The sequence below is a fragment of the Gossypium raimondii genome, chromosome 4, assembly GCF_025698545.1.
Source record: "Gossypium raimondii isolate GPD5lz chromosome 4, ASM2569854v1, whole genome shotgun sequence".
Taxonomy (NCBI): Eukaryota; Viridiplantae; Streptophyta; class Magnoliopsida; order Malvales; family Malvaceae; genus Gossypium; species Gossypium raimondii.
The window spans coordinates 9,846,503-9,918,591 of NC_068568.1; the positions used below are offsets into that span (position 1 = coordinate 9,846,503).

The 72,089-nt window shown below is 33.5% G+C and overlaps 3 protein-coding genes across 3 annotated transcripts; 2 read left to right on the plus strand and 1 right to left on the minus strand.

The window, feature by feature from the left end:
* Positions 1–20,293: 20,293 nt before the first annotated feature.
* On the plus strand, positions 20,294–26,529 carry LOC105779055 (uncharacterized). Its single transcript, XM_052629165.1, has 5 exons — positions 20,294–20,834; positions 21,335–21,576; positions 21,712–21,873; positions 22,024–22,232; positions 26,427–26,529. Exons 1-5 carry the CDS (start codon positions 20,294–20,296, stop codon positions 26,527–26,529), a joined length of 1,257 nt encoding a protein of 418 aa, XP_052485125.1.
* An 11,096-nt stretch (positions 26,530–37,625) lies between these two features.
* On the minus strand, positions 37,626–39,476 carry LOC105780153 (BAHD acyltransferase DCR). The gene has a single exon (XM_012604303.2). It carries the CDS (start codon positions 39,406–39,408, stop codon positions 38,008–38,010), a length of 1,401 nt encoding a protein of 466 aa, XP_012459757.1. The 5' UTR covers positions 39,409–39,476; the 3' UTR covers positions 37,626–38,007.
* Positions 39,477–51,451: 11,975 nt separating this feature from the next.
* On the plus strand, positions 51,452–52,192 carry LOC128040420 (uncharacterized). The gene is made up of 2 exons (XM_052629166.1): positions 51,452–51,692; positions 51,837–52,192. Exons 1-2 carry the CDS (start codon positions 51,452–51,454, stop codon positions 52,190–52,192), a joined length of 597 nt encoding a protein of 198 aa, XP_052485126.1.
* The last annotated feature ends 19,897 nt before the right edge of the window (positions 52,193–72,089 follow it).

A 72,089-nucleotide genomic window follows, 5' to 3' on the forward strand; every position in this document is an offset into this window, starting at 1 on the left:
ATTACTATTTTATTAGATTTTAATATTCTATTAGTTAACTTATTATCGTTAAATATGAAAACATAAAAAATACTAAATTTTATCTTCAAATTATTTTAAATTAAAATTGAATAGCAAAATTTAACATTAGTGGAAAAATTCAATAAAATAAAAATGAAGCAACAAAATTTAATATAAAGTTGAAATATAGTGATAAAATTATCCTTACCTTACGAGAACAATGAAAATATCAATAAAAATAAAATAAAATGACAAATTTTAATTTTATAATAGCAAATTTACATATTAACCTATTATATTATTAGTATATGAGTGAGCCTAAATTCTATCATTTCCCGAAAAGAAAAAGAGTAAAATTTTTGGATTAAGGCCGAGTTGTATTAATTTTATTAGTTCTGTCATTTCTCTCCGTAATTTTAGCCATCTGATATAATCTATGTGGATTAAGCTCAAATCATACCATCTTTATTAATTCTATCATTTTCTCTTCTTAATTAAATTATTTAGATTCAACGCGAGTTTTATCATTTGTTTGATTAGTTGTATCATTTTCTCCCTGAAAATTTTGGTAAATTATTTGGACGTTCTATCATTTTAATTAATTAAAGTTTAAACAACTCGAATATCGTTTTTATGCTGGAAGGCAGAAAAAGAAAAACCATGTTCTGATTTCGTCACGTGGAAAATGAAAGGTTTCTTTAACGTACACATAAAGTAAAAACATAGTTTAGTGGATTGAATTTGGGGGCAGGGGAATGTTCATTACAACAGTTTCTTCATCTATAAGTTGCAATCCAACTAGCAAAGACTAAATTAATTTGTCTAAAAAATTGCATTAATTTTTTCCCACCCAACCAATAATGACAAATGTTTTATCCTCCCCGAACTACTTCATCAACATTCAAACATCAAATAAAAAAAATACATTCGGTTGTATTCAATTTATCATACTCATTATGCTGTTTAACATGTTGTCTGCTGTTTTTAGTACGTTTCTATTGAGTTTTAGGGTTTTAGTTTTTTTTTCTAGTCTTTCCTTTTAGGAGGATTCCTTGTAGGAGGGTATGTAAAAAGATCTGGCAAATATGAACATCTCTAATGAGGAAGAAGAACCGTTTTAGGGCCAAGGCAATGTGAAGGTGGTGGAGGAGGATTATTGGTTATGTTTGCTAAGGAAAGTGCTTATGGACAGTGTGGTGAATTTCCCATCACTGCGGAATACTCTTGCAGATTTGTGGCATCCATTGGGTGGGGCGACTATTTCAGATATTGGTGATAAGAGGATTCTTTTCAGATTTTATTATGAAATTGATCTTAAGAGGGTTTGTGAGGATATGTCATGGACTTTCAACAGACATATGATAATTTTTCACAAGGTGAAACAAAGGGAGGATCCGTTACAAGTGCCTTTCATTTATTCGGTATTTTGCCTTTAGATCCATAATCTTCCATTATGATTTATGTCAGAGGGAATGGCACGTCAATTCAGTAATTTTATTGGTACTTTTCTGGAGTATGATGCCTCTCTGATTGCAAGGGGAGTCAGTAGGTTTATGAGAATTCGAGTGAAAATAGATGTTCGGATCCAGTTGAAGTGAAAGAAGAGAATTGTTTTGGCTCAAGATCGTTCGGTTTATGCCATTTTCAATATGAAAAATTGACACTGTTTTGTTTCCTGTGTGGTAAACTTGGTCATGGGGAGGGTTTCTGTTTGATTTGGGTTATGCTGGGGACACAAGTGGTAGAATTTGGGTGGGATGTCTCACTAAGGGCAGCGCCAAGAAGAGGGTCAACAGGAGCTAGTAGGTGGTTAAGGGAGGAAAATCCAGGGAGGAATTTTGGAGGGGAGTTCAAGGAGAGGGGTAGTATGGCTAATGTGGAAGGAAATATAGCTAATGTTGCTAACGCTGCTCAGCATGTGACTAATGGTAGGGATTCATGTTCGAATGGTTGGATGGATTTGGGATCGGATATGGAGGATAACCCTTTGGAGGTGGTTAATGGTAAGAAGAGACAACGTACCCATGAAGGAAACTTGAATTCTTTTGTTTCTATGGTTTCGAAAAATTTGGCAAATTCAAATGATATATTGGTGGTCGCTAGTAAGTTGGTCGTCTGAGAACAATGAAAATCTTAAGTTGGAATATTTATGGGTTGGGGCAGGCACAGGCAGTTAAATGTCTCAAGAGTAGGTTCAATGATAAGGCATATAGTAGTGAAAGAACCTGTGTTTGGAGGGTTGTAATTCACCAATACGTTTCTTTTGGCGTATACTTGTGGGTGTATAGTATACACCAATTATTGGGTGGAAATTTATTTTAGATTACTTTGATTAGCCAAAGAGTAGGAGTGTTAGTTCGGCAAAAAGATAATTTATAGCATGAGTTACCATAAAAAAGGTATAGTACGCCTAGTTTGTTATGATACTGTTTTCGTTATATTTTTAAGTACTTGGTTAAGAACCAATTGAATTGACTGTCTAAGTATTTATTATGTATGATTTTCAGTTATAGTTCTATTGGAATTTGTAGGCCACTAAGAAAGACAAACTCTGAGGTTGAGTAACACTTATTGAATTTCTGTAAGGGAGATTAGAGTATATATTTGGAAAAGAAAGGTTTTGAGAGAAAGGGTTTCTTTTGGAATTTAAAATCTTACTTTTCGATTCTTTTTTGGAAGCAATTTCACCTCTCTTTTCTTTAGCTGGAAATTGAGATTCTTAGTTAAGTCAGTGATTATTCCATCTCTAGTTAAGTATTACAATTCTGCATGTTAAGTTCGGAAAGAGTAAGTCTGTGAAAAGTGCATGAACAGTAAGATGTAAGAAAAAAAAGGCTTTGCATGGGGGTTTTCAGTGTTTGAGATGACGGTAGATTGTATACTAATAAGTTTTAATGATGTTTATATATTCTGTAAGTAGTTGTTGCTATGGGATCGTGTTAGATGTCCATGTATGGAGCTTCGAAATACAGTTTAGGTGAGTTAAGGCAAGTCTCTACTTTAACTCTCTTGCGTAAACTTTTTAGGTAGAAGTATATATATGTATATATAAAGGATGATGATATCTATAATAGTTGGTAAATGTATGATCATAGTAAAGATGAAGTGAGTGTTATGATGATATGTGAAAAGTTCTGTTGAAAGGAAGCATATACAGTTGTGATATGAGAGGAATGTCAATTAGGAATATGATCACATCTGGGTAAGTAAATAATGAGAAATGTCCCATTGTGTAGCCTCTAGTAGGGCAGTTACAATGCTAACCAGACTGGCATCTCATGAATTGAAAACTAGTGTAAAACCATGAGGTAGAGATTCGTGGAAGCTTAGTATAATCTAAAACCATTTATGGTGTAGCCTCCAGTAAGATGAAATTGGAAAAACAAAACATGATACATGAACCTATGTATAAGTCTATGAAGAAGAAACCATGACACCATATGTGAAGCCTATCGTGACAGTAAACACAAGGCTGTATGACGCCTCTGTCTGTATGATGCCTTTAGGGAGTGTTCTATTTGGCTATTGTGGTGTGATATGTTATGTATGTCTGTAAGATGTGTCTCTCAATTTCTACGATGAGTTGTGGATAAATCTGTTTGTTTTGAAATAAGTACGATTGAGATAAAATAATGTTATGCTCAAGGTTAAAGGTTGAGTGAGATCTGTGAATTAATGGAATAAGTTATTTAAAATAACCGTGTTTCTGCATGATGGTAAAGGTATCCACCGTGATTATATGAAAAGGTTGGGTATATATATAATTATATCTATACGAGACTAAGGATCTATCATTATGAGTTCGTTTGGGTTATGAAATGATTGAATTAGAGTTCTTGGAATCTATCATAATGAGGTTATGTCTGTGATTTAAGGACTTGTCTTGAAATTCTAAGAAAGCTGGAATATAGGTATTCTGAATATATGTGGTTTTTGAATAAAATTGATATGGAATTCTTCTGATTGATATATGTAGTATATCATAAGCATGGATTTTTGTGATAGTGAATTAATGAATTATTTGAATAAGAGTTCGTGGTAATCAGTTCTGGGTAAGTAATCACCAAATGTGTTGTAATCATCTGTGAACCATGTCTGGGAACAATTGATTAGAACCGAGCATAAATATTAAAATCTAGTATGTATGAAACAGATTCTATAGAGTAGTACTTAAGCAGCATAGAAAAATTAAGTAATGGGTTAAAAAATCTTCAGTAGCTAGATAAGTTAGAATTGGTATTTTAAAGAGTATGATATCTAGCATACATGTGTGGACAAAACTATAGTGGTATCTGCCATAATAAATGGTTTAGAAGAATGGTTGGGCATAGTGGCTCACACAAGAATGCAAAGTATTCATCAAGGAATTGTTTTTTAGTAAAACTCACTTAATACATTGGTGCTTACAAGGTTTGTTGTTGTGTCTCAAGTATTTGGGAAGAGTTTGTACCAGAGGGACGATGCTAGGTGAGCGCCTAAGTTTTGACAAAATAGGCCATTATGTATACAGTGGATTTGTGGCGTAGTTTAGGAATATGCCTTTCCAGCCTGATTTTAGATAAACTTCTATCTTGTAAAGATCTATATCAAATGTAATGTAATAGATTATTGTATAATACTTCCTTTGTTTTCTTATGTTAAATTTTTTTAGTGGAATTGTTATATAAAATAATTTGAGAAATGGAATTTTGTAAATTGTTTTAATAAATGGTTAAGTAATATGTGTGGTAACACTTGAGATCCAGACCCGAAATATCAGGTCGGGTTAAGGGTGTTACAAGACGTATGAGGCGAGTTCGAGAAAGGTGTTTTTTAACGGAATTGAAGTTGATGCGGATGGTTCTAGAGGAGGTTTATCAGTGAGGTGGACGGGGGATTGTACAATTCAGTTAAGAAGCTTTTCCCCCTCGTATATTGATATTGAAATTGAGGAAGGAGAAGGGCTGTCAAATAGAGATTTACCAGGTTTTATGGGTCACAGGATGAAAGAATAAAGGAGGACTCACAGAATCTTTTGAAACATTTAGGGAGGGATAGTTCTTTGTCGTGGTTGATGATGGGTGATTTCAGTGAAATAATGTATTCATATGAGAAATGAGGGGGACAGATGGGAGATGAACGGAAAATGCTAAAGTTTCGAGAAGTACTAAAAGAATACGATCTTAGTGACATGGGTTTCTCCGGCCAGTGGTTTACTTGGGAAAGAAGGTGGATGCTAGATAATAATGTGCAAGAGCATCTAGATAGAAGGGTGGCTAGTTCAGTTTGGTGGGAGCTATATCCCGAGTATTTTGCGAAGCATATAATGCATACTTTTTCTAATCATTCCCCGATATTGGTTGATATAGTAGGGAATGGGTGTAACTAGAGGGGAAGGGATAATTCCCAGTTTCAATTCAATGCGAATTGGAATTTTGAGTCTTGTGAAAAATGAATTAAGGTATTTTAGGAGTCGTCTAGGTTGGGCATGCCGATAAAGTTGGAAGAACTAGATTTGGAGTTAAACAGATAGGCGAGGGAACATCAGAGGTACAGGAAACAAAAAGTGGATGAGTTGAATTCGAGATTGGAAGAGTTGGTTTCAGCTAACCTTTATGAGGATAATCTAATAGATTTGATTTGAGTAAAACTTGCTCTAAACATAGAGGCTGATAAAGAAGAACTATTTTGGGAACAAAGGGCGACAGCCACTTGGCTAAAATTTTGTGATCAGAACATGACCTTTTTCCATAAATTTGCTTCTTGTAGTAGGAAGAAGAATAACATTAGAGGATTGCAAGACAAATATGGTACGTGGGTGTCAGGGGAAAGAAAAATGACCGAGGTAGCTTCTGATTATTTGAAAGAGTTTTTCACGGCTTCTTCGGTTATAGATTATGAACATGTGTTGTCAGGGATTACTCCTAGCATCTCGGGGAGTATGAATGATGAATTGACAGTTGCTTTTAAAGAAGATAAAGTGTGGGAAGAAATTAAAAGTATAGCGCGACTAAAAACATCAGGTATGGATGGTTTCCCAAGTTTATTTTTTTTAGAAATAGTGGCACATTGTTAGAAATGAGATATCTCAGTTTTGTATTCAGGTTCTAAATGGAACAAGTGAGGTAGAATTTATAAATAGAACTAATAGAACTAATAGAATTTATAAAGCAATGTCAAAATTTTTGCCTATTAGTCTTTGCAATGTTATTTACAAAATAACTACTAAGCCTATATCCAATAGATTGAGGAATGTTTTAGATGTTTGTATTGATGAAGGTCAAGCGACGTTCATTCCAGGGAGGCAAATTTCAAATATCGTCCTCATTGCTTATGAATTATTGCATGTGTTTAAAAAAAAGGCAATCAGCAACTGCAGGATCATTTGCATTGAAGTTGCATATGAGTAAGGCTTACGATAGGGTGGAGTGGGGGTTCTTGGCAATGGTGATAGAGCGTATGGGTTTCAATACGGGTTGGGTTGATCTTATTATGAGATGTATGATAATGGTCTCGTATTTAGTTATTTTGAATGGTAGGCGGGGAGAACAGTTTTGGCCTTCTAGGGGTCTGAGACAAGGGGACCCTTTAAGCCTATATTTATTATTGATTTGTGTAGAAAGGCTTTCAAGTTTGCTCCATTTGGCTAAGCAAGAAGCCACAATCAGAGGAGAAGGAGTGGGATGAGAGGTTTGGCGGTGATGCATTTATTTTTTGCTGACGATAGCATTCTATTTGGTAAGGCAAGGGAAAAGGGTGCGACTGTGATGAAAGAAATTTTATTGGATTACGAAGGTGTTTCGGGACAAGTGATCAATTTCAACAAATTGCTGGTTTATTTTAGTAAAAATGTTGACATTAGGAAGAAGGATCAGATTGGGAATATTTTGGGGGTTTGAATTTCAAGCAGTCCAAAAAAATACTTAGGTTTGCCAACAATAATTGGTAGGAGAAAGAAGGAAGCATTTGTAGGGTTTAAGAAAAGGTTCTTGAAACGTATTGATAATTGGAGTGTGCAAAATCTCTTCGTAAGAGGAAATGAGTTATTTGTTAAATCCATTTTACAAGCAATCCCGATTCATGTCATGGAATGTTTATTGTTACCAATTACATTATGTCATGAGCTAGAGAGTATCATTAGCAAGTTTTGGTGGTGTAATAATAAACCTAATGAAGGGATTAATTAGTGTCAGTGGAAATTATTGTGTAGGTTGAAAGCCTAGGGTTGATTAGGTTTTCAGGATTTAGGCTATTTTAATGTGGCATTACTAGCAAAACAATCTTGGAGATTAATGGTGAAGCTAGATTGTTTTTTAGCACGTGTTATGAAAGCTAAGTACTATTAGGGAAGTGATTTTATGAATTCAAAACTTGGGTCTTACCCTTCGTATACCTAACGAAGTAACTAGTCTGCTCATTGGGTGCTAGAGGAGGAAGGGGGTGGAAGGCTGGTAGTGGAGTGATAATTAATATTTGGAAGGATCATTGGTTGTCAGGGTCTGCACAAGGGAGAGTGACAGGTCAGTTCATCAATATAAATTATACTTGTGTCTCCGTAGAAACTAATATCGTTAATGACAATATAGAATGATAGCAAAGCAATAAGAAAAAGAAAAAGAAAACACACAGATTTTACGTGGAAAACCCTTTTGGAAAAAAAACCATGGGCAAAGGAGAAGAAAATTCACTAATGTCGAATTTGAATGATACAAGAGGAGCTTAGACTACATCTATTTATAAGTTGAAAAACCTTATTCTAATTAATGTCAAATAGATAAAATGTAGTAAGGTTGAAAAACCTTATTTTAATCAATGTAAAATAAAAGAAGTAAGGTTGAAAAACCTTATTCTAATCAATGTAAAATAAAAGAAGTAAGGTTGAAAACCTTATTCTAATCAATGTAAAATAAAAGAAGTATATTTCTATATAGATATTACTTTTATTTTATATTACCACTATATTTTATTTTAATAAGGATTCGAGTCAATCAACTCTAACAATCTCCACCTTGACACAAATTCTCAACGAACAAGTTCTTCATCATGAACTCTCAATGAACAAGTTCTCCACCTATTCCATGAAACCTTTTAAGGGGTGTTCTTCAACAATAACACCAACCAAGTCCAAGCAATGCTCAAACTTGGTTATAGGAAGTGACTTAGTTATTATATCTACAGGATTTTCATGAGTACTAACATTGCTTACAACAATATCACTATGAGTAATAATATCACGCACAAAACACTATATTGATCAGAACACTATATTGATCAGAAGGTCTTTACTAATTTTATCAAAAAGTCCCTTTAGCCAGATAGCTTATTTACAAACCTTAGTAATTTCCATGTACTTAGCTTCAATACTAAACAAAGTAATTGTAGTTTACAGAGTGGCTTTCCAACTGATTGCGTAACCCCTAATTGTAAAGACATACCCTCTGAGCGATCTTTTTTTATTAAGATCCCCAGTAAAATTAGAATCAACATATGCAATTCCTCTATCTCTAGTTCTTCCAAACTGTAAGCAAACATCAGTAGTACCTCGTAAGTATCTAAAAATCCACTGAACTACTTTCCAATGTTCTTTACTGGGATTCACCATATATCTACTAATTGCATATGATAAATCTGGACATGAGCAAACCATAGCATACATGAGAGATCCCACTGCACTAGAATATAGAACATGTGACATTCAGTCAATCTCATCATTTGATTGCAGAGACAAAGCCGATGAAAGCCTGAAATAGGTTGCTAATGGAGTACTAACAGGCTTGGCACTCTGCATATTAAACCTGCAAAGAACTTTCTCAATGTACCCTTTATGACTTAGGTATAATTTACATGATTTTCTATCTCTGAGAATCTTCATCCCCAGTATCTTATTTGCTGCTCCCAAATCCTTCATCTCAAATTCTTTACTAAGTTGAGCTTTGACCTTTCTTATCTCTCATTTATCTTTGGCTGCTTCATTTGAAATTATGAGTAGTCATAAATGAATCAAACCTCTTGTACCACTACCTTGGTGACTGTTTCAGGCCATAAAGGGACTTTTTCAACAAGTAAATATAGTCCTCTTTTTCTAAGACTATAAAACCCTCTCGTTGTTGCATGTAAATATCTTCCTCAAGTTCTCCATGCAAGAACGTTGTTTTTACGTCTAACTGCTCAAGCTCTAAATCATACATTGCCACAATATCAAGCAAGGCTTAAATCAAACTATGCTTCACAACAGGAGAAAACACATCTGTGAAGTCTACACTTGGAATCTAATTGTAACCTTTTGCAACCAGTCTTGCTTTATATCCGGGTTCTTTAACTTCTTAAGTCCCTTCTTCTTGAACACCTATTTACAACGAACATGCTTTTTACACTTAGAAAGCTTTTCTAAGTTCCACGTTCTATTTTTATGGAGCGATTTCATCTCTTATTGCATGACAATCATCCACTTTTCTGAATCATCATAGCTAACTACCTTAGAATAAGTAGATGGATCTTGATTTTCTTCAGCCACATTTAAAGTATAAGCAACTAGATCAGTCTCGATGTACCTCTTCGGAGGCTTAATTTCTCTTCTAGGTATATTTTTGGCAATAGAATATTGTGATAAAGAAACAAATCTACTATGATTTTTTGTACTAACTTGAGGAGTAGACTCTGTTGAAGATCCTAGATCAATCTGAAGCTCCACCTACTTTGGTTGGTCTTTATTGGAGGAGTCTTTAAGGGATAAGTTAGGCAGCATATCAGTTTCATCAAAAATAATATCTCCGCTAATCAGAACTTTTCTATTTTAAAGACACCATAACTTATACCATTTAACACTAACCTTATAACCAAGAAAAACACATTTAATGGATCTAGGTTCCAATTTCCCATTATCAACATAAGCATATGTGGGACACCCAAAAACCTTCAAATTAGAATAACCAGTAGGAGTACCAGACCATACCTCTTATGGACTCTTTTTCCCAATGGCAATGGACAGAGATTGATTAATCAAAAAACATGTTGTAGAGTTCGTTTCAGCCTAGAACTAATTTGGTAAATAAACATTCAAAAACATGCATTGAACCTTTTCCATGATTGTTTTATTCATTCGTTTTGCAATGCCATTTTACTGTGGAGTATTGCAAACTATTAAGTGTCTCACGATCCCTTTTGATTTGCAGAATTCATTAAACTCATCAGAACATAATTCCAAACCATTATTTGTGCGGATGTGTTTTATCTGTTTTCTTGTCTGCTTCTCAATCATAGTCTTCCAATTCTTAAACATGGATAACACATCACTTTTCTACTTTAAGAACAATGCCCAAACTTTTCTAGAAAAATCATCAACGATCGTCAGCATATAATTAACTTCTCTCGAAGACACTCTAGATGATCCTCAAAGATCAGAATGAATATAGTCTAATGTTCCCTTCATGTTATGGATTTCTCTGGTGAACCAAATTCTCTTTTCTTCCAAAAAATGCAGTGCTCACAGAACTTCAGTTTACTAATTTCTTGTCCATCAAGAAGTCCTCTTTTGCTCAATTCTGTCATGTTATTCTCACTCATATGCCCTAGACGCATATGCCAAAGTCTAGTAACATCATCATCTAAAAAGGAAGAGGAAGTGACGACCGCATCATTAGTAACAATTGAACATTACAACACATATAACTTAGTAGTCTTTCTCTGTCATTTCATCACAACGAGGGAACCCTTGCTAATCTTCAGAACTCCACTTTCAGCTGTGTACTTGTGTCCTTTTGAATCAAGAGTACTGAACAAAATCAAATTCCTCTTCAATTTTGGTACATGTCGTACGCCACTAAGTGTTATGACGACTCCATCGAGTAACTTAATTTTGATCATGTTAGTACTTGCGATTTTACATGAAGCATTATTTCCCATCAAAACAACACCTTCAGACACTATTTCATATATTATAAACCAATCCCGATTGGGACTCATATGGAATGTGCAACAAGAATCGAAGATCCACTCCTTGCTCACTTTAGAGTTGTTGGTAGAAGCAACTAAGAGTTCACCATCGTTGTAGTTGATAACTCTTGAAAAGAGTTATATTTCAAACCTCTAAGTTTGATTAAATGCATGTACTTAAGTAGATATATTTACATTTTTAGGTTTTTTTAGAACATTGTATAATAATGCTTGGATTGTGTCCTAAATGCCATTTCATGTTACTTTTATTGTTGGGAAGAAAGGAATTGATTGTTATATGCAGCAGGTGCAGGAGGGATGGAGAAAAGGAGAAAAAGGAGGAAGTGAATAAAAGAAGTGAAATATTATCATGGAAAAAGGTTGGATGGATTGCCAACACAAATTTCATGGCAATTCCAGGAAAATGCTAATGCAGCATTTAATCCTCGTCACTCTTAGCTAGCTGGACGTGTACCAGATAAATCCACCTGAAAGAGAGAGAGAAAAGTGCGTGCTGAGAGAGGGACCTACCCTATAAAAGAGGAAAGAGAAAAGAAAGAAAAAAAGATGAGAGAGGAATACATGGGGATTTTGCACGAGGATTTTTTATTGAGAGAGCAGTTTTCGCTCTAGAAAATCTTGTGAAGAATTCCAGAGGAAAAGGAGAGTGTAGCAGCCTAAGAGAAGAGTAGAGACACAAGGAAAGGGACGAGCAATCAGCTCTGGGTCTTGCACGATTCAACAGCGTCGAAGTGAAAGATGGAATGGAGAAAGCTTCTTACAGTTTTACCTTCATTCTATTAATTGATTTTTGTTATTTCTAAACTGTTAATGATGATGTTGAATGTTATTCTATTTTTGAATTTTAAATCCCAACCCATTAGCTAATTTCATTTGGATTGAAATTACTAGATTTATCTTGATACATTTAATGTTCATGGTGATATTTTAAGTATATTTACTATTTTATTCGGTTTGGATTATTTTAAATATATGCATACAAGCTCTAGACATAGATGAATGCATGGTATATTCTTAGACTTGATTTAATTCTGAAAAAGGTTAAAGAAGTTGGATCATAATTGAATAATACGAGTGAGTACTTGAACGAATACTCATAGCACTCTAGACATAGAGTTGTGATCTATACAGAGTAAGGAAGAATATTGTTAGGTATTGTTCTTAAGATTTGTAGACATACAAAGACTTAGAATGATAACTTTAATTCTAGCTCTCGAAAGAAGCAGAATGCAGTAGTTATATTCTGAGCAGTAATTTGGTCAAGATTTTGCCATGACAGTATTATGTTGTTAAGATATAATCCAGGTAATTCCAACCTTCCTATTCAACAGCATCAATTCTTTCAACTTTGTCTCATAGAATTGCCACAGCATTTTATTCATTATTCGATTTTTATATTTCATACAATAATACTTCAATTTTGCCTTTACTGTGATCGAGACAAACAACCCGAAAAGTTCTTGATACCAGTTTGTAGAAACTAACATCGATAATGGCAATTTAGAAGGATCGTAAAGCAATAAGAAAAAGAAAAATAAAACACACAAATTTTACATGGAAAACCCTTTCGGGAAAAAACCACAAGCAGAGGATAAGAAAATTCACTAATGTCAAATTCGAATAATGCAAGAGGAGTTTATACTACATCTATTTATAGGTTAAAAAACCCTATTTTAATCAATGTCAAATAGATGAAGTGTAGTAAGGTTGAAAAACCTTATTCTAATCAATTTAAAATAAAAAAAGTATAGTTCTATATGGATTTTACTTTTATTTTATTTTACCACTGTATTTTATATTAACAAGGATTCAAGTCACTCAACTCTAGAAGTCTCAGACATGATAAATGTGAATTCTAATGCCTAGAACTCCAATGTGCTGAGCAAATTGTTTAAAAAAGATTAGGTAAATAGAATCTTGTCCATTTCGCTATCGAGGTTCACTCAGGTTGATGAATTTGTGTGGCAGGAGGATAATACATGAGTTTACTTGGTGAAGAGTGGATACAAGTGGCTCATGGCCAAGGATGGGGGTGCAACAGGAATTGACGACATGATCAAAATATAAACTTAAGAGCTTTTTACATGAGACTATGGAAGCTTCATGTTGCTAGTAAAATTAAGATTACAATATGGAAAATTTCTAATAACTTAATGCTTACTCTAAGTAATCTCGTAATTTGAACAGTGGTAGTAGGGAGCTGTTGTCCGGTCTATCGTGGAACTGAGGAGTCGATTGAGCATTTGTTCCGCTAGTGTCCAGTCATGGTCCAAGTTTTACGAGACATGAATATGTCGTTTTCCTCCTCCAACAATGAGAACAACTGGAGATGGTGGTTAGCTAATGAGTTCATAAACTATACGTTAGACGCATGGAAACTGTGAGTGGTCACTTTCTAGGCTCTATGGTTTAATCAACATAATATCTATTGTGAATGAGTTAATAAAAAAGTGAATGACATACTTGTGTTTGTAAAATCATACATGCAAAAGGTTGAGAATTTGGAGTATGTGTTACCATAATTTTAACAAGTACATATTATAGGGGAACCGCCAACAGAGACTTCAATGATGATATATTTTGATGCCACTTTTAACCAGTTAACAAAGAAGACAACGACTGGTATTTTAGTTAGAAACAAGGAGGGGTTGTGGTGGCAGCGGGTACTTACCCCTACGAAAATGTGGCAGACTCAACGGTGACAAAACCAAGGGCGTGTCTCAGTGCAGTGATTCTGATAGAGGAGTTAGGGTTTTGAGAGGTGGTGGTTGAGGGAGATTCCTTGATTGTCATAAAGAACTTAAGGGCCCCTAAAGATGATAAATCGATCATTAGTGCTTTGGTAAAGGATATTCAATTTAGGGCTAATAATTTAGAGTCAATGGAGATTAGAGTTATACCTCATCAAGGGAATCGTGCAACACACACGCTAGTGCAGGAGGGATGAAGGTTCGGAGGGCCCTGGGTTTGGAAAGAGGAAGCTCCGGGTGAGGTAGAAGTAGAAGCAGAATGGGATTGAAGGGCCATGCTAGAATAGGGTTGAGTTGGTTTTCTAGCACCGAAGGAATGATTGTTTTAGGACTCTGAGGCGATTAAGTTAGAAGGAGTGAGTTGGCTGAAATAGTTGAGATGCCATCATCAGTGGGATGCGGAGATCATAAGCTTGATTTTTCAAGAATGGTGGTGGTTAAATGCAATATTTTGTGGAGGGTCGTTTCATTTTTCAGCTATTTAGGTCGTGCTTTTTTGTTTGGTCTCCAATTTGTTTAGGTTAGTTTTTCTTTGATTTTTTTTGTGTTACTTGCTTTATTATTTTTCTTCTTTTTAGAACTATATTATGGCATCGTCTCATTTTTCCAATCACTTACAACGATTGATGGATGTACCAGCTCTTTTATTTTTACTAATTGCCATAGCCCATTCTTGTCGGCCCAATTAATAAATAAAAACAAAAAAATAATAAAGTCCAGTTAATGTCTAAATTACAAAAGCTGATACTAGTCCAAATACAATACAAACCCAAAGGACAAATTCACTAACCCAAAACCATTTACCCACACCCAAACCCGAATTACAAGCCCAAACCCTAGCCCAAATCGGAGGAATACCCCAGAAGCTTCTAGGGTTTCTAAAAATCCTTGCGCCGCAGTCGAGTCCAGGCTTCCCTTAGTACGTGCTGCACCACCGCCATGCGTCGGCCTCACCCACGTGTGCCTCGCTTCCAGTTGGCCTCACACCTGCAACAAACAGCAATGAAGGAAACCGAATGACAGCAAAGAAAATAATAGAATAGAATTTTTATATTTTTTCATTTTTCATTTTTCATTTTTCTGTTATTTTGGCTATATAAAGCCAAATACACCTCTGTAAAACGGATACTGGATATGAAAATCAATACAAAAAAAATCAAAAACTTAAAAAGCAAATCAGATTTTTAAGGTGATTGGAGTTTTTTTTTTATTTTTGTTGCTTTTCTTTTCTATATTTGATTGATTGTGTGTCAAAAAAATAGAAAAGAAGGCAAAGGATTTACCTGTGTGAGCGCGCGTTGGAGTCCTCCTTCACTTCGTCTGAATCGGGGTGGAAAGGGGAATTCTGGGTTTCAAAACAGTGAGAAAAAGGGGCAGAGGTTTAGGTTTTGTTTGATGGTTTTAGTATGATAAAACACTTATGTTTTCTTTTATATTATTATTATTTAGTTTCATAATGAATTATTTTATATTTTTATGTTAATCCAATAGAATTTATTTATTTTAAATGGTTTTCTTTTATAATACGTAATTTATATCAAATTATTTTCGGTAGTATGTTATGGATTTCATATTATTAAAACCATTAATTTTAAGTTCTTTCTTTAACTTATTTGTATATATTTGTTTAAATCTATCTTCATAAATATCTAATTTATTTCTTTTAAAAACCCTACTTTAATAAATTTTACTTATTTCAACTTTTACACATATAGTTATATATATTATTATTTATATTGAGTATTTCATTTCATATGTATTACCTATTTAGATTAATATATGTGTATTTTTTGGGTTTCTATTTATTTTGATTTTCTTCTTATAATACTTACTTTAAAATTCACTTAGTTATTATTATTCATTTTAATTCTATTTTAAATTATTTCAAGTCTTCACATTAATTACTTGTTTTAAATTTTTATATACATGTATTTTGTGTATATATATTGATAATTTCAAATTTCTTTTCTCTCATGCTACTTTTTTAGTTATTTTAAAATTGTTATATTTTATTTGTGATAGACTTTTAGGTCATTAAATTTGAAATGTTGATGTTAATATTTACATGTGATTATTGCTCTTATATGAATGGTATTGTTTATTTGTATTTATTGATTATTTGTCAATCGTTAAAGTATATTTTGTTTACAAATCGTCCTTTTGCATTGTACGTCATCATTCAATTGCACTATGTTTGTTTAAAAGATTGCATTTGATTAAAACACTAAAATCATTTTATCCATAAGTTTTCAAAACACTTGGTATCCAAAGATTCTTGAGAAGATTGTGCCCTAACTTACTGGGCTTCAATTTTCCTCGTTAAATTTAGATAGCCGAGTACCCTTTTTCAATAAAATCGTACAGATTTTAAATAAAAGTTTATTCTCGGGATTTCAAAATGTTGTGTCCTAACTCACTGGATATAACATTTTGTTACCTTGAGTTAAGGATTTCAAAAAATAAAGGCAATATTCGGTATTTGAGAGTTTTGAGAAATTGAACCCTAACTTATTGGGTTCTAATTTTTCATTTGACCTAAATAACCGAATATCCTTCTCAAACTTAAATGCATGAGTTTTAAAAGTCAAAAGACAAACTTAATTTCGAGGATTAGAAATGTTGCACCCTAACTTACTAGGTGTGACATTTTTCTTCTTCAAAATAAGAGGGTTTTATCATCCAATTCAATTTATTCAAAATTTTCTTTTAAAAAAGGATTGTATTTTAAAATCTTTCAAAATTTTTTACACTAAGACATTAAATAATCAATTCGGTACCAATTTTGGATGTTGCGAGGGTGCTAACCCTTCCTTGTGCGTAACCGACTCCCGAACCTGTTTTCTCAAATTTCGTAGACCAAAATCGTTATTTTAGTAAATCAAAACGTTTTATTAAAATCTTAGGGTGACCCGATCACACCTCGGAAAGATTGGTGGCGACTCTATTTTCGTTTCCTAAAGTCGACTCCCGTTTTTCAAAAAAAAAGGTTTTGACAGCTTGGCGACTCCGCTGGGGACACTAGAGAGTCAAACCGTAAAATTGATTGTTTTCTATCTTGTTGTCAAAAATTAAAAATTTGATTTGAAAAATTACGATCCTTTTATTTCATTTGTTTGTGTTATATGATTGTTGTGTGTAGAGCCTCGTAGAATATTTTTGCATCATATTGCATAAGGATCATTTGATCTTACCTTTTTAAGTGGGAGTGAGAAACTACTTCTTCGTGAGGTTTTCACCTCCGTGCAGGATAGTGGATAGCTTTCGGGATACATCCGTGCCTATGTCTTCGTGAGATTTTCATCTCCGTGCAGACATAAGGAAATGTATTCCCCTGAACTGAACTCGGTCAGTATGAGCCTATAATGGGTGAGGATTGAGGAATCTGCTGGTTCGGGTACCTCAACTTTAGAACCAAACCGCATGTAGAAGACCTTAGGAGCCCACCCTAGGTAGAACCACTCCAAACCCCTAGTGGTCACCCGAATAGGTACCCTATTTATTTTTCTTGTTTGTTTTTGCTTTGCACCAATCTGTTTCATTTTGTTTTGGTTATGATTGCATTGCATTTTCATATTAGAAAAAAAAGGTGTTGATTCAATTTTGATTACTAAATTAGAGAGCTTTTCATGGAAAACGAATTTCTTCATAAAGTGGAAGATAATACAGCTACCCGAATATATTCCAAGAAATACAATTAGAGAGCTTTTCGTGTCTCGAGGATTCAAGCTGATTATTCGAGAGCCGCCGACATTCTAACTTCCTTAAAGAAGCTGATGAGCATTACGAGGATAGGCAGACGATGGATCGCGACCAGGATCAAGTAAAAAAGAGCTAGTGTGACATTCATTGGAAATTTTGCTAGATTTATCTTATACTTCTGGATGAAAAGAAAGATCGATGTTGTTTCTTGGAGTATGAGGGCAAGGTCGTACATGCATCCGTTTTATGTAAAGAAGTTTGTTTTTTAGTAAAGTTTTCTAAATGGGATTGAATCAGAGTCAACGTCTTTTTTTGCATTCATTTCATGCATTTGCATTACATGACATCATATGTATTAAAGACCATTAAAAGACCCTAATTGAGTAAAGTTATTTCAATTAATTTGGAAAACCAACACCCTTACGGTACCCGTGTAAAGTCAAGAAACATGGACCAAAGATTAGAAAGGCTTGAGCAATTTCAAAAGGAGGTGCAAGATCAACTACAAACGCAAATGCAAGAGTAGTTAGCTAAAATTCAGCAAGATACGACAGAAAAGATGTTAGAATCTTAAAGAAATATGATGGCTCAGTTGACCCAACTACTGGCTGGAGGAGTAGATAAAGGAAAGAGCCCCATGGTCCATCCTAGGGAAGGAAATGATGAACCAATGTACCCTCCGGGTTTTACTCCACAAAATGCAAGAACTCAAGCTAAAATATACCCAATAAGACCATCAGTCACAATTAGGCCTCAGCAATTTCAAGCTGGTGCTTCAATACCAATGAATCTTCAAGCAAGATCAGATTCAAACCCAGGGAATAACCCAATCAATCCCGTTATACCCGAGTTTGATGAGATGGTTGAAGAAGAAAAAGCAAAGACGGAGTTGTTACAGAACAGATGTAAATGGTTGGAGAAAAAATTCAAAGCGATGGAAAGTGCTGATAGTCATCATGGAATCGACACTAAAGATCTAAGCTTGGTTCCAGATTTAATACTTCCTTACAAGTTCAAAATGCCAGACTTTGAGAAATATAATGGAACCAGTTGCCCCGAGGCTCACATTACCATGTTTTATAGAAGGATGACTGGTTACGTTAACAATGATCAATTGTTGACACATTGCTTCCAAGACAGTTTGGTGGGGGGAGTATCCAAATCGTATAACCAATTGAGTCGTACCAAAATTGGTACATGGAGGGACTTAGCTCAGGCATTCATGAAGAAGTACAATCATGTAACAGATATGATTCCTGATAGAATTACTCTATAGAATATGAAGAAGAAATCGAATGAAAGTTTTAGGCAATACGCTCATATATGGAGGGAAGTTTCTATCCAAGTTCAGTCGCCGCTCCTAGAGAAAGAAACGACGATGCTCTTTATCAACATGCTAAAAGCCTCGTTCATCACGCACATGTTGAGAAGTGCCACAAAAATTTTCTCAAATATAATCATGAACGGCGAAATGATTGAAAATGCCATCAGAAGTGGAAGAATAGATGGAGGAGAAAGTAATAAGAAGTAAGCCTTAAGGAGAAAAAAAATGAGGTGAATAACACAGGTTACTCAAGATCAGTTACTATAAGTCAGCCAAGAAAGGTGGTTGCTAGTCAGCAAATTATAACAAGGCAAGATCTTGGCATGAAGATTGAGAAGCTCCAATTTACGCCAATCCCAATGTCGCATAGGGAATTGTATCAGAGTTTGTTTGATGCACACGTTGTTTCCCCTTTTCGCATGAAACCTCTACAACCCCCATACCCTAAATGGTATGACACGAACACCCAGTCCGAATACCATGCAGGAATCGCGGGGCACTCGATAGAAAATTGCACTGCCTTTAAAAAGCTAGTTGAAAGATTCATCAATATGGGCATTGTCAAGTTCGATGACTCATCTAATGTAGAAAATCTACCCAATCATATTAATACTGGGGTAAATGCGATGTATGAAGAAGTGTTGGGAAACGTTCACATCAATGCCATATATGAAGACACAACTGAAAATGGACCTTGTTAGATATTCACCCTTATAAACTTGGGAGTGTTCTAAATAATTGGACTGTAGAAGGAATCCCAATAGTATTTAGAGCTTATTTAGAGTAATATTCAGAACACACTTGTTGCTTTTAACCTAGAGGCAATAAGAACTTCTTTGTGAAATAGGCTCATGTTTGAACACCATTATTTTAATAAAATACATCCTAGTGATCATTTTTTAGCAAATATTCTTTCATTCTTTCCATACGAGTAGTTATTTTGATTCTTTCATTCTTTTGAATTTTCTTCCAAATCATGTTTTCATCCATTCATAATCATACTGTACAAATAATTATTCATAAATTCATACATTCTTTGTATATTCTTTTGTACCTACAATAGGTCTCTGAATATTAATGACATGAGTGACGCTGCTATAAACTCAGAATTTCCTTTTGAACGAGACATGTGTTTAGAGGGATCGCATGACTTTGAAGATGATTTAGACTGTAGTTTATCTCTGGACTTGTTACGGATGGTAAAATAGGAAGAAAAACAAATCCTACCTCACAAGGAATCAATAGAAATTGTGAGCTTGGAAGAAGGAAAAGAGGTGAAGATCAGAACTGATATTTTCGGAAAGACAAGGTGAGACCTCATTGAATTACTCCAAGAATTCAAAGGTGTCTTCGCATGGTCATACCAGGATATGCCCGGGTTAAGCACTGAGATTGTAGTGCATCGCCTTCCTATAAGAGAGGATTACAAGCCAGTTCAGTAGAAGCTCAGGAGGATGAGGCCTGATATTGTGTTAAAAATAAAAGAGGAAGTTAAAAAGTAGTTTGATGCTGGGTTTTTACAAGAAGTCAAATATTCCGAATGGGCAGCCAACATCATCCCAGTCCCTAAAAAGATGAGAAAGTATGAATGTGTATGGATTACAGGGATTTGAACAAGGCCAGGCCGAAAGACAATTTCCCATTGCTTCACATTGACATTTTGGTGGATAATACAGTAGGCTATTCATTGTTTTCCTTTATGGACGGCTTCTCTAGATACAATCAGTTAAAGATGCATCCCAAAGATGTGGGAAAGACTACATTCATCACCTTGTCAGGAACATTTTGCTATAAAGTGATCTCGTTCGGATTAAAGAATACGAGAATAACGTATCAAAGAGCCATGGTAACCTTGTTTCATGACATGATACACAAGGAAATCGAGGTTTATGTTGATGATATGATCACAAAATCCAGAACAGAAGAGGAACATGTGCAGGTCCTAAGAAAATTGTTCTTAAGACTGAGAAAGTTCCAACTCAAGCTTAATCCAACGAAATGCACTTTTGGAGCCAGGTCAGGAAAGTTGTTGGGCTTCGTAGTTAGTGGAAAAGGAATAGAGATCGATCCAGATAAAGTCAAGGTGATACGAGATTTATCTCCACCACGCACTCAGAAGGAAGTTCGAGGTTTCTTAGGAAGACTGGATTACATTGCTCGATTCATTTCACAACTAACCAAGAAATGTGACCCCTATTTCGTCTTCTGAAGAAACATAATCCAGGTGTGTGGGATGAAGAATGCCAAGAAGCTTTTGACAAGATAAAATAGTACTTGTCCAATACTCCAGTGCTGTCACCACCTAGCCCAGATAGGTCGTTGATATTGTATTTAACAGTGTTTGATAATTCCATTGGATGTGTGCTAGGTCAACATAGTGAGACGGGAAGGAGAGAAAGGGCGATATACTATCTCAGTAAGAAGTTCACCGATTGTGAAATGAGATACTCGCCTATTGAGAAATTATGTTGTGCCCTGGTCTGGACAACTCGGAGGCTAAGGCAGTACATGTTGTACCATACAACTTGGCTGATTTCAAAGTTAGACCCCTTAAAGTATATGATGGAGTCGACTGCTTTGAATGGGAGAATGGCCAGATGACAGATCTTGCTTTTCGAATTTGATATAGTTTATGTAAGCCAGAAGGCCGTGAAAGGGAGTGCAATAGCAGATTTTCTAGCTAGCAGTGCCTTGGAGGATTACGAGCCTTTGAATTTTGATTTCCCGAATGAGGACTTGATGTATGTGGCAACCACTAAAGAGGATTCCCAAATGGATCGCAGTTGGAAGTTAAACTTTGACAGAGCTTCAAATACTGTGGGCAATGAAATTGGGGCAGTTTTAGTATCCCCAAGCGGAGATCATTATCCTGTTGCTAGCAAATTGGATTTTAATTGTACAAATAACATGGCAGAATATGAAGCGTGCATTATGGGCATCCGTACAGCCATAGAACGTAAAATCAAAGTGCTAAAAGTATATGGGGATTCTGCATTCGTGATATAGCAACTCAAAGGGGAATGGGAAATGAGAGATCCCAAATTAATTAGTTATCGAAAGCTGGTTCTCGAGTTGATTGATAAGTTTGATGACATCACTTTTTGTTATCTTCCACGAGATGAAAACCATATGGCTGATGCATTGGCTACTCTAGCTTCTATGATCAAAGTAAACAAACTAGAGGATATGAAGCCTATTTAGATGAGCATTTATGAGACCCCGGTTCATTACTACAGTATTGAGGAAGAGGAAAATGATGATCATCCTTGGTACCAAGACATACTGTAATATATGAAAAATCGCGATTACCCTGATCAGGTAATGGAGAATGACAAGAGGACATTGAGGAGACTAGCCATTAACTATGTCCTAGATGGAGAGATTTTATACAAAAGGGGAAAGGATCAAGTACTATTGAGATGCGTGGACACTATGGAGGCCAAGAAAGTCCTGGGGGAAGTCCATGAAGGTATCTGCGGAATGCATGCCAACGGTTTCATAATCGCTAGACAGATTATGAGATTCAGGTACTACTGGTCCACCATGGAAGGATATTGCATCAATTATGCCAAGAAGTGCCATAAATGCCAAATTTATGGAGACAAAATGCACCCACCTCCTTCACCTCTTCACGTTATGACTTCTCCATGGCCTTTCTCCATTTGGAGTATGGATGTCATCGGGCCAATATCGCCGAAGGCTTCTAATAGGAATCGTTTCATATTTATAGTTATTGACTATTTCACTAAATGGGTGGAAGCTGCTTCATATGCTAATGTCACGAAGTCAGCAGTTAGCAAGTTCTTGAATAAAGAGATCATATGTCGATATGGAATACCTGAAAGAATCATATCTAACAATACGTTGAATTTAAACAACAACACAATAGTGGAAGTTTGTAGTCAATTTAAGATTAGACATCATAATTCGTCACCGTATCGACAAAAAATGAATGGTACAGTAGAGGCGCCCAACAAAAATATCAAGAAAATTGTGGGGAAATGGCTGAAACTTACAAAGATTGGCATGAGAAATTACCATTTGCTCTCATTGCTTATCGAACATCTATTAGGACTTCTACTGAGGCAACACTTTTTTCTTTGGTTTATGGGATGGAGGCAGTTTTACCAATTGAAGTTGAAATCCCTTCCCTCCGGGAATTAGCTGAATTAAAGTTAGATGAGGCCGAATGGATCCAATCTCGATATGATCAGTTGAACCTGATAGAAGGAAAAAGGCTAAAGGCTATTCATCACGGTCAAATGTATCAAAAACGAATGATGCGAGCCTATAACAAAAAGGTTTGTCCCAGAGAATTCCACGAGGGGGACTTGGTGTTGTAAAAGATCATTCCTCTACAAAAGGATTTTAAAGGGAAGTGGATGCCAAAATAGGAAGGACCTTATGTTGTAAAGAAGGCCTTTTCTGGAAGATTTTTTATTTTGAGTGAGATGGATGGTAAAAACTTGCCAAATACTATAAACTCGGCCTCAGTCAAGAAGTACTTCACTTGAGGAAAGAGAAAGAGACCAAAGTGAAAACCCGCAAAAGGCGCTTTGAGTCCTAAAAAGAAACTAAGGTAAAAACCAGCAAAGGGCACCTTAAATTTAAAAAAAAAAAAAGAAGACCAATGTGAAAAGCCACAAAGGGTGCTTTGAGTTATAAAAGAATATAAAAATATAAAAAGAAAAAGAAAAAGGAGAGGCCAAGGTGAAAACCCGCAAAGGGTGCCTTGAGACCAAAGGGGATTTGAGTTGAAAACCCGAAAAGGGCGGCTCAAATTTTGGATCTGAATGGGTCATGAGGTGATCAGAGCAGCTCAAATTTTGATCAGGTTGGGGCATATGGTGATCTTGCTATACCTGAATCAACAGGAAAAGGTAGGCGACATCTTGGGGCATCGACAAAGTACTGTAGATCTCCTAAACATATGTCAAACTCAGAATGATCTTCAGAAAGTTGGCACAGAGAAGTTCAAGCTGTGATATCTGGAGCACCTAGTCTTCATACTATTTATATTGAATTTGTTGTATTTGAATACTTTATTATTTTCAAGACACATGTTCCCAATCAATTCCACTCTTTATTCTTATTGTCATTGATAATTCATTTATTTCGAGCCATGCTCCAAAATCAATTCTATTTTATCCATTGTTATGATCTTTTTGCAAGCATGTTGCATTAGAATAATGATTAATGGACTAATAATACTTTCACAAGGGAAGTTTTGCATATTACTCTAAAAGTTTTTAAATAATACAAGAACCTGAAACAGGACTATTGTTTAGAATGCACCAAGTTTAAAGGTTGAAATATCTAAGAAGGAAAAGTCTAAATTAAGACTATCCCTTTGGATTTCGTTGTCAAAACATTGATTAAACAAGATGACAATATGTCGTGTTGGTGACAAAACTTCAATGAACAAACAAGCAATGATCACCTAGTGATAAGAAGAAGTTTTCTTAAAGAAGAAAGTTCTACAATTGTGTATAAACATTTGGTATGGCACATTGGGAATGGTGTAAGGCTAAAGAGATTTATATCCTTTATCCTTGAAACGCAGTAGGAGATGATTGAGAAAGAGCCAGATCTTATACTCTTAAATTACAGTGGGAGGAGGATGGTTCGAATTTTATGTCCCAAAATTACAGTGGATTAAACTTTGAAGATTACAGTAGATTGAACCTTGAAGATTACAGTGGGGGCAATCCGATTAAGTAAGATATGAGCGTTACCAGTCGAACAAGATGACGTTCTGACGTGTTGGTAATAAAGCCTTAAAAAACAATAAGCAATAACAACTCAAATATTAAGAGATCATTTTTCATTTTTCATTCATCCATGCACATTTAGTTAGGAGATTTTGATTCATTCCGATCATAACATCCTAATCATTAGGCATAAATAGGTTCATGCAATGGATTCTACATGTCATACTCCCTGGAGAGCAGGTCAATAGAACCACAAATCCTATACCCTTGAAGCTGCAGTGGGATGGATTGAAGTTATCATAGCGAATCTTATTTCCCTGGCGTCGCAATAGATTAAAGCTAAAGGCAGCGAATCTTATTTCTTTGGTGTTGCAGTGGAACAGATTAAAGCTAAAGACAGCGAATCCTATTTCCCTAGTGTCACAATAGATTAAAGCTGAAGGTGGCGAATCTTATTTCCTTAGCGTTGCAGTGGAACAGATTAAAGCTGAAGGCAGCGAATCTTATTTCCCTGGCGTCACAATAGATTAAAGCAGAAGGTAGCGAATCTTATTTCCTTGGCATTGCAGTGGAGCAAATTAAAGTTGAAGGCAGCAAATCTTATTTCCCTGGCGTCACAATAGATTAAAGCAGAAGGCAGCGAATCTTATTTCCTTGGCGTTGCAGTGGAACAGATTAAAGCTGAAGGCAACGAATCTTATTTCCCTGGCGCCACAATAGATTAAAGCTAAAGGCAGTGAATCTTATTTCCTTGGCGTTGCAGTGGAACAGATTAAAGTTAAAGGCAGCAAATCTTATTTCCTAGTGTCATAGTAGATTAAAGGTGAAGGTAGCAAATCTTATTTCCTTGGCGTTGTAGTGGAGCAGACTAAAGCTGAAGTTAGTGAATCTTGGCGTTAAGACTGAAGGCAGCGAATCTTATTTACCTGGTGTTGCAGTAGAACAAATTAAAGCTAAAAGCAGCAAATCTTGTTTCCCTGGTGTTGCAGTGGAATAGATTAAAGCTGAACTGGAGCGGATTAAAGCTAAAGGTAGCGAATCCTATCTCCTTGGCATTACATTGGAACAAATTAAAGCTAAAGGTAGCGAATTTTGTTTCCCTGATGTTGCAGCGGAGCAGATTAAAGCTGAAGGTAGCAAATCTTATCTCCCTGACGTTAAGACTGAAGGTAGCAAATCTTATTTCCCTTGCGTTGTAGTGAAACAGATTAAAGCTAAAGGTAGTGAATATTGTTTCCCTGGCGTTGCAGTGGAATAGATTAAAGCTGAAGTGGAGTGGATTGAAACACCAATTTCTATACCCCTGAAGATGCAGTGGGTTAGAACAAGGTTACTTGAAGAGGAGAAGCACCGAAGAAGTCGAGGTTCAACATGACTGGGCATAATTGGCTTTTAGTCTTTGCTCCGTTCCTGTTACACAACAACGAGCAAAGAGGGGCAACTGTCATAGTCCATTTTTGCCGGCCCAATTAATAAATAAAAACAAAATAATAATAAAGTCCACTTAATGTCCAAATTACAAAAGCCGACACCAGCCTAAATACAATACAAACCCAAAGCCCAAATTCACTAACCCAAAACCATTAACCCAAACCCAAACCTGAATTACAAGCCCAAATCGGAGGAATACCCCAGAAGCTTCTAGGGTTTTTGAAAATCCTTGCGCCACAGTCGAGTCCAGGCTTCCCTTTGCTCGTGCTGCTCCACCGCCACGCACCGGCCTCTCCCATGTGCGCCTCGCTTCCAGCTGGCCTCACACCTGTAACAAACAGTAGTGAAAGAAACCGAATGAAAGCAAAGAAAATAATAGAATAGATTTTTTATATTTTTTTTCATTTTGATTTTCTGTTATTTTGGCTATATAAAGCCAAATACAACTCTGTAAAACGGATACTGGATATGAAAATCAATACAAAAAAAAATAAAAAACTTCAAAAGCAAATTAGATTTTTAAGGTGATTGGAGTTTTTTTCTTTTCTATATTTGATTGATTGTGTGTGAAAAAAATAGAAAAGAGGGCAAGAGATTTACCTGTGTGAGCGCGTTGTTGGAGTCCTCCTTCACTTCGTCTAAATCGGGGTGGAAAGGGGGATTCTGGGTTTCGAAACGGTGAGAAAAAGGGGTAGAGATTTAGGTTTTTTGTTTGATGGTTTTGGTATGATAAAACACTTCTGTTTTAGGTTTTTTTTAATTTTATAACTCTCTTTAAACGACGTCGTCTAGGGCCTACTTCAGTGGCCTCAAAACGACGCTGTTTAATAGTCTGTACCTGACCTAGATGCAGCTAGATCCGTGAGTTTTGGTATTGGGAGGGGTATTTGCGTGCCAAGCCCCTCTTCTTTTGTGTTGTGGTTCAATCTGGCCCTTTTGTTATTTTAATTTTGGCCATATAATTTTCTACTGGTTTCATTGCGGTCCATTATGGAACGCGGCGTTTTGGAGGGCAGGAATTAATTTCCCTTTTGGTCCCTCCCTTTATTCGCGCATTTCAATGTGGTCCATATCCTTTTATTTATTTCAGATTTGCCCCTAAATTTCTGTTTTATTTTCAAATTAATCCTTTTGTCATTTTTTTCTATTAAATTAATTAGTTTAATACTCTTGTTATTATTATTATTACTATTATTATTAGTATTAGTATTTTTTTATCAATTTACCTAACCTTTTTATATATATTATTTATTTCGATTATGTACTATTATTTTAAGTTTTTTATATTATTATCATATATTATTATTTAGTTTCATAATGAATTATTTTATATTTTTACGTTAATCCAATAGAATTTATTTTTTTAAATGGTTTTCTTTTATAATACTTAATTTATATCAAATTATTTTCATGTTGTATGTTATGGATTTCATATTATTAAAACCATTAATTTTAAGTTCTTTCTTTAACTTATTTGTATATATTAGTTTAAATCTATCTTCATAAATATCTAATTTATTTCTTTTAAAATCCTATTTTAATAAATTTTACTTATTTCAACTTTTACACATATCGTTATATATATTATTATTTATATTGAGTATTTCATTTCATATGTATTACCTATTTAGATTAATATATGTGTATTATTTTGGGTTTTATTTATTTTGATTTTCTTTTTATAATACTTACTTTAAAATTCACTTAGATATTATTATTCATTTTTAATTCTATTTTAAATTATTTCAAGTCTTCACATTAATTACTTCTTTTAAATTTTTATATACGTGTATTTTGTGTATATATATTGATAATTTCAAATTTCTTTTCTCTCATGCTACTTTTTTAGTTATTTTAAAATTGTTATATTTTATTTGTGATAGGCTTTTAGGTCATTAGCTTTCAAATGTTGATGTTAATATTTACATGTGATTATTGCTCTTATATGTATGGTATTGTTTATTTGTATTTATTGATTATTTGTCATTTGTTAGAGTATATTTTGTTTACAAATCGTCCTTTTGCGTTGTACGTCATCATTCAATTGCACTATGTTTGTTTAAAAGATTGCATTTGATTAAAACACTAAAATCATTTTATCCATAAGTTTTCAAAACACTTGGTATCCAAAGATTCTTGAGAAGATTGTGCCCTAACTTACTGGGCTTCAATTTTCCTCGTTAAATTTAGATAGCCGAGTACCCCTTTTCAATAAAATCGTACAGATTTTAAATAAAAGTTTATTCTCGGGATTTCAAAATGTTGTGTCCTAACTCACTGGATATGACATTTTGTTACCTTGAGTTAAGGATTTCTAAAAATAAAGGCAATATTCGGTATTTGGGGATTTTTAGAAATTGAACCCTAACTTACTGGATTCTGATTTTTCATTTGACCTAAATAACCGAATATCCTTCTCAAACTTAAATGCATGAGTTTTAAAAGTCAAAAGACAAACTTAATTTCGAGGGTTAGAAATGTCGCACCCTAACTCATTAGGTGTGACATTTTACTTCTTCAAAATAAGGTCTTATCATCCAATTCAATTTATTCAGAATTTTCTTTTAAAAAGGATTGTATTTTAAAATCTTTTCAAATTTTCGACACTAAGACATTAAATAATCAATTCGGTACCAATTTTGGGCGTTGCGAGGGTGCTAACCCTTCCTTGTGCATAACCGACTCCCGAACCTGTTTTTTCAAATTTCGTAGACCAAAATCGTTATTTTAATAAATAGAAATGTTTTATTAAAATCTCAAGTTGACCCGATCACACCTCGAAAAAGATTGGTGACGACTCCATTTTTGTTTCCTAAAGTCGACTCCCGTTTTTCAAAAAAAAAAGGTTTCGACACTAAAAGCACGTTTGGTTCACTGTATTGGAATAGAGGCGTAATGGAATAGAGGTGTAATGGAATAGAGGTGTAATAGCAAATCAATTGTTTGGTTGAATGTAATGGAATAGAGGCGTAATAGTAATCTTGTGTTTGGTTGAATGGAATAGAGGTGTAATAGCATAATGGAAAAAACTAAAATGACTAGAATACCCTTAGCATAAATTTGTTTTGGTAAATGATTATTGTTATTGTTATTTAAATTTTAATAAGATTATTATTATCAATAATAAATAATTTAATCATATTTAAACATAATTATTATTAAATATATTATAATTAAAATATATAATTTAATAAAATTCTTAATAATCAATATTCTTATATGAATTTACTCAAATCATAATATATGATACTATAAAATATAAATTAACATAATTATTATTAAATATATTATAATTAAAATATATAATTTAATAAAATTCTTAATAATTAATATTCTTATATGAATTTACTCAAATCATAATATATTATACTATAAAAGATAATTTTAAATAATTAATATTAAATATATTTTAATTAAAATATATGATTTAATAAAATTTAAAATAATTATAACTAATAAATTATCTTATATGAATTTGTATAATTTAATAATAATATATAATTTCATAAAATTCTTGATAATAAATTTTATTATATGAATTTATACAATTTAAAATAATTAATATTAAATTTAATTTAATAATGATATATAATTTCATAAAATTACTCAAATCAAAATATAACTTGAGAATTATATTCGGATAAACATAATTAACTTATATTAAGAAAAGGTTAGATGAAAATGAAATTCTACATCATAATCCATATGTTATATAGTTTTACAACATCAAAAAGTTTGAACATTGATTTTAATGGTGAGAAAGAAATCTTCTAACCCATTCCAATCAGCAATGAAGGTAAACTAAAGAAAACGATCATTTGAGTTGGATGATCTGGAATTTTACTCAGAGCGTCATACTGCTGATCGTCGGTTAAACCTTCAATTTCCCATAAGGATGAATATAAATTTGAAGCTTTCTCTTCCATCTTTTGATATTCTTCTGACTTCTGCTGAACTACCACCTCGGAGGCCATACTCCTTCTGATTTGATCGCCAATGGCCTTGATGTTTTCGGCCAATAAAGTGGCAGCCTCATCAAATGAAGAATACATATTATCACGAGCATCAGATTTCTTCTTTCTCTTGTTTGAAGATGAGGAACCCCCTTGGTCTCTATCTCTTCGCAGCTCCGTACCAGAAACATCCATGTCGTCCAAAGAGACGTCAGCTTCGCAGTCATAGAATGTGTTTCTCTCTTCATTCATATCTGTAGTAGGTACATCCTCAACATTTATTTCTTCAAGAACATCAGCAGCTGTTTGCGCATCTTTCCCAGTTGCTCGATCTCTTGCTTATATGGCAGTAAGCTGGTTGTAGTAAGGGAAAGTACGATGTCTGAATTGAGCGGCTTCTTTGTGACTCTAAAAAAATTGAGGAAATCATATTAGTTATAAGTTTGGTAAAAAAAAACAAATAAAGACATGAAATACATTTTACCTTTACATAGGAGTCCCAAACTGCATCTTCAGCAACAACGAGCTGCCTATGCTCGTCCCAACCAAAATCGCTATTGTTTTGGCCATTAAGCATGTCATAGACGATTGACCATTCCCTTTTTAGTAATCTAATCCTCGATTCAATATTTGGTTTCGCCTTCAACATTGCATTTGGTAAAGCCTTTTCTAGCATGTTTTCCAACTCGTTCAAATAACCGACTTTGAACCCGGTATCAGCATTAAATGTTCCAACATTGTGCAAGTCCACCATGCAAGAAACTAAGGCTGCATCTTCTTTTGGAACCCATTTTCTTTTGGTTCCTCGAGAAGCTTGAGAAGAAGCATGTGATTGTGGAACACCTGACATAATTATCTTAAGAAAAAAAAACAAATTAACATTATGACAGAATTTTTAATATCATGAATCAAAAGGTGAACAATTTATAAAATTATATCGTTTGTTCAATATCATGAATCAAAATTATAACACATGCTGAATAAAAAGAAATTAAATTATAATTCAACAAGTTTAGTGCAGTACAGAATTTTATTCAAACACCACCAAAGTTTCATAAACTAGATACATAAAATAACATCAACAAATTAAGTCAAACTCAATTTGTCCCTAAACCTAACTAATTTCTAGATGTTTGCCATTCATCGAACATTTGGTTGGCTAGTTCCATCCTCCAAGTAGCCCAAGCATCCGATGGATGAATATTTGTGATATTCGGTTCATCGTCATCCACCACATTACTAGGTAATCCTTCTCCCACCTCCGCTTCAATGGGATCAATACTCATATGGGTTCGAATAAAATTACGGAGCAAACAACATGTAATAATAATTCTATTGTGGACCCTTACAGGATAGAACGATGGACTCCTAAGTATTCCGCATCTAAGTTTTAATAACCCAAAGCATCTTTCAATAACATTACGTGCTGAGGCATGTTTCATATTAAAAAACTCTTGCGGAGAACTTGGCTTATAACCTTGAAGCCACTCGTTCAAATGATATTGCTGTCCTCTAAATGGTGCAAGAAATCCCTCACAATTTGTGTATCCAGCATCAACTAGATAATAACAACCTATAAAATAATTTTTTTTTTAAAAAAATGATTAATTCAGCACACAAAGTTTCATCTTAATGAATAATTCAAAGTCCTCTAACTATACACTTTACCATAAGGAACTTTTAATCCATGTCTTCTACTAATGGCATCTCGAAGAACCCGTCCATCAGCAACTGAACCTTCCCAACCAGGAAGAACATAAACAAATTGCATATCAGGTGTACAAACACCTAGCACATTTGTTGCTATGTTACCTTTTTGCGTTCGATATCTAGGTTTATCAACTGTTGGAACCCTAATGTTGATGTGGGTTCCATCAAGAGCACCTAAGCAATTCTATATCACATGATATAAAATCTTGAGTTAGAATACTAATTTAAATCTAAATGAACTAAATGTTGTACAAGCTATATATAAAACTCAGTCCAATACCTTAAACCATTTCCACCTCGTGTCATCAGAATCAGCTGTAATTGGCTCCGGCTTTTTAAATAACACATATTCTAAGCGTATGACAGCATTTAAAACACTATGAAATGCTCTGCTAACAGTTTCCCCGGACCTTCTAAAGTGATGCTTGATAACTCGATTTTTCAGGTGATGGGAGATGATATGTAAAAACATTGCTACTTGCTCATCAACAAGCATGTTTCTTGACGACTTCAATCCCCCTATCGATTCTAACATCTCACATAGTTTAAAAAAGGCAGTTCTATTCATCCTAACTTGTTCAATACAAGTCTCGTCACTAGCATATACACGCCTTTTCACATAATCTCGTTTTGCATAAAAATCTAAGGTATAGGAGGTAATCCTTGATCTATAAGTCTGTAGGCTAAGGCTGACACCCATTCTAAATAAGAACCAAATCGCAATTCTACAGATTTCCAACCATATTGTCAATGCAATACCAATTCTTTTACGCCTCGTACTTTGTGCAATTAAAGGCAGACGAGCCATTACTGCAACATATTAAAATTAGAACACACTATCAAAGAATTGAAGTTGCAATTACACATTATCAAATAAAAATAAACAATATTAATTTAGAACACACGAAGCAAAAAAGTATCTATTCTATTTTGATATCGTTGCAACTTTAATTTCATTTCTTTATCAATCACCCAAACAAGTAAAGAAATTATGGAGCATGTATAATTGACCTAAAATTAATTGTTGGTATATGTATAATTGACCTAAAATTATAATGCATGTTCAAAGTTTGAACATTGACCTAAAATTAGGGTTATATTTTTAAAGCTATATATAAAGTTTACTTGTTATGTTCCTATAAAATAATCTTATATACAATCAATGTATCAAATATAAATTTTATAAAAATAATTGAGAGACAAACAAATTAAAAATGAGAGCAACTAGGTTTTATATATATATATATATATATATCCGTAGTCCATGTTAGGGGCTAGAGAATTAAGAGGCAAAGAGTTATATTCGTTTTGGAATGAAAAAATTGGTACAAACTGCAATAAAAGCTGAAATTAGGGGAAGAAAAAGCTAAAGTCCACAATGTAGGTAAAGGAATTAATTAATACAACAAACATAGATGTTTGTGGGAACCCATGGTTTATTTTTCAGCATCTGCTTATAATTTTATGTCATTGAATTTATGATATAAAATTTCTTTTAATTCTTTTTTCATCAATTAATTTGGGGGTACCATTCTAGGCCAATGCCCACATGCCTTCATTTATTGCTATTATTTTGCTCTTTCATCATTTGTGGTTCTCTTGGTTACTTCCCCATCTTTTTAGGTACCATGAATATACCATTCCTTCATGCAAATTTTTATTTGAGCTTAAAGTTAGCACAATTTATTTTAATAATGTTTAAATTTGAACGAGATCTTTGAAAGTATCAAAATCGTTAAATAAAGATCATAATTGATATTAATACAAGAATTGGTACTAAAGTTTGATGTCCTTTTAAATTATAACGATCTCGTCATTTTTTATCCATATAGTACTCACATTTTTGATATTAATACAAGAATTGGTACACCATTATCTTTAAGTATCAAAATATTTATCAAATACAAATAATAGATTAAAAAAGAAAAACACAAGTACCAAATTATATATTGCTCCTTTTATAACAATATTCTCGTCCATGAATTTGTAATGTACAAGTACTTTACCTACAAGATTGAAATCATAAGGTCTTTGATATCTATGTAACGACCATGTGTATGTTTAATTATTTTAGAAAAATGGAATACTTGAAAGATATTGAAGTATCAGTATCTTCATACATATATCCAAACATACGCTACACATACATATTTCAAAAAGAGTGAAATGTAAAAGCAACATATAGGAAAAAAACTCTCTTAGTTTCATAATTCCACACCAACTTGGAGATCAAATTAGCAGTAAATGTACTTGGGTGTTAATTCATTTCAAACTAGTCGTATTAACACACATTCAATAATTATATATATTAAAACATAATTTAGAGAATAGAGGATCATTCACGAAATTAGTCTGTCTCCATTCATTTATTAGTGAGCAAACATTTCAAAGCATTCAAAGTTGAAGTAGTCAAGTCAGTTTTAAAGATGATTAACAAACCTGCTCCCTTCATACTTTTCAGTAAAAAGATCGAAAAAGGTAAATTTCATAAATAAAAAAAATACATTAACAGATAATGTATGCATTTCTCAGTATTATAGAAGGAATTACAGTTACCTTACCCATTTAGGCTCTAATTAACCTGTTAGTGCATCACTAATGAAGGTATCTCAACTTTGATTAATTACTTGTTTTCTATGTTATCAAGATACTGATGCAGTGATCTTGGTTTTCAAATTTCAACATCCTAATAACATGGTATTACCCAAGTTTATTCGGTTTATCGTGTTTAGGTAAGATCGAACGGAGACTCCATTGCACTCACCAAAGCAAGAAGGCGGTAAAGGATAATCTGCAAGATCTCTCATATTCCTATTCACTCGCTAGATACTTGTCCTAATAATGATTACTTTGTGTCATATTGTTTCCATGAACGCATACTTCATGAATCTATTTTCCATTTAAAATGGTACTTTTATTTGCAAGCGACAATTAATTGATTCTCTAAATTCAAATTTGTGGTTTACCTACATCATAAAAGAAAGGAATATGAGATTTCCAAAGAAAATAAATATGTTTATCACCAACCTGGAATTCTTTTTGATAGGTATGATATGATGTGTAAGAAAATCTAGTTACACTCCAAAGTTAATTGTTTGTTGAGGTCTGGACTGGTAAAGTGCGACATTACTTATATAACTGATATGAGACATTTAACTGGTGTAAGATGTATTTGAGGTGTGCCTAATAATAATCCTTCTATCATTCTTACAAATTTCTATCATTCTTACCACAGTATGCATTTCTTAAGCCTAACCAACAACACAAAACACATCAACAAACAACAGACAACAGACAACAGTATCAACAATATGCATAATAACACTACAATTCAATAGCCCCATCCATCCATATTAAAGCAAGCAACACTATCAACAAACAACAGTATGCATTTCTTAAGCCTAACCAACAACAGAAAACACATCAACAAACAACAGACAACAGTCATCAATTCTTAAGCTAAGGCACCTTATCAACAAACAACAGTCATCAATTCTTAAGCCTAATCCGAAAATTGTTTCTCCGGAACGGAATGCTGTCCTATGCAGAAGAGTATACATGTAATCGGGGAAAACTACATTTCAATCGGACATGCAATACAAACAAAATAACTATGGAAAACTAACCTGTAAATGAGCAAATCGGGGCACAGTGAGATGAAGAAGAACCTGTAATGAGAAAAGGGGAAACCGATTACATGCAGTTACCGATTAATGAGAAAATGGCACTAACAAGGCAGTGATTCGAATCTGCTTACATGCAGAAAAAAACAAAAGATAGTAACAAGGTTGACAGAGAGTTAGAAACCTACCTTTCAGTTGCAGTAACTCAAAAATCAGCAGAAACTGGCAAATCGGCAGAAAAGAAAAGAAAAGAAACAAAGGGAGCAAATCGGCAGAAAAGAAAAGAAAAGAAACGGAGGGAGCAAATCGACAGAAAAGAAAAGAAAATAAACAGAGGGAAGAAAAGAAAAGAAATGGAGGGAGCAAATCGGCAGAGGCTAGAAGGAACAGAAGAGAAACAAAGGGGAAGCTGATGGGAGGGTAAAACAGGGACGGTTTACTGAAGCGGCGCCTAATCTGGGCAAAAGGGATGGATTACAAATCGGTGAATTTCACCGATTAAGTCAGTAATGGATTACAATGGTATTAGCAATACCATGAACCAAACATAGGAATAAGGGGGGATTAGGTGGGGCCACCGATTAGGGGTATATTGGCTATGCCAATACACCCAACCAAACATAGTGTAATGATTACCGGTTGGTATATATAAATATATATACATATCAAATAGATGAGAGGTTAATTCAATTCAAGGCTAAAATATCTCATTGTTATCTTAAAACACTAAAAATGATACTTTACAGACGACGGTGCTTTTGAACATTCAACAAATTAAACCAACATTGGTTTAATTTTTCCTGCACAACCACATGTGGAAACTGTAGCTAATTTAAATTTCTACGAAGGATGTTGACATATATAGGATAAATGAAAAGTAGGGGAAAAAGATGTCACCTATAAAGTAAAGCAACAATACAAAATAAGGAGGTCATTCATAGGGGAGTGATGAATATGAGAAGCAATAAAATAAATACAATTGATATATTTAACAACATTTTCCACGTGTTCTACAATCTCAATACCTGCCCAGAAATCTAGAAATTGGAGCAGACATCTCTAGGAAAATGACGAGTTTGATTCGATGGAATTTTAAATTATTACTTAATAAATGGAATGTAAAATTTTAGTAAAAGTAAGAAAATCCACTTACGATAGAGGTTGATGATGAAGCCCTTTCAACATCTCACCACATAGGTTGTTGCTAGCAATACAAAGCCAACAAGTGGAACATAATTGAATTGTTACTGAAACGTCATAAATAAATTTGATGCGAAATATTACATGCTACAAATAATAAAACCAATATGATATGAATGAGGTTCTTTTATATATTATATTTTTTTCCAGCTTTATATATGATACAAATACGTTCATACTTCATATCTTAAGAGTTTATATAAATAAATGAATACTTTAAATATAATTATAAAATAAATAGTACATAGGTACACGAATTGTCAAATGGAATAAATAAATTTTTTCTCAAATTATTTAATTTTACTTTAGATTACTCATGCTGTGATATGCTTTTTACTTTTCTTTCAACAAAAGTAAAAGTTTCATATCCATATTTATATTCATTGTTTGGATAGAAAATATGTTTAATGCTTTTATACATATGTATTATATATATATTACTTTAAACTGCCAAAAAATATTTAGGTATTGAATAATAGGAAGACAGACCATCATCCATTTCAAGCATCTCGTTCGAAATTCGCATAAAATTCTAGTTTGAATAAAATTTAGGGTATTGAATTTGCAAAACTTCTTTATTTTTATCTGAAAATTAAGGGTAATTTTTCCTAAAATTTGGATTCCATCTAAAATCCTAAATTACTTTATAAATTTATAAGTGGTAATAAAATTATATCTTATACTACATGATGTTCGTAATAAGAAATTATAAAATAGTTAAAATATTAAAATTCGAGCACCGTAATTTTAGTTGCTGTAATGTTACATTTGACGAACGAAATACCTATTAATAATGTATTTGCGAAGAAAATGGTCCAAAGCGGCATCATTTTAAACGTGAATAAATTGTTACATTTCAGAAAATGAAAGGTTCTTCAAAGTTGCAAAAGTAATAGTAAAAGTGGGTTCGTTGTACTTGCAAAGAATTTTGCGAGGAGATAATTATTTTTTGGATTGTAATTTCACTTTTACCGTCGACTAATTATTGCGTACAAGCAAGTGTACATACATAGCCTTAATTTCAAAGGAAAAATCATTTTCACTTTTCACAACATATCCTGATCGATATCTGGAGGTAGGCCAAGAGCTATGCAGTTCATCGTAAAATGATAATACAAGTTAAAAGTGTAAAAACATCCTAAAAGAGCAGTCAAACTTGATATTATTGGTTCTGGTTTTGAGAGAAAAATTTTAGATACAAATGGATGGTGTTATGTATATGTGTGGTTGTTGTTTAGAATTTAAGAGGATTATCTTAAAGACAAAGAAAGATTAAAATAAACAATAGAATGTGACAAAACATGCCTCCATAGCTAGTATTAGAGATAATAAGGACCTGAGATGAACCGGATAGTTGCCGCTACCCATTCTAATATTATGTTGCCATTACACATATATGTATATAATACCAAAAAATTTCCAAACCATATATATATGAAACCTAACCGACACAAGAATTGGGAAAATAACTCGAATTTTATGGTTTCTGACTTGATCCATTTTTATAGGGGTAACCTTTTTTTCTTTTTTTTGAGTTTACAGGAAATGAAATCACAGCCGTTCAAGTTTATGGTGGTATTTTCTTCCTCCAAGATTTGGGTAACGGTTTAACAACTTCTCACCCATCACAAATTGCCACCTCGGATTTATGTTTCTTTTCCCTACTGATTGCACTCACAGGAATTCGGATACGTACTGCATAATCTCAGCGTCATTCTCAACCTCCAACATGGTATCAGGGGCCAAAACAACCTCCAGATCAACGCTCCCGTTCCCATCTCTCCCAGGAAAGGCTGAGATCTTCCCATCAAACTTGTTGGCCCTACCACTCCTCACCGCCAAAGGTCGCCCCCACCCAAAATCATTATTGTACATTGGGAATCTGGGAGAGCTCCCCATGGTGATTGATGCACCGTCAGCGTTACCCAACGGGAACAACCTCGGCTGCTTCTCCCAATCCGCTACACCTTTCCGCACCGTATCATTGTTATGCGCCACCACGTTTTTATGCAGTATATCGGCGGCCCAGCTCAAGTCCTTTCCCAGCAACTCACCAGCTGAGGCGAAAGTCGGAATACTCTGAATCGCGTTTCCGAAGTAGTACGGCTCCAGCTTTGGGTCCAACCTGTGGCGGCAATTCACCGCCATCCTAAACGTCGTCGTTTTGGTTGGCTCCAATTTCCTGGCCCGGGTCACCGACCTCCAAAGCTGAGCACAGAGTGATTGAAAGGACGAAATCTCATCATTACTGTTTCTCACTTTACCGTTAGTTTCCACGTTAACGGATTTCCAACTGTCGTTACAGAGCTTGCCTAAGACTTCGGAATTCGTTTGTTTAGTTAATAAACAACCGTAATTAGCTCTGTATTTAAGTTTTAAAATCGCTTCTCTGCTGAAATGAAGAATCCTTTCCCTCAACGGCTCGTCGCCGGCGAAAGTAACGGTGGGTCCTCCGGGAGGGAATTTAAGCACGGCTTGGGAATTAAACACGGTGTTCCGACCAAAATCGGGAGATTTCGATATTTTTAAAGCCCCTTTGGTGATCTCAGCGAAAGTGTTGAAAAAGTGCCAGAATGAAGTCCCATCGGTCACAGCGTGATTCACTATACACCCAATAAAAACCCCGTCGGCCAACTCGGTAACTTGAACTGCAGCTAAGGGCTTGAAGTGACCTGAGTAACTAAGTGTCTTGTCGAAAGTGAAAAACTGTTTGACACAATCGGGGACATCGCCTTGGACCAAAACGTTGTGAATGGATATATTGGGGGATTTCACAACGAGGAAGTCAATGCCGGCATCGTTGCAGGTGATGTGGACGTGACCGTCGGGGTCGGTGGTGAGACGACCAGCCAAAGGAGGGAAGTAGGAGAGAGTAGTGGACAGGGATTGTTTAAGGAAGCACACGAGGTCGTCGAACGAATAAGGAGGAGAAGTGAGCAAAACCCCTTTTTGAATGTACTGACATGAAAGCATAGGGATGTCAGAAACCGAAAGCTTTAAGGTTTTGATGTCAGATATTTGGTCTGGGGAAACCGTGCATCTAGACACAAGAGTAAAAGAAGGTGAAGAAGGCATGGTGATATATAATAGTGTTTTTGTTTTCCAATGTCTGAGCTGATCAATAGTAGCTGAGGAAGACTGGTTGAGGGAAAGAGGGATTTATATAGGAGAAACAAAGGATTTAAGTTCATGAACTTGGCGCAAAAAAGGTTTGGTGGTAGTTGTTTATTTGTTTATTTTATTAATTAATTTTTTTTTCTCTTATGTCTTTCTCTCCCTAAATCCATTTGTTTATATATTATAGATATTTTATTTCTATCTATTTGGATTTGTCGGGATAGATTTATAAATCTATATCTCTCGTTTCATTGTCAAACAACCCTAACTAGCACCTGTAATAACCGCAACTGCTCATGAAGAAAAAATAATGGACCGGCCAATTTTGCAAGGTTAATTTAGGCGATTATGCTAATCATCTAACCTCACTGCATTAATTAAATTTTTGCCTACTCATTTCAGGTCAAAAGTTAACAATCTTCACCCAATTATTGCTAAATCCTTTTTGCTTTTGTTATTGTTCCCCCCATTTTCGAAACTTGGATAAGATTCCATACTCTCATCACAACTTCAGTGCTCCTGTAATCATTAATAATTTCTTTGAGAGTCCATGGATCATCCAATATGCTAGGTAGCTTAATTATGCGATTCTAGAAATAATGAGAGCCGCACACAAAAAGAGGCAATACCACAAAATGTTTTTGACCAGGATATATACCCCATAATTTCTTTGCTCCATAGGGGATCATCCCACCCAAGGTTCCTTTCGAAAAGTTGATTAGTTATTTATACATTAAGCGATTCACATGACAATGTCCGAGAGCTGCTAGTAGCGATTTTGGTGTATTTAGAAAAGAATGGATTGGCCCATCCCGCCCCTATGATAGCAGCTCGGCAACCGACTAAATAAAAATATCAACAATGTGTTTGTGTGGCGGTTTACAGCGGGTAAGAACTGGACACAAACAAATCCGACAGACTCAGATGGCATTGAAACAAAACTGAACATTCATTCCATGTTAAATAAGCGCGACAAGATGAGCTTGTCCTTTCCCCTAGCTCTCTCCACCATCCCATTGAATTTTCATTGCTTTGGATTGGACTACTAATTTTCAGTCAAGACCAGCGTGCTCAATGACTAGTGCGAGAAGTGAGTGGTGAGGATGGTTCCTATATACTTGTTACCAACTTGAAACTGGTGTAATCCTTGACGTGCTGCACAGTACCTAGCACTGGGCATCACTTCCATATCCATTTTGCAGTCAATGTGAGGTCGTTTTGGACCCTTTTTTGATTAGATAACAAACTGGGCCACTATGTTGAGCACGAGTTTCCGAATAGAAAATAGAAAGACATGACAAAGAACAGCAAATGCAAACTGATATCATCATTGGTTACGAATGGACATTTTTGAGTACTTAGGCAAAATAATAAAATAGAGTTTTAGGTTATTTAAAAGTTGGAGAAAATTTTTTTTAGGTCCCTTCACAGTTGGTAAAAAATATATTTTGGGCCCTTAAAAGCTTCAAAAAAATTTTTTGGGTCCTTAAAAGTTGGTAAAATTTTTTTTGACCTTTAAAAGTGTTTTAAAAAAATTTTAAGCCCCTTAAAAATTGAAAAATAATATTTTAGGCCCCTTTCAGCCTCAGGTCCTACGCAGCCGCACCTCCAGACGATCCTAGGGGCGGGCCTAATCATCAAATAAATAAGAGCTCATTGGTTTTGGTTATGAAATTGAAATTAATTTTCTTAACAACTACTTATGATTGGAAATATAATTCAGCACATATTAAATGAATAAAAGTTGTAATAGCTGATTCAACGGTTCCTTGAATCGAATATGTAATGTGTCCGTTAGTACAATTTTGTATCAGAGCATTTTTTTCTTGGTCAGTACGTATAAGTACATAGTTAGACTGCACATTGTGAATTAGGTGAGCCAAGTCGATTCCAAATGCCAATAAGATCAATTTGGATTTTAAAATTTTTAGATCATTTTGAGTTCGAATAATTTTGATTTTGGATTAATTTCATATTTAAATATGAGTTTTAAATTGTTTCACAACAAGGAAAATAATTTTTAACAATTAAAAGACTACTGATGACAGTGCTTGCCACAGTGCTATTAAGCATTCAACAAATTAAACGAACCCATATGAACATTGTTTGAACTTTTACTGCACACCTACATGTGGAAAGCATAGCTAATTGAAATTTCTACAAAAGACGTTGACATATATATGATAATAAAAAAAGTTTGGGAAAAAGGGGGGTCACCTATAAAGTAAAGCTAAAATACAAAAAAATGGGGCCATGCGCAGGGGAGTGATGAATATCATAACCAACAAAATATATACAATTGTTGTGTTTTGGGTTGATATGGATCATCAAGATTTTTCACATGTGCTACAATCCCAATATCTGCTTCCAAGAAAGCTCAAAATTGTAGCAGACATATCCAGGAAGCTGATCAACTTAGTATTGTCTTTGCCAAGAAAGTGCTTCAAAGCCTAATTGTTTTGACTAAGTGCCTATCATCATTTTAAACGTGAATCACTTCTTACATTTCAGAAAATGAATGGGTTCCTTAAAGTGGCAACACTAAAAGTAAAAGTCGAAACCCTTTGTACTCAGTAAGAATTTAAGAACCTCAATTTTGTCACGAGATTATTATTTTTTGGATTGTAATTTCATTTTTACTCTCGTGTTTATTGATTACTTACCGTGTACAAGCGACATACGGTTATCATGTCATATCAGTATAAACAAAAAACTAAATGCAGAAACGTAGCTAAATCTATCAATATGTTGAAATTTTCATGTTTTGTAGTTTTAATTTTTCTAATTAACACACAAGTATTTTAGAGAAAGTGACTCTCTTTTTTAGAAATGGGATGTTAGAAAAATTATGAATGTGTAATTTAAAGATCATAACTCTAATATATAACTTTTGTACATTAGCCTTAATTTCTAATCAATCCATCATCAATTGTAACACCCGAATTCAACCTGATCGTTGGGTCTGAGTTACCGAATGCTACATTCATTGCTGAAGCAACTACGTTCACAAACTATCAGTATAATGTAATACACGACTTATTTCCAAGCATGATACTCATTTAATATGACATTTAATAGTTATCGAGTCTTATACGAGTTACGAAAGCTCAAAAACCAAATTGGAAATGAATAGGGATGAAAATGTAAAGAATTCAACTTACAGGACTGACGCTGTGACGTGAGGGTGTCCTTCGTCGCAATGTGACAAACTATTTTGGTCCCACCGTGACAACAGGGTTCCTCGTCACGGCGTAACAAACTGTCCAGCCTTGTTCTGATGACAACTTTACGGCGTTGCGACATGAAACTTTCATGGTGATGTCACTTGAACAACGTTACGACGTCACTCACTGCTTTTGCAAAAAAAAATTAAGTTCAAAACTTTTCGTTTCATGCCAACCAAAGCCAATAACAAAACAACCTCAAAAATTTCCAAATGAATAGTTTTTATGCAATTGTAACATGTCTGAAACACACATAAAATGTAACACCCCTAACCCGTATCCGTCGCCAGAATAAAGTTACGGAGCATTACTGCAAAAACGTAACTTAAAGCATTCAATCACATACATTTCATGAATCGTGTCTAAATTCATTCAAACACGTGTATATCATCCCTATTTCGAGCCCCTAAGGCCATAAAAACACATTAGAAACGATTCGGGACTATATCGGAAACATTTAGAATTTTATAGAAAAAGATAAAAACTTTCACACTGCAAGGGTCACACGACTGTGTGGCCAGGCCTTGTGACTCACACGGCCGAGACACACGTCTGTGTCTCAGGCCGTGTGGAAATTCAAAGTAAGGACACACGGCCATGTCCTAGCCTGTGTCCGTGACAATGTAACTCTCTGACTTGGGTCACACGGCCAAGCCACACGCCCGCGTGTCAGGCCGTGTAACTCTCGAAATATCCTTATACGCCCGTGTTCCAAGCCGTGTGCTAGGCCGTGTAACTACCTGACTTGCAACCCTTTGAAACCTACAAAGGGCACACGGTCGTGTCACGTAGCCGTGTGTCACACACGGCTGAGATACATGATCGTGTCCTTGGCTATGTAGACGAGAAATAGGCCAATTTCAAGCCATTTCCTTCACCTTAAACAAACAGACATCCACAAGCCATTTAGCACATATCACTAAGCCTTTAAAACATACCTAAACATGCTTAACAATGACTATATCATTGATCCATTAATCCATACAACCAATATGCCAAAAGGCAACTCAATCACATATCATCAAATCAACCAAAGCATAAACACGTTTGGTAATAATCAACCACACACAACTACCTATTTTCATGCCAAGCCATAGCACAATTAACCATATGCCAAAACACATCTAAATATACCAAATTGGTCTTTTAAAACATACATTCACTTGACCGTATCAACATTAGCCATTAAAGCACCAAAATGCCAAAATGTCATCAACCATGTAACCACATATTTAAATGCCAAACATAATAACTAGATCATCAAACATAATTCACCTATACATGCCATTATAACCATAATTCAAAACCTCAAAATCTTTCGAAATAGTCGCAGGATAGTGTGATAGGTCTCCGACGAGCTTCCAAACCGAACGAGCTTCTAATTGTCTATAAAAATGGAAATGAGACTATGTAAGCATATAATGCTTAGTATGTTCGTATAACATAAAACACAGCTTATCGTTCACTTCATAACATTAAAATTTAACATGGCATAATCCCACTTTTAGCTTGGCACAAGCCTAGGCATCAACACAAACATGTTAGCATAATTCAAAACCTCAAAATCTTCTGAAATAGTCGCGGGATAGTGTGATAGGTCTTCGACGAGCTTCCAAACCGAACGAGCTTCTGATTATCTATAAAACATGGGAAATGAGACTATCTAAGCATATAATGCTTAGTAGAGGTGCTCATGGGCCGGGCGGCCCGGCCCGGCCCGATGGCCCACCCGAAATATGAGAGGGTTTGGGTAAAAATATAGGCCCGAAATATGGGTTTGGGAAAAAAATGAGGCTCGTTTAGAAAACGGGCCGGACCTCGGCACCACTTTTTACATGAGTTCAGCTTACCTAGCCCGATATAATAAATATATTTATTTTTTAATTTTAAAATATTTTTACATACTTTTAAATTTTTTAATTTTAAAATATTTTTAAAATACTTTTTAATTTTTTAATTTTTTTAATTTTAAAATATTTTTAAAATACTTTTTAAATTTTTAAAATTTTAAAATAAAATGGTAGGGCAGTGGGCCAGGCTTATGATTTTTTCCTGCCAAGCTCAGGCAAAATCTTAGGCCCATATTTGGTAGAGTAGGGCCCTGCCTAGGACCCGGCCGAAATTTTTTATGGGCAGACCCAAACCCTACCAATTTTACCATGAGCACCTCTAATGCTTAGTATGTTCGTATAACATAAAACAAAGCTTATCGTTCACTTCATAACATTAAAATTTAACATGGCATAATCCAACTTTTAGCTTGGCACAAGCCTAGGCATCAACATAACATGTTAGCATACTTGAACATAATTCACATGAATTTAACATGGATAACCATTAAACTTGAGCATAATTCAATTGAACTCACCATCTATTATAACATAACATATTTTCCATGTAGCTAATCATTTCAATGTACTTCATACATACATGTCTTGGTTCATATTGCACACTTACTATATCCTTTCAAATTCATGCTCGTTGAACCATTAGAATATCATTGGATACGCGGGATAGCTCACGCAATATCTTGGTTCATAACCGTAATCTTTCCTGTCATATACATAGTTGCTCCCACGAGTTGTGAAATAGGTTTGCTTACACGAGCTATAAAATGGTTCTACTCAAACGAGCTATGGGTCGAAATGTAAGCTACACGATGCTGCTCACACGAGCTGTGGAGTATTTGCAACACATGCCAGACCTCAGCCATCGATAGGACATTCAAGACCAGCACCCGAAACATGTAAAGCCTAATGACATGTCATTTGTATATTACGAATTCCTAAGGTTCAGACGGGGCTCGATAGACATCGTAACATCGTTGGATTTGCATCGATCATTTACATAACAATCCATAATTTACATATAGCTCAAAAGATAGCATTAAAACATTTCATAATTACACGAACTTACCTTGACGACAAAGGCGTATAAACAAAGTCGACTAATCTGAAGCTTTTTCTTTACCCCGAGCTAAGTTCGTACGAGGTCTATCTTGATATGCGCAATGAACTCTTGGCCAAACCTTCAAGCTCCATTAATGGTTTTTGCTTAGGTTAATTTCGGTGGTGGATGGACAAAACAAAGATGATGACTTTGTTTTAACTATTTTACTATCATTTATTTATTAATTTACAATTATAACCTTATTACTAAACATTAAAATATGCTTCTCTTTCTCTCCACTTACAACTTTTATTATTCTGTTTTATTATATGTTTTATTTAATCAATTATAATTTATAACATTTTCCCACAATCCATAAAGCAACTGTTCACTCTAAATTTTAAGTGGTATTATTTCCACATTAGTCCTTAGTCCAAATTCTAATTAAAAATTTCCTGCAATTGCAATTTTCTATTTTTACAATTTAGTCCCTATATCTTGTTTAATCACTAATTCAATAAAATTACCTATCCAAAATTCAATTCACCTACTATATAACTTCATAAATATTTAATAAGAATATGCACGAGATTGGTTTACGAAAATGAGGTCCCAAAACCATATTTTTCGGCACCAATAATTTTCAAATCATTAAATTAGTTACTAAAGCATCTACACATATTTAGCCTATACTTTATTTATACCATAATGACTTATTTGGCCTTCAAGCTTTACAAAAAATTCATTTTAGCCCTCCATTTGTTTTTTCATCTCTTTTAGCTTTTGAACTTGACATTGTTTGTTAAATCATTGCAAATTGGATGGAAAAATTAACGTTTGATAATTTTGCTAATGTGACATCCACATGACAGTCCACGTGTATGTCATATTAGCAATTAATAAAGTTTTTAAAATTAGAATATTAAAAATATATTTTTTTAAGTTTTTTAGAATAGATTTTTTTAATTTTAAAAAATTAATTAATTACTAATATAGGATCCATGTGGATGCAATGTTAACAAAGTTAACAAACATTAAGTTTTCCATCTATTTTGGGGTGATTTGACAAATAGTGTAAGTTTGAGGGCTAAAAGAGGCAAAAATTAGATGGAAGGCAAAAATGACATTTTTTACTTATTATTATATAGATGTGTGTGTGTGTGTGTGTGTGTGTGTGTGTGTGTGTGTGTGTGTGTGTGTGTGTGTGTGTGTGTGTGTGTGTGTGTGTGTGTGTGTGTGATGTTCATATTATCCATAATCTGTCACTTGGACCACATATATATATTAATTAACTTATAACTACATGTCATTACATAACCTTATGAGCTCAAAACTTTACTATTATATCTAAAATGTATTATGACAAATCTCATCCATTAATTATGTTAACATAAAATCAATGAGGCTTTTGTTATATATATCATAACTAAATCCGTCCCTAATCACATATATTAACACAACTAAATAACATAGATCATATATGAATGTGTAGTATGGAAATTACATGCAATGAGATCTAAATATGCTTATTTCTAACTGGTTCTCCATAAACTTTAGTGAGACCAAACCTTACCAAAATTAGAGTGTGAATAAACCAAATAAACCTTATTTTTGCAAAAAAAAAAAAAGCTTAAAATATTCGTAAATTGAAATAACTAAAAATGTGACTATAATAGAAAAGCATCTAAAGTTACGAACTCTCACTAAAACCAAATATCTTTAAATGACATTACACCCATATGAGCGGTGTGCTCATCAAAACTTTAGGTGATAGTCCCTTAGTAAGCGGATTTGTAATTATGGAGTTTGTCCCAATATACTAATATACTTTTTAAACACCTAATCACTTTGAACTTTTTCTTTAACAACCAGGAATTTAATGTTTGTGCTTTGACTTTGATATACTTATGTTGTTATTAGAGTAAATGGTTGTCATTTATTGTGACAAATATTTATGGAGTGTCATTAAGGTAGTATTAAAGTTTTGTTAGAAAATTTTAACGTTTTGATAGTTAATTAATTAAAAAAGACTAAATTGCAAATATGTGCAAAACTTGCTAATTAAGGAACTAGTGACTAAATGGTTTAAATGGTAAATAAGGGAGGTCTTAAAGAGTAATTAAGCATTAATTAAATGGCTAGGCGGCATAAGTGTAGAAGAAATAATGAAATAATGTGAACTAAGGGCAAAATGGTAAATTTTGAAAACTTTTACAAACAAATAAGCAATTAAAAGAGTTTCTAGGCAATTCTTCATAATTCTAAGCCAAAAAACGCCATAGGACGGTCCCCAAAAGTTGTTTTTTCATACTTTTACTTCAAGTGAATCCAATTCTTGCTCTTTTCTTGAAATTTTTGTGTTTTTAAGACTTTTACAATTAGGTCCAACTAGCTATTTTATTAGTTTTTAATTTGATTGGAAATTTTGAAAGTTTTTATTGATGAATACTGGATGTTTTGATGAAATAATATGGATTTAGAGCTTTAATTTTGTTGTATGATGATTTTATAAAGTGATTTAGATAGATATTTATTTTAGGACTAAATTGAAAAAGACTAAATATTAGGGTTTGGTATTAAATTTTTGTTTATCAAGGGTTGTATGATAGCCTAGAATATTTAGATAAATTGTCAATTGAGAAAAAATTAGTTCATTTGATAGACTAATTAATAAGAGACTAAATTGCAAAAGTTGTTAAAATTAGGGTAATTGTGTAATTTCAAAATTGTGAAGTGAATTGGAACTGAAATATATGCTAATGAATGAGTAATTTTATATTTTAGATCAAGAGCCCGTAGATACTCGTGAAAAAGAGAAATTAGCAGAATAATCCCTAAACTTCTACAAATCTTACAATTTAACCTAGGTAAGTTCGTATGGTTAAACTTTAATAATTATATTGAATTGATGAATGATATTATGTATTTACTATATTGTTGTAAAATAGAATATTGTTAAATTATAAATTTGAAGTGAATATCCAGTTTAAATGGAACGCGGGATTGAGTGCAATCGTTGTGTGGCGAAAGACAGTAAAAGAGGAATTGACGGCAAATTATCCAAGTAAATCGAGGTTCAGAATTTTTGTGAACTTTCGTGTTTACTTTCCGTTTAGCTCTCACAAGTTTCTGTTTAACTCATATGAGTTTTCGTTCAGTTCTTTTGAGCTTCTGTTTAACCCTTATGGGTTTCCGTTCAGCTCTTTTATGAGCTTCTGTTTAACCCTTATGGGTTTATGTTTAGCACTTATGTGCTTCTATTCAGTCTTCGGGCTTCTGAAAACGATGTACTCATATCCGTAAGTCGTTCTCCGATTTGGTAAGTAACTTATGAAATTGAAATTGGGAGACTTATTGTTATTATTGGTATTGGCCTGAAATATGCATATTCATTGATTGAAATTGTGGTTGATAGGGAATTTATGTTGAATGAACTTATTTAATTGATGTGTTATAGTAGGTTCGGTAATATTTATGTTTAACCTATCGAACTTATTAAGCTTCATTAAGCTTACTTGTGTTGTTTAATGTCTTTGTAGATTAATGTGATGTCGAGAGATTGAATCAACACATCAAGCCACACTATCCAACTAACTTTGTTAATTTTTGCAATGTATATTATGGTTTATATGGCATGTATAGGGTCGGTATGGTTTTGAGTTAAGTTGGTTTGTGTAAATGTTAAGAATCACATTTTGTTTATATTTTCCAAGCAACTTATATATGTATGGTTTAGTCATGCTTGATATCGGTTTGGAGTGGTTAAATGATAGATAACTTAAAGGCATATAAGTGAATGTGTTAATATATTGACATAATAAATCAAATATGTGGTTTGATCAATACGGTAAACTAAAAATGCTAGAATGTAGGTGGTAAGAAACATATTTTTAAAGCTTGATTTGGTTGTATGGAAAATTTTGATATGGATTATAAGTATGCAAGTTGAAGTGCTTAGTTAGATACCAAAAATAGGTGAAAAAAGGGGCCTTAAAATGACCTACTTTCGTCCACACAGACAGAGACACGGGTGTGTGTCACACGGCCTAGCACATGGGCGTGTGGTCTGGCCGTGTGTCCCCTGCATCCTTAAAATTTAGAAGTAGAATGCCGAGGTTTTTGCACACGGCCTAGCACACGGGCGTATGGCTTGGCCGTGTGACCCAAGTCTGACAGTTACACAAGCATGGACACGGGCTGGGACACGATCGTGTGCCTCACATCGAATGCCCACACGGCCTAAGACACGGACGTGTCTCTTGGTCGTGTGGCTCACACAGCCTGGCCACATGGGCGTGTGCCCCCTACATCTAGGAAAAATTTTGAAATTTTGGGAAAAATTCTGAGTTTTTGGATTAGTCCCGATTTACTTCTAATACGTATTTTTGGGCCTAAAGGGCTCATACAAGGTTCAAGATGAGTGATTTATGATTGGTTTCTGATATGTATACTAAATGATATAAAATGTTTGTATTTATTTTGAAAAGTTTGGTAATGCTCTATAACCCTGTTCTAGCGACGAATAAGGGTTAGGGGTGTTATATTTAGTGGTATCAAAGCTTCAGTTTACCTGATTCTTGAAATGAACGTAGCTTGTAAAATGTTTAGAAATACATGCCATATAAATCTGTGATAGTGTGATGTGTATGATCTGATCTAACCTTTGTTTTTTTTAGATAGTAAAGATGTCATATAGATCTGAACGTGCTGGTAATGATGAAGTTAATAGTAAAGCACAGACTTCTGAACATGAGACGAGTAGTAATGTCCCATTTCCTCTGGCTCATGAACAAGAACTTAAAAATATGTTCTTTGGATATATGAATCAGTGGTTTAGTGAATTCATGCAAGAAAGAAATTTGGTTCAACAACCTCCTCCCCCTACTGTACCAATTGTAGTGCCTCCGGTTGCACCTCCACCTCCTCTAGAGACTGAATCTAATAAACGTACTCCAATTGAAATACTCAGAAAGTGTAGGACTGAAGAATTTCAAGGTAGGTCAGATAATGATCTAGTCAAAGCTGATTATTGGCTTCAAAATACAATAAGAGTTTTAAAGAAATGGCTTGATTCCCTGATGATTATCTAAGATGTTGCAGTTTCATTACTGAAAGAGGAATCATACAACTGGTGGTCGACAATAGTGGCTGTAGTGCCAAAAGAGAAAATTTCCTGAGAATTCTTCCAGAGTGAATTTAAAAGGAAATATGTTGGCAAAAAATATCTAAACAAGAAAAAAAAGGAATCCCTCGAGTTGCGCCAAGGTAACAGATCAATAGCTGAGTATGAAAGGGAATTTGTATACCTCAGTAAATATGCCTGGGAAATTATGCCAACCAAGGAAGAAATGTGTATTTGATTTGAAGAAGGGTTGAATGATGAAATCCAAATGATGATTGGGGGTACTGAAATACGAGAATTTTTCATTGTCAAATCGTGCACAGAAGATGGAAGAGGTGTACAATAGAAAAATGCAGCGAGATAGACAGAATAAAGAGTTTTACAAAAGAAGTTCCTCCAAATCATTTTTAGCATTGCCAGCTAAAAAGTCTAGAGATGATTTCAGTTGAGCACCTTAATCTCAAAACGGTCGAATAAAAATAAAATGATTCAACAAGATTTCGGGGTATCAACTAGACACGCTGTTAGTGTGAGAAGTGTGGAGAATGCTCCTAAGCCTAAATGTAAATATTGTGGGAAATATCATCCTAGTGAGTATAAAAGTAAAGTGGGGGCTTGTTATAAATGTGGAGCAACTAATCATTTTATCCGAAATTATCCTCAACTGCAAAAAGAGGGTGAAGAGCAGAAAGAAAGACAATTGGCTACTTCCTAGAGAAGTAGACGTTCGGGCCAAAATAGTGCCGCTGGAACTGCTCATTCGAGTATGAGAGATACTGCTGTTCAGTCAGAGGCTAGAGCACCTACACGTACCTATGCCATTCGAGCAAGAGAGGAAGCTACGGCCCCAGATGTGATTGCTGATATATTCTATCTTTTTGATGTTACTGTGTATGTATTGATTGACCCAGGGTCCACTCATTCTTATATTTGCATTTCATTAGTAGCGAAAAAGAAGTTACCTGTTGAATCTACTGATTATGATATTCAAGTTACTAATCCATTAGGTCAAAGTGTAATAGTTAATTTAATATGTCGAAATTGTCTACTGAAAGTGAAAGGCTGTGAATTCCCTACTGATTTGATGTTACTACCCTTTCGGGAATTTGATGTTATCCTTGGAATGGATTGATTATCAATGCATGATACAGTGGGAAATTATAGAAAGAAACGGATTGATTTGAAATGTCAGATAGGAGAGATGATTTCAGTTGAGTCTGAGAATCCAAAAGAAATTATTAGAATTATTTTAGCCTTTTCTACTCAGAGATTGATGCGAAAAGGTAATGAGGCATATCTAGGCTACACTCAGGATTCTGAATCGAAGCTAGAACAGTTACCGGTTATTAATGAGTTTGTTGATGTATTTCCTGAAGAATTGTCGAGTTTAACACCTGATTGTGAAGTTGAGTTTGTGATTGATGTGGTTCCTAGAACGACCCCGATATCAGTAACACCATACCGGATGTCACAAGCTGAACTAAAGGAATTAAAGGCTCAATTGTAAGAGTTATTAGACCGAGGGTTTATTAGACCAAGCATGTCTCTCTAGGATGGACTGTCTTATTTGTGAAAAAAGAAAGACAATACTTTGAGACTATGTATAGACTACAGACAGTTAAATAAGGTCACAATTATTAAAACTAAAAATAGAGTTTAACTGGGAGAAGAAAAGACAAAATAAAATTTGGTCAAAATAAAAGGCATTCTCCCACAAATCTCCACCTTGACTTGTATTTGGACAAACTCCCTTGTCGAACCCTGTTATGGGCTTAACTAATTCTTTGTTGGATACTTACCAAGTCCAAGCAATGCTCGAACTTTGAAATTGGAAGGCTTTTTGTCCATATGTCAGTTAGATTATGTTCTGTGTCAATATTAAGAATTTGAACATCTATTTGAATGATCACCTCTCGAAAAAATGATAATGAATGTCCATGTGCTTCATTCTCTCGTGATGAATTTGATCTTTGGTGAGATGTATGACCCTTTGATTATCAAAATATACGACAGTTGCCCCTTTTTCACTTACCAATTCACTGAACAAGCCCTTTAACCAAATTGCTTCTTTTACTACTTCTGTAATCGCCATTATTTTGCTTCAGTAGTCAACAAATCCAGTGTAGCTTGAAGTGTCACTTTCCAAGTAATGGCACAATTCCCAAAAGTAAATAGGTAACTTGTGAAGGACCTTCTTCGATCTAAGTCTCCTGCATAATCAGAATCAACATATCCAAATAAATCGTTTTGAGTTCTTCCAAACTCTAAGCACATGTTAGAAGTACCCCATAAATATATGAAAATTCACTTAATTTCATGCCATTGTAACTTACCCGGATTGGCCATGTATCGACTAACAACACTAACAACATGTGAAATATCGGGACAAGTGCATACCATTACATACATCAAACTTCCAATTACACTTGAATAAGGTACCTTTGACATGTACCTTTCATATTCTTCATTCTGTGGGAAATTTGAAATTGAGAGTTTAAAGTGTGCGGCTAAAGGAGTACCTAACAGTTTTGCATCTTACATCTCAAACCACTCAAGGATCTTCTTGATGTACCTTTGTTGTGATAAAAATAATTTCTCGAACTATCTATATCTCAAAATTTTAATCCCCAAAATTTTCTTTGCTTCACCTAAATCCTTCATCTCAAACTTAGAGTTAAGCAGGGTTTTAAGACGATACATTGCAGATGGATTCTTAGCTGCAATTAACATATCATCAACATAAAGCAGCAAATATATAAAATAATCATCATCAAGAAATTGTAGATAAACACAACTGTCATATTTACTTCGAGAAAAAAACAATACTCAACATGAAGGAGTCAAACTGTTTATACCACTGCCAAGGAGACTGCTTTAAACCATACAAAGACTTTTGTAAGAGACAAACATGATCTTCTTTACCTTCAACTTTGAAGCCTTCCAATTGTTGCATGTAGATGTCCTCTTCAAATTCACCGTGAAGGAAGGCAGTCTTTACATCTAACTTCTCTAACTTAAGATTATTTAATGCAACAAAGGTCAAAAGTGTCTGAATGGATGTATGTTTTACAATGAGAGAGAAAAAATCATGAAATTTAACTCCCTCCACTTGACTGTAGCCCTGTGCAACCAATCTTGCCTTGTACCTAGTGTCGTTAGGACTTAGACCTTCTTTCTTTTTAAATACCCATTTACAACCAATGATTCTTTTACCAATTGGTGGATTAACTAGCCTTCAAGTCTCATTCTTTTGAAGCGATTCCATCTCTTCTTCTATTTCAACGAGAAATTTTCTAGAATTAGAGGCTTGAACTGTCTCATAATAACAAGAAGGATCGGTTGAATCAATGTTCTTTGCAACACTTAGACCACAAGCCACTAGTTTTCCTTCACAATATTTATGTGGTGGTCAAATTTCTAGCCTTTTCCTATTACGAGCGAACTTATAATTAGTTAACTGAGATTGTGAGGATACCTAAGGGTTGGATGGAGCCCCAAACAGATCTGAAATAGCTTCAAAATTGCAAGAATTAGAATTTTGTCCTGTCGTAGCGACGTCGTATGACTTTTCGTTGGATCGAGACATCTGTTCGTTGTGTCATTGGGAAATTAGGCATTTGTTCGTCGAGATGTCACCCTTTGTTTCAGGTTTTGACTCTACCTTGCTCGAGACACTCTGATTAGTTGTGTCTTTAAAAGTAAAAGTCATCTTTTTCTAATTGAAACATGACAGATTCATCAAACATAACATATATGCTAACAATTATTTTGTTGGATTTCGAACACCACAACTTAAAACCTTTTGTACCGGCAGAGTATCCCAGAAAGATACATTTAACAACCCTTGCTTCTAGGTTTCCCTAGCTAGCTTTAGTATAAATAGGACAATTGAAAATTCTAAGATTAGAATAATTGGAAGGACTATCTAACCATATCTCCTCTGAAACTTTACCCCCCAATGCTCGATGAGGAGATCGATTTACCAAATAACTTGTTAGGTTTATGACTTCAGCCCAAAATTCCTTCCCTAAGCTTGCATTAAAAAGAATGCATTGAGTTTTTTCAAGCAAGGTTCTATTCATTCTTTCTTCAACTCTATTCTACTGCGGAGTTTCAACAATGGTTTGAGGTCTTTCAATTCCTTTTCGTTTGCAGAAATCATTAAACTCTGATGAACATAACTCAAAACCATTATTTGTTCTCAACCACTTCACATATTTTCCGATTTGTTTTTCTAATAGTGTCTCCTACTGTTTAAAGATTCTGAAGACTTCGCTTCTTTATTTAAAGAAATAAACTCGACCTTTTCCAAAGTTATCATCAACAAAAGTTAGGAAATGTAATCTAGAGTCTCTTTTGTAATCTAGAGTCTCTTTTGTTATGTGCACTATTGAATTGAAACTGACTTGAGTTTGTTTCCAAAAATGTAATGCTCTTAGAAACCTAACTTACCAACTCTAGTGTCTTTGAGAAGACCTCTATTGCATAAGACTGTCATACCTTTCTCACTCATATGACCTAGTCGCATGTGCCAAAGTTTGGTTGAATCAGAACCGGTGGAGAAAGAGTCATGTCATGTCGTCACAAAATCAGGTTGATTCTCATCGCGACATGGTCGCGATTTCGACTTTTCTTCGGTAATCGTAGTTGCACCAGTAACTATTGACCCTTGCAGAATGTATAGGCTACCATTTTTTCTATCCCCTCATCATAACAAGAGTCTTACAAGAAACTTCTAAGTCATTTGACTCAATGACTATCTTACAACCGTTAGAATCCAAAATTCCCAATGAGATAAAATGTTCTTTAAATTAGGAACATACCTGACATCTGACAGTGCCTGAATAATTTTATCATACATCCTACTTTGTATTGTTCTGATTTCGAATATTTTACATTGTAAGTTATTCCCACAAGCATAACTCCACCTTCAACTGAACTGCCTGTGGAGAACCAGTCCGTGTTGGGATACATGTGATAGGATCACCCTAAATCTAAGATCCATACAGAAGTAAGATGAGAGCTTTCGGTCATTGACACCAACAAGAAATAATCTCTTCTGTCCTTGGCTACACTAGGATCAACAACTTCGACTTTCTGGTTATCTTTTTTTTGTCTTTTCGACATCCCTTTTGATTTTATTTTGAAGTTTCCAACATTCTTTTTTAACGTGACCCACCTTTTTACAATAGCCACAATATTTGTCACGATTTCTGGATTTAGACCTTACTTTAAACCTATTTCGATCTATCTTTTTGGTTTGTTGTTTGCCTCTTGCAACTAGGACTGAGGCTTGCCTGTCTAACTTTTTATTTGGGCCTAATTCATTGTCATGTTTATCCTTACCCAAAATATTTCTCTTCACATCCTTGAATGAGAGATGATCTCTCCTATAAATCAGAGTTTCCCTGAAATTTTTATAAGAAGAGGGCAAAGAGCATAACAACAACATAGCTTCATCCTTGTCACTAATCTTTGCTTCGACATTCTTTAAGTCATTAAGAAGGGTAACAAACTCGCTATTATGAGTTCTAGTAGACTCACCTTTGGCCATTCTGAATGTGTAGAGATGTTGTTTTAATACTAACCCTTTGGCCAGATATTTCATCATATATAAGGCTTTTAGTTTCTTCCACAACACAGATGCTATTTTCTCCATCATAACCTTCTGTAACATATTATTCGTGAGGCATAATTGAATAGTGAATAGAGCCTTCTCATCAAGCTCTTCCTATTCTGACTCATCCATATCTGAGGGCTTATTCCCTGTAAAGACCTTTTTCAGACCGTTCTGAACTAGTATTGTTGTCATCTGAACTTGCCACAAACTAAAATTTACAATTCTGTTGCACTTCTCAATATTGAACATTGACGCTGCCATCTCTAAACGAGTTGATTGCAGAAATCGAATTAGCTCTGATACTAGTTTGTAAAGGATAAACTCGATTAAACAACGAAGAAAGTAAAGAAAATAAGAATTGAAAAGATCAAACACGTAAATTTTACATGGAAAAACTCCTCAAAAGAGGATGAAAATCACGGGAAAAAGGAGATTTCACTATAATAAAGGAGAGTATAAAAGATGAAGAGAATTAAAAGAAAAACCAGAAGCCTTACAAGAAAAACCCTTTGAAACAAAGAATAAAATTCTCTCAACCTAAATATTTTTTGTTGTGTAAAACCTAGAGTAACTAAGGCCTATTTATATGCTAAAATTCGTAGCATATATGACTACAACAACTCTAAGTTAATAAGAATTTAAGTGAGAAATTAAAACAGAGTTTAACGATAGAAAGAAAAGTCAAAATAAACTTTGGTCAAAATAAGAGGATTCTCCCACATAAACAATATCAAGTATAATAGAATTTTCCTAATAATTTTAATAGCAATTAAACGAATATGCTAATGAATATCAAAATATTCTTTTTCAAAGACAATGCCCTTAATTCATTCCCCTTGATGCAAACGCAACATCCTCAAAGATCCGAGTATTAATCTTCTAAAAATATCCTTAGTAATGGGATTATAAAATTTTAAACCCTAAATATTTTAGAATATTTGAAATTAAAAGGATCAAAAATATTATTGAACACAACTTATCAATTCTCCTTTTAAAGACACAACCTAATCACTTGTGCCACAATGAAGCCTAATTCTTAATGGTTAAATTGTGTTTCTTACCTATGACAATAGTATGCAATGATTCATTAAATGAAGCAATAATATCAACTAAATATAGATTATCATAACGTAATAAAGAACTGGAACCAACTAGATTTGAATTATGAAAAAAGACTAAATTTTCTTTTTAAAATGAACAAGAGTAACTAAATTTGTTCAATGTTTAAATAAAAATCAAAATCCACCTAAAAGATAGTACAGTAAAACTTGCACAAATCCAAATAAAATCCATTTCTCAATAATAACTTAAAAGTTTTTAATAATAATTTAAATTAATTAGGAAAACATTTTGTTGACTAAAATTACCAAAATTATGGCCTTAATTTATTATTTGAATGGAGGGATGATTTTACATTTAATTTCATTTGAGATTTATAAGAAGTAGAGCATAGACAAATTGAAGGAGACAAAAAATTACATGGAAATTTAGAAGCACAAACATAGACAAATACAAGTCCATGAACTTTTTTTCAACACAAATTCTTTTAAAGTAATATTTTTAAGTTTTGATTTGTGATTTTTTATTATTTATTTTCCAACCTTTTCATAACAAAGATAAATTTTGTCACCAAATTCGAGAGAAGCTTAGAGTTAAAAGATAGTTTTTAAAATAAAAAAAACTTTAACTATTTTTATAAAAATGAAGTCTGAATTTTTTTATATTCCGGTAAAACTTGAGCTATATGATGACAAAATTAGAAAAGAAATATGATTTTTCCTTGAAAGTTATCATTAAAATAAAAAATTTATATAAAAATTATTTTCTTTAAAAAAACTCTTTCCTTTCTTATTTGAACTTATGGAAAAATATGGAAAGAAAGAAATTTACTAAAAACAACTTTATTTTTGACTTGAACGGTGAAGTTAGAGGTAAGGATGAAAGTTTGGTTTTTATAACTATGAGGTGTGGTAGGGTGGTTGCTTACCTCGTCTTTTAATCATGTGTTTGACGGTTCAATCCCCTCTCATAGGAATAGAGCACATTTCATGACCAGTCGTTTTTCTCTTTGGAGAGTACCCATAACGAGAGGATTAGTCACTACTATTGTCAATGGATACCCTTGCTTTGACAACAAAGAAGAGGAAAATTTATCTTTTATTGTTGAAGGTAATGGAAAAATTGCAAGCCAATTCCCTCTCTGGTTTACTTTTGTTTTCATAAGGCCTTTCACATATTTTAATTAGAACATTGTTTCTACTAAAATTATACTTCTTTGAAATTTTAAAATTTCAGCGTAATTAATTGTAGCATTGCTCTCTTCGTGTTTTTTAATATATTTTTGGAATAATATTTGGTACACTGTCAATAGAATTTTTAGACTCCACAAATATGGTAAGGGGGTTGACAAGTATCCTATAGAAATATAGTAAAATATTAAAAATAAATATTTTAATAAAAGACACAAGTCAATTATTTAATATACTTGTGAAATAAAAAAAGGTATAGAACTAATGTAAAAATACTAACCTATATTTTGATGGTGTTTTGTTTTAAATTTACAAGTTTAGTCCTCCAATATTCTACTGCATTCTTAATTATTTGCCCAATAAATTCCTTTATTTACACATTGATTATAAAATTTGAAATTTATCATTTTCATTTAATGCCCTATTTTCAAACTAGGATTTAACCCTCAAATATATTTTCAAGAGTTTTTTAAACATTTATAAAATTATTTTTCTTTTAAATTTATATTTATTAATATTTTAATAAAAATTAAAGAAATTTATAAAAAATGTTGAATAAATATGTTTTACTGTTAAACTTCTTCAATTTTCAATAATATGTTTAAAATACTTTTAATATTATTAAGAATTTTATAAAAGTTCTGCAATCGATTAAAAATTCAATATATTTTACTTAGTTATGTTTAAATTTTAATAAATCTGATATAAATGTTAAAAATTTATTTTCCCAAAATTTTTAATATTACAATTTAACATTTTTATTTAATTTTATTAATTAAAAATATTTAAAAAATTCAATTAGAAAACCTATTTGAAATTGAGTTTTTAAAATAATATAAAATTTGTTGGAACTATAGCTGTCAACTGCTGATGTTTAACCCTTGTTTAAACAACCCCTTGAACTATTATTGTCGCATCATCCCCATGTTTAAATAGATGTCCAAAAAAACCTTTGGATCGCAATCTGGATGTGACTTTAGGATAGTTCAAATGGAGTTAGATGTTGGCATTTTTTATTTCGACTTTCAAGTTTATATCCACCATAAACAAATGATTCTTAGAACATGTTTTACCTCATGCTAAATCATAGTGATCAAATTTAGCTGATTGAAGAAACTTGAATATCGACATGCTTTATCCAATAAAGTTTATCCTTATCCTTTAAGCCTATATCTTGTAAATTAAACTAATGAATTTACTTGTCTTATAAGGATTTATCTTGGGATAAATATGGGAGGCCATTATACTAGATTATTATGCAATTAAAAGGATGAATTTATCGACACAAAATATGCTAAAGGAAGCTACTATAGTGTGCTTATAAATAGGTAGCATATTCATATATGAAGGTACATATTTGAAGAGTGCTTGAGCTGATTTTGCTTGTATCTATGTTGTTTTTTTTATTCTTGTACTCCACACTCATTTCTTAGGCATTATTGGAGAGATTTGAATCTATTATAAGTGAGGTATTTGGGTGAGTGGTTGTAACAAGTTGGGGTTATCTGTTGGGGTTGCAATTACTTATTTTGTAAAGGTAGATTGGGCTTTAGCTAGTAGGTTTTTGGATCAATTTTTGAATAAACCATTCATTAAGCGAGGCCTTGCAAAGTATGATTGTTTCCAAACTGTGTTAACAAACTTTGTGTGCTTATCTCTCTTTACTCTCTTTGCTTATTACCTTTGTTCATTGTCTTATTCAAACTCGTGTTTGGACATCAGACTAGACATTAGTTTGAAAAAAAAGAACTGATTATTTTTTCAATTGGTATCATATTAGAATTCAAGAAGTGTTTGAGATTATCCTAGCATGGTTTGCTACTATGGAAGCCTTGAAAGAAAGAGGCTTCATCACTCAAGCTTCTCTACTTGTTGGATCTTCAAACTGTGCTTACTAAAAAGCTCAAATGAGGGATTTTATAATGTCTATAGATGAAAATACATGGGAAGCTATTAAAAAAGGTTGGAAAAAACCTAACGTAATCTATGCTGATGGAAAACAAAGGTAAAAGAAAAGAATCAATAACTAATGATGGGAGAAAGGTTGCCCAAGCAAACTCCAAATCCTTGTATGCTATGTTTAGAGGTGTTGATGTGGAGCAATTGAAAATGATTTCAACTTGTGAATTTTATAAAACCAACATGAAGGGAATGCTTTTGTTTGAATGTTTGAACTGCAAATTTTGACTACAAGGTTTGAAAATCTAAAACTTGAGGATGCAAAACTTTAACGAAAAATCAACATGGAAGCTTACTGTAGTGGGAGTCGCGATACCAAGGGATCAATGTTGTGACGCTGAGCCAATGTCACGATACCAAGCCTCCAAAGGTGTGATACCCCTAAAGAATTAAAATAGAGAAATTGAGGTCAAACCCAGTGATGTCGTGACACCAAGGAGAGGATTTCGCGATGCTGAGACCCCCAAGATACACAAGTTCGTTACTATTTTGGGTGTTGCAACACCAAATCCTAGGTGTCGCGATACCGCTGCTTGACGGGTGAAAAATTGCAGGGGCAATTTTGTGTCCAAGCAAGCTTAAGTTTTTTTCATTTAAGGGCATAATAGTCAATATTAGGTTAAATGTTAGTAGACTATAGTCAATATAAGCTTAAGTTTTTTTGGCCGATTGGTTATTTGTTAGTTTAAGTTAATGTTTATTCTTGATTAATTGGTTATTCGGTTATATTGAAATGCTTAATATGCTAGATTTGACAAACAATATAAAGGAAAATCGATAGTAGAATTTATCATTAGATTGTGCTGAATAGAGAGACCGAGAGGAAAACCTAGGTGGTATCTTTTAGTCTAAGATGAGACCTTGAAGAGATCCTTAGCTAAATGTGACAAACAATATAATCAGTATAAGTTTATTAGCTTAGTTAACGAGAAACAAATCAATCAACCATCATATTATCATTTTCATTGTCTAAAGCAATAGCGAAGAAAATTAAATTAGTTTGTTTAATTGATAATTTAAATTTAGTTTATAAAAAAATTATTTTGGAATTTGAACTAATAATTTTTGGCTCGATTAGATTAATAATTGTTTAACTTGTAATTATCTCAATAAACACATTTACCAATTTGGCAATCCATTAGGTCTAATCCTTGAAATACTCAGGTGTTCATTGTAACACTAAATATATTACAAATGACTTGTCACACTTGCAGTGAAGTCACTAGATATTTAAGTACAATAGTGTTTATTCATAGCCTTGGTGCACGCATACTAAGCCATGATCAAGTTGTAGGCGTCATTGTCGAGGATTGTAACAGTGTAAATGTGTTGTCAAGTTAGCTATTTCAAAAGAGCAATACTAGTCGAAAGACAAGGGGATTAGATAGTGCCTTGCTTTTCATGTTTTTTTGTTGTTTTCTTTATTGTTTTCTTTGTTTACCTTGTTGAGTACTTCCATTTAATCATGTTTAGTAATAATGGTTATAGGTGGTCGAAAGACCAATATGGATATAAAGAGAGGTTCAACGAACGAAGATTCGACGAGCCATTAGATTTATGATGGCGATTATGGAAGACAAGGGTGTTCATAAGAGCATTCTTATGGTTCGTATGGATATGCAACCGAGATGGGTAGCTACAATCAAGGATGGTCGGATAATTATTCGACATATGATTCATATTCTCCATATTACTATCCAAAAATTAATATGGAGACTATCGAGTTCATGGAAGACCCATCCCTTACTACATAGGTTGGAATGTTGGAGGATAAAATGTCTTCATGCCAAGCGAACATGTTCTCCATGTCCAATACGTTGGAGCAAATATTGGAAGCCGACCAATGTCGAACTGAAATGAACACTCTAGTGGGAGAAGTCAAGCATGAGGTTTCCGAACTCGAATAAGAGGCCCACCTTACCTTAGTTGAGCATGACATGTTGAATATGAGTGTTCAACAAGAGTTTAGAGTTAAAAATCATGACGAGGTTGTGAGAAATGAAGAAGGTGTCTTCACTCCTATTAACATAGGAATAGGAGTACGAGTAGGTGTAGAATTAGATATTAAAGATAAGCTTAAATCGAAACTAAGTGAAGGTGTGGAGGAGCCAACAGACGAACTTAATGAGCATATCTATTTTTAGCTCAAAACAGAAAGTGAAGTCCGGGTATCTACGGCTTATTGCGACATTGAGTTTGTGATTTCTGAGGCTATAGTACCCCAGGACGAGCTATGAAGTTGGTTAGGCTTTGGAAGAAAGTGGCTCGTGATGTGGTTGTCTTGAAGGTAAAAAATAAGACAACGATAATGTGCTTGAACGACAAGAGGGTCCTTATTCTAGTCATGAAGAACAAAAGTCTTTAGGAATAAAAGTGATGAACATGGAAATATCACTAGAAAAAAGGCTCGGTTGGTAACACAAGGCTACACTCAGGTGGAAGGTGTGGATTTTGATGAAACCTTTGCATTAGTAGCTAGGTTAGAATCTATCAAACTTCTTTCTGCTATTGTTTACCATCTCAATATTAAGCTCTATCAAATGGACGTCAAATGTGCATCTTTAATGATTTTTTAATAAGGAAGTGTTTGTAAAACAACCAAAGGGCTTCATTGATTTTTACAAGCCTGATCATGTTTATAAACTATCTAAACCATTATATGGACTAAATCATGCCCCAAGGGCTTGATATGAGGTTGTCCCAATTCTTATTTAAATAAGGATAGGCAATGTGGAGAAAAACTCTTCTTGAAGAAGAATCGAAGGAGCATAATTATTATACAGATATATATGGATGGCATTATCTTTGGATCACCTCAACCAAGGTTAAAGAGGTGTTTGTTAAGTTCATGTATTCATAATTTGAAATGAGCATGGTTAAATAACTTACTTATTTTCGTACTTGCAAATTAAACATTGTGAAGATGGGATATTTTTGAATCAAGAGAAGTATGTTCAAAATATGGTAATAAGTTTGGCTTTGAGCAAATAAAGAATGTAAGAACACCTATGAGCTTTAGTGATAAAGTAGGCCTTGACAGGATTGGTGTTCAGACAGACAGTAGAACATATTGAAGTATTATTAGAAGTCTACTCTACTTGATAGCCAACAAACCTAATATTTGTCAAAGTGTTGGGGGTGTGCCTATTATCAAGTTGATTTAAAGGAGTACCACCTCAAGGAAGTCAAGAGAAAAATCAAATATGTCAAAGGTAGTTTTGATTTTGGCTTATGGTCCTCAAAAGATATTAATATATCATTGGTTAGCTACAGTGATACATATTGGGCTAGTATGTGGATGATAGAAAAAGGACATCAGGGGCATATTTATATGTTGGAAACAACTTGGTTTCTTTGTATAGCAAGAAACAAAACTCTTATCTCATTGTCTACTACTAAGGTTGAATACATAGCAACTAAGAACTGTTTTTCACAACTGTTGTGGATGCGTCAAATAATGTTTGAATATAGTGTTCAAATAGGTGTTCAGACAGTTGTTTAAATAGACAGTCAAATAAGTGCTTAGACATGTGTTTGACTAGGGGTGTTGACAATATATTATGATAGCACTAGTGCAACAAACATCTCCAAAAACCCTATATTGCACTATCAAACGAATCATATATATTGGGCATCACTTTGTATGTGGGCTAGTTGAATCCAAGAGGTTTTTCAACAATTAATAAATATCTTCACTAAGAGTCTTGATGCAAAAAGATTTGAAGCGCTAATGAGTGCACTTGGAGTCTGCCACATGTGATCAATTCAAAGGGATGAAAGAGGGCACATTCATATCCTTATCAGTGTCTAAATATGATTCGATTGATTTTGTATTTATCTATCGTATTTCCATATTTATCTCATATTAGTTATATTTTTTATCCCTTAAAGAATATTTAAGAGGTAGAATCAAAGGGATTTTTGGTGGTTGAGTTAGCTCTAAATACTTCATTTTAATGTTTATAAAGAAAAAAATCCTTTTCCCTAAGACTTTTATGCATTTGCTCGACCGTTTTCTTTCTTTCTCTGATAAGTTTTTTTCCTCATTCAAAAAGTTCAAATCACTCTCTCTTAATTCTCGATGGCTAGAGTGAAACATGTTTCCAAGAAAAGGGTTAAACTTCATCATATCTCATGGAAATTTCAAAAGATGAGGCAACACATATGTAGACTAGCGAAACTATTAAAGAAAGCCTCCCTTCTATCGATTAAAATGCTCAATATGAGTAGATTGAATTGATTCCCTTACTGGACATTTTGATGAGGCTTCAAAGGAAAAACAACCCCAAGCTACACCTGACCAAACACCTTTTCAAGCAGAAAAGTGAACAAAAAAACAAACTAAAGAGAAAACAAATGAAGAAAAATCATCTTACAAAGACTCTATGGAAGGAAAAGAAGCTGAAGAGGATAAGGAAGGTTCAATAGGAAATATAGAAGAAGAAACATATATAAAGATGTTTAAGAAATTTTTTTTACTTGACTAGTCCAACTTATGTTCAGATAGAGAATGATACTGAATAGTGAAAAGGGGAAGATGCTGAAGCAAATATTGAATTAGATTCACTAGCTAGCTTTCATACTAATGAAGTTGATGAAACACTTGTTGAGTTAAGGGCTGAAACTAAGGGAAAACAGCCCATTGAAGAGCCTTCAAGTCTTGTCACTAGAGTCAAGTGTAAAAGAGAAACTAGATCAAAGCATGATCATAATTTTATCAAGGTAAAATTTCGTGATTTTGTAATATTGAAGATAGGAAGAGATGAAAATTTGTTTTTAAGAGAAATCTAGTTGTTGAGCATGTGATAGAGAATGAACAATTCGAGAAATATGGTTTGCTTCATTTACTCGGTTCTACTCCCATTTTAAAGTCAATCAACTTTACTAAACCTTTTGTTACTAATATAGTCTATGAATTCTATTGTAATTTGAAAAAGTCTAATTTGGATAAGAATCCAAAATACTATATACAAGTGTACTTAACAAGGCATGAGTTTAACTTCAATCCAGAAATCATTAACATCTTTTTTTATTATCTTGGCACCAAAGGAAAATGCACAAAGAAGTTTGAAAGGATTGTCAATGTTATCATTGGTGGAGTGACAACAAGCTGGCTTGAAATTGGAACCTTATCACCATAAAAGTTAATCGTTAAGTACACAATCTTGCAAAATTTAGTTGTTAGAAATTGGATTTTCTTAGAGCCCAAATCATCAGTAAATAAAGATTTGAGAAATGTGTTGTATAAGATTGAGAGAGATATTTCCTTTAACCTTGTGAAGCTTATATTTAAACAGATCATTGAACATGCTGAGTCATCAGTCACAAGAGAATTTTTACCCTTTTCTTTTATCATTTATCACATTCTCAAGGAACAACACAGTATCTTGGTATCTAAGGATGAGGTATCTACAACCCCACATTCTTTCAAGATCTAGAAGTTGTTTTCCACCAATCGTGTCAATGATCTCTCTTATGCAACCTTTGTTTATGTAAATGTTCAGATAGAACAAGCTCGTGAACCCTTTGTGGAGGTTGCTAAATAATGACAACTTCTAGATTTCTTGAGGGGAGAGATGGATTCACACACTATTAAAATTAAAAAATTGATAGCTAAGAAGGCCAAATTGTTTGAGTTGATTTGTGACATCAAGAAATCACCGTCGTAAGGGGAGCAGTTCAGAGCTTTTTGACAAAATGGATTTTAGCTATTGTTAAGGGGAGTTTGTGTTCTTGTTGGTTACTGTTGCTATTTTTTGTTTTCGTTCTTCTTGCTGAAGTTTAAGGTAGGGCTTATTGGTTTTATGATTTTGCCGCTAATTTTATGTTTAGGAAGTTAATTTGTACTCTTGTGTAAGAAATATTTTAATGATGTATTTAACATCTTTAATGAGTTACTTATTCAATTTATATTTGGTATCTCATGGGTGTTTGTGGCATGGTGATTGGGGGAGTATTGATTATTTGGTTATGTTTCTTTTTCAAAAAGCCAAAGGGGGAGATTTTTGGAACTATAGTTGTGCATTTCTAATTTTTTAACCCTGTTCAAACAACTCCTTGAACTGCTACTGCCTATTCACTCTCATGTTTAAACAGATGTCGAAGTAGACCTTGGGACTACAGTCTAGACATGACTTCAAGATAGTTCAAGTGGAGTTAGATGTTGGCATTTTTTTTTTGCTTTGATCTTCATGCTTATGTTCACCATAAGCAAATGATTATTAAAACATGTTTTTACCTCACGCTAAACCATGGTGATCAAATTTGGCTGATTGAAGAAACTTGAATATCTACATGCCTTATCAAATAAAGATTATCCTTATCCTTTAAGACTTTATCTTGGGATTAAAATTATGAATTTACTTAGCTAATAAGGCTTTATCTTGGGATAAATATTGAAGGTCATTATCCCGGATTATTATGCAATTAAAAATATGAAATGCACAAAATCTGCTAAAGGAAGTTGTCATATTGTGTCTATAAATAGTTAGCTTATTTACATATGGAGATGCATCTTTGGAGAGTGTTTGTGTTGATTTTGTTTGTATTTATATTGTTGTTTTATTCTTGTATTTCACACTTGTTTCTTAGGCATTATTGGTTAGATTTGAATCTATTGTAGGTGAGGTATTTGGATGAGTGATTATAACAAGTTCATGTTATCTATTGGGGCTGCAATTACTTCTTGTGTAAGGATAAACTAGGCTTTAGCCAATAAGTTATTAGATCAATTGTTGAATAAACCATTCACTAAGCAACACTCCGTGGAGTAAGATTATTTCGAACTACGTTAGCAAACTTGTGCAATTATCTCTCACTTTATTTTTTATGTTTATTACCTTTGTTTATTTTCTTGTTCAAACTTTTGTCTAAACAACAGATTGGACATTAATTTGAAAAAGTAAATCGATTGCTTTTTTAAAATTGATTAAAATAATTTTCAAGCATAATAATTTAATTTAAGATATTATATTTATCAAATAAAATAATGAAATGCAAAATCCATACAGACAAAAAAATATTTAAAGTTATTTATTATATTAATATAAAATTTATACACAACTACAAAATAAGTTTGATATATCTTAATTGATACAAACAACCAATCTTGTTTATTATATGGTAAAAAACTAATTATATATGACGTGGATATTATCCAACACTCACCACTATAACCTTAATTCGGAAAGGAAAATCATTTTCACTTTCCACTAGATATCGTGATCGGTATCTTGAGGTAGGCCAAGAGCTATCTATTCAAATAAAAAATTACATGCACTTTATCGTAAAATATGAGATAAACTGTAAAAACATCTTAAAATGCAGTTAAACCGCGTCTGATGATCAAACTTTATATTATTTCTCTGGTTTGAGAGAAAATATATGTTAGCTTCATTTGATGGTGAGAAAAAAAGCTGATACATGGAACCTGACCAAATGGATGGTGTCATGTATATGTGTGGTTGTTATTAAGAATTAAGGAGGATTATCTTAAAGAAAAAGCAGTAAAATAAACAGCATCAAAACAATTGAATGTGACAAAACATGCCCCCATAGGTAGTGTTAGAGATAAGGACCTGAGATGAACCAGAACAATGCAACCTTGTCTGTTGTTGATATCTAACTATTCCACATATAGGGGGACCTACAACATTTAATATCAGTTTCCACCAATGGTGGCATATCATGATGCTGGTCCCCAGATTGGTAATTAGAAACACAGCCTTTTGATTTTATCTGTCATTCTATTGCAATCACACATATATATCTATAATTCCCAAAACTTTCCAAACCTCTCAAAGTCATATTTATTATATGAAATGAGTTAATATAGAGGGGTGGTTGCTCACCTTATTTCTTAATTATATGGTTGAGGATTTTATTTATATTCATGGGAATAGGTCACATTTTATAATTAATCGTTTACCTTTTCAGAGAGCACTCGCGACGAGAAAATTAATCATTGTTACTGATAATGAATACTTTGGGTCGACAAAAAAATTTAATATATGTTAAAGCCTAACCAATACAAGAGATGAGAAAATAACTCGAATCTTATGAATTTCGAATTGTATAAGAATAATTTTTTTTTTAAATCAAGTTGAAGAGAGAGAATAACTTATCTTTATTGATTATAATAACATTTATTGTACCTACAGCTATAATAACCCCAACAAAGTCGAAAATACTTTTTGCAACAGCAATTTGAATCTTTCGTCAGTTAGGATGTACTCTCTACATTCATGCATCCGGTCAAGTTTACCGATGATAAAGTTCTTAATGAAGAAAAAATAATCGACCGGCCATTTTGGTTATGAAGAAAAAGAATCGACCGGCCAAATTTGCAAGGTTAATTTAGGTCAATACTTGAAATATTATATAATCATCTTAAAAGTCTAACCTTAGTGCATTAATTAAGTGGGTAAACTATACTTGTATTCACTCAAATATTGATAAATTTTTTTGGTCATCAACTGTGAAAAATTATAAAATGATCATTCAACTATTCAATTTTTTTTTTGTCATCAACCCTTAAATGGCCTACAAAAAGATGATGTGACGACTTTTAAAATTGATATAATAACAACTTTAATCTGTCAACATTTATACATTATGTTAATTTAATTTTAATTCTAAAAAATTAACCTTTAATGTTTACACATAATGTAATTCCATCTTCTTCTTTTTTCAATTTTATTTTCTTTGTGATCCTTTCACTTAAAAAGTAAAAAAGAATCTATCAATTAAATTTGACCAAAAATATGCCAAAAAGGAAACAGCCAAAAATCAAATATAATAATTTTCATCTTTTCTCATACTTTTAAAATTAACCCTCAATGTAAAAAATAAAAGTAAAATTGCAAAAAGAAAAAAGAAGACCAAATTACATAATGTGTAAATGTTGTGGGTTACTTTGTTTTGAATCAAGACTAAATTGACACAACATATAAATATTGAGGGTTAAAGTTGTTATAATGCCAAATTTAAAAGCTGCCAAATTATCTTTTCATTAATAATTTAATTGGTGCTGACCAAACAAGAAAAATTCGAATAGTTGGGTAATCAAAAAGAAAAAAATCAAATAATTAGATGATCATTTCGTAACTTTTCATAGTTAAATGATAAAATAGAAACTTACAAATAATTGAATGAGTATTAGTGCAGTTTACCCTAATTAAATTTCACTTAGTGATTTCAAGTCAAAAGTTAAGAATCTTCATCCAATTATTGCATTTTTTTAAAAAGATCTGATGATTTTTGCTATTGTTCCCCCATTTTCTTTGGATAAGATTCTATATTCACATCAAAACTTCAGTGCTCCGAAAAGAAAAAAGGAAAATTGAACAGGTTCTTTGAGAGTTTATAGATCATCCAATATGCTGGGTAGCTTAACTATGAGATTCTAGAAACATTTGAAAATTATGAAAGCCACACACAAAAAAGGCAATACCACAAAATGTTTTTGACCAGGATATATACCCCATAAGTTCCTTGGTTCTTAGGGGATCATCCCAGCCAAGGTTCCTTTCGAAAGTTAAATAGTAATTTACACATTAAGAATTTAGAAGTGTTATACAGAATTGGGTGGTGGTAGTCGAATGTGATTCACAGAGCTATTTGTAATGATTTTTAATGTATTTAAAGAAAAATGAAAAAGTTTAGCATAATCTCACTAGTGAATGTAGATTCTTTAGAGAAGTGTTTTATTAAGGAGAATTTAATAGCAGAATCACAATGAATTTATTACATAAGTCTTGTTGAGCATGCAAAAGATAGATGTTAATAAAAGATAAAGTTTTATCAATTTTAAGCATCCAAAAATTTAATTAGCTTTATGCAAAATTTCCCTTGAACTTCTGAAAGATCAAGATACCATTCCAACGAAAAAAAAGGAGTTGGTTTCCATTGCAAAATGGTATATGTGTTTGGTTGGAGCTTTTGACATATGGTGCTTACTTTCCACTAACCCTTCATCGTTTTGGTAATGACAAATTAAATATTGAAAATGCTAATGATGTTTGGCAATGGTGCATGCATATGTATATGCAATGCTGCTCATTCTCTCTCTAACAGGTAGAATATCAACAATATCTGCTAGTTACCTAATTGGTGATAACATCAATTAATTCAATAACAATTTTTGTTTGTTTGTTGGATTAAGAAAAGAAAAGAACAAATTTATCGGAGGTAATAGAAAACGTTAAAAATCATGTGCCATTTTCATTTGCTTAAAATGGAACCGTGTCCATTTGGATGTTTAACGATAGTAGTGACAGTTTTCGGCTGTTCATGTATTCTTATGGTCAACTGTTACATGCGTCAAGATTAGCCATTAAATAGAACTTTCTGCTGCCGTTTTAGACCTTTGCGGGGGAAAATAACGGGAAATTGTCATTATAAAGAGAAGGGACAAGGACGTCCTATGTCAAAAAAGCAAAACTGGAAAAAAATCTAAAGTGAAATAATTTTAGCAAGAAACTATCTACACGTTAAAAAAATTATAATATCAAATTTAACCCTTAATATTTATATTTTTTTTTTGTTAATTTAGCTCTTTTGAAAAAAAAAGTCAAAATGATGTTTTTTAACGAATACTAATTAAAATGTTAAATTTTAAACGCATGACAATTCACGTGTTCTCCATGCTAATTTTTAAAACTTTTTATATATATTTTTAATTTTGATTTCTTATTTTTATAAATTTTGAATTATTTATTGATGTGACATATAAGATAAATGATGTTATGTTAGTATATGTACACATGAATTACCATGCAAGTTGTCACACCAATAACATTAAAATTTAATGTTTTAATCATCATTTACATTTAAAAATAAAAATTGAACTCTTTTTAAAAAATTAAGAGTTAAATTTAACTAAAACAAAAATTAAGTGAAAATGTAAACATATCATCATGTCAAAGAAAAAGCTATCTCATGACATTTATAACTTGGTCGGTACTGCTCTTAAATCACCTTTATTATTTTATTGCAATGAATAATTTGAATTTGAATATTTATGAATATCTGATTGTAGATATATAACAATATTTATGAATATTTGCAATGAATATTATTTGTAGCTATTAATTTTGGAATTATATACTATCGAAATTCACGGATTAGAATAATGAAAATTTAGAAAAAAATTTACGAATAATAGTTATAAATTTGGATATCTTAATCTATGATCTATTTTATTTTGAAGTGTATTTAAAAATATTTTTATACTTACTAGATGTGGATATTTAACAGATCTCGATATCTAACAGGTAATCTAATTAATTAAAATTTAAAGAGTAAAACTGAAATTTAATTCAAATAATAAAGGAATTTAAATTTTATAAAAATTGCAGATATGCGATTAGCTTCCATCGGTATAAACAAGCCCTACGTTGTCGATGAATGGTCCGTCGGGGGGCCCTTTTGATGGTCCACTTGCGGATGACCACAAGCATGCACCCTCACATCTCTTTCTATCTTGCCAATATTGCTATTAGGTTCATTCAATGGCTCGAAAAGGTTGGCGTGAACTTGAAATTTCTTCACCAGCTTTCCATTTTGGTGACTAATAA

What these genes read in the sequence shown, in the direction of transcription:
- LOC105780153 (XM_012604303.2), bottom strand. Translation starts at nt 39,408, where the DNA reads ATGCCTTCTTCACCTTCTTTTACTCTTGTGTCTAGATGCACGGTTTCC.
- LOC128040420 (XM_052629166.1), top strand. Translation starts at nt 51,452, where the DNA reads ATGAGAGATACTGCTGTTCAGTCAGAGGCTAGAGCACCTACACGTACC. An exon ending in TCAAGTTACTAATCCATTAG is followed by an intron (nt 51,693 to 51,836) that starts GTCAAAGTGTAA and finishes TGCATGATACAG; the next exon opens with TGGGAAATTATAGAAAGAAA.
- LOC105779055 (XM_052629165.1), top strand. Translation starts at nt 20,294, where the DNA reads ATGTGTATGGATTACAGGGATTTGAACAAGGCCAGGCCGAAAGACAAT. An exon ending in CACTCAGAAGGAAGTTCGAG is followed by an intron (nt 20,835 to 21,334) that starts GTTTCTTAGGAA and finishes AATTTGATATAG; the next exon opens with TTTATGTAAGCCAGAAGGCC. An exon ending in AGACAGATTATGAGATTCAG is followed by an intron (nt 22,233 to 26,426) that starts GTACTACTGGTC and finishes TGAAAAAAATAG; the next exon opens with AAAAGAGGGCAAGAGATTTA.